Consider the following 72,089-nt stretch of genomic DNA (forward strand, 5'->3'; position numbering starts at 1 on the left):
TGAGTTGCATCAAATTATGAAAGACCTCTATGGAGTGGTTTGGAACAATCAATATCATTCACAGAAAGGTCAGTAACTGGTGTTGTGGAAGGTGGCTGTGAGGCAGACCCAGAAGCATTAGAGAGGAGTTGAGGATTTTTTTTTCACCCAGACAGTGGTGGAGATCTCAAACTCGCTGCCTGAAAGGGTATTGAAGCTGAAATCTTCTCTGCAAAAAATTGATTTTGCACTTGAGGTACCAAAACATATGACTAATGGCTGGACAGTGAGATAAGCTTGGATGGTTCTTTTTCAATCAGCACAAACTCAGTGCTTTATCATGGAATCATGAATTGTTATGCTACAGAAGGAGGGTACTTGCTCCAGCATGCCTGTGCCAACTCTTCAAATGAACAATGTTATGTAGTGCTAACCTGCTGCTTTTCCCCCAACCCTTGCACACTATTTCAATTCAAATAATCATCCTATACCCCTTTAATGCCTCAACTGAAACTGCCTCTACCACATCTATAGGCAATGTATTCCATTACCTAACTACTCGTTGTGGGACTAGTTTTTCTAACATCATCCTTGCTGCTTTTACACGTCACTTTAAAGCTATGCTTCCTCATCCCTATTCCTTTTATGAGCAGGAAAAACTTAGGTACCCTACAGCAAGCAGGCCATTCATCCTGTCGAGTCCACATCAACCTTCTGATAGTTCCCCAAACAGATCCACCCTATAAACCCTACATTTCCCGTATCTAGCCCACCTAAACTGCACATCCCTGAACCCTATGGGCAATTTACTATTGCCAATTCACCTAACCTGCACATCCTTTGACAGTGGGGGGAAACCAGAGCAAGCCCAGTGCAGACACAGTGAGAACGTGTAAACTCTACACAGTCACCTGAAGGTAGAATTGAACTTGGGTCCTTGGCATTGTGAGGTAATGGTGCTAACCATTGAGCCACTGTTCCACATTCACAATCTACTCTATCCAGGTTATATATTTCTACACACAGTAAATGTGTATTCCATCCAAGACCCCTGAGAACTCAGTGTTCTCGGTATGAAAATCCTGCATGACAGAATATTACAGACCTTTGATAACCTGCATCTCCCATTATATTGAGCTGGCAAGCAGCTCAACTTGGCTCTGATCAGCCATTTGTTTCTTTTCAAAGTTCGCTGGTAAATTTTGCCTACCTCTATTTTGAAGCCACTGGTGTCTTGTTGAGGTTTGTCCTGTAGGTCCTTTCCTGCCCTCAGTAGAAATGTCATTCTTCCTGATGTGATCTTTGACATTGCATACTTCAAAGCAACTTGATCATAGAATGCCATAACAGTTAAGAGTTATCATCACCTGGTACCAAAAGGTGTAGTGGCCCTAAGGAAAACTCTGGCTAATGTTCTTGTTCTTAAATTAAAGCATGATAACCAATTGCGCTGTCACTCCATGGCCTCTATGGGATTTATTTAGATCTCAAATATGGGATATAGAACAACAAATAACTTTACAGCACAAAAACAAATTGTTCCGGTTAACTGGACAACTATCCCTATATTCCATATGGGTACTCTTTCAGCCTATTTCACACAATAATTCTCATGTGGTTTTGCTACTCATTGAAAAAATACCTGCTAATTCATTTGGGATGTGGACCATTTCTACAGGCTGAAGAAGTTTTGGAATACCATATTCAATTCTTCTCTCCCTGCTTTAAGAAATGTGTTATTAAACTTGAAAGGGTGCAGAAAAGATTTCCAAGGATGTTGTTAGAGTTAGAAGGTTTGAGCCACAAGGAGAGGCTGCATTGGCTGAGGTTATTTTCTCAGGAGCATCTGAAGATGAAGGGTGACATTATATAGGTTTATAAAATCATGAGGGATAGAGTCATAGAGATGTACAGCATGGAAACAGACTCTTCGGTCCAACTGTCCATGCCGACCAGATATCCCAATGCTGTCTAGTCCCACTTGCCAGCAACCAGCTCCAAACCCTTCCTATTCCTATACCCATCCAGTTCCCTTTTAAATGTTGCAATTGTACCAGCCTCCACCACTTCCTCTGGCAGCTTATCCCATACATGCACCACACTCTGCAGGAAAAAGTTGTCCCTTAGGTCTCTTATATATCTTTCCCCTCTCACCCTAAACTTATGCCCTCTAGTTCTGGACTCCCCAACCCCAGGGAAAAGACATTGTCTACTTTCCCTATCCATGCCCTTCATGATTTTATAAACTTCTATAAGGTCACCCCTCAGCCTCTGACTCTCCAGGGAAAACAGCCTTGTCAACCTCTCCCTCTTATTCAAATCTTTCAAACCAGGCAACATCCTCGTAAATCTTTTCTGAACCCTTTCAAATTTCACAACATTCTTCTGATAGACAGGAGGCCAGAATTGCACATAATACTCCAAAACTGGCCTAACCAATGTCCTGTATAGATGCAATATGACCTCCCACCTCCTATACCCAGTGCTCTGACCAATAAAGGAAAGCATAACAAACACCTTCTTCATTATCCTATCCAACTGCTATTCCACTTTCAAGGAACTATGAGTCTGCACTCCAAGGTCTCTTTGTTCAGCAACACTCTCCAGGATCTTACTGTTAAGTGTATAAAACCTGCCCTGATTTGCCTTTTCAAAATGCAGCACCTTGCATTTATCTAAATTAAACTCCATCTGCCACTCCTCACTCATTAGCCCACATGATCAAGATCCCGTTGTACTCTGAAGTAACCTCATTCACTGTCCACTACACCTCCAACTTTGGTATGATCTGCAAACTTACTAATTATACTTCCTATGTTCACATCCAAATCATTCATGTAAATGACAAAAAATAGTGGACCCAGCACTGATCCTTGTGGCACTCCATATGCATTGGGTGAATAGCCAATGTCTTTTTCCCAGGGTAGGGGAGTCCGATCCGGGTTCAATTCCCGACTCAGGCGACTGACTGTGTGGAGTTTGCACGTTCTCCCCGTGTCTGCGTGGGTTTCCTCCGGGTGCTCCGGTTTCCTCCCACAGTCCAAAGATATGCGGGTCAGGTGAATTGGCCATGCTAAATTGCCCGTAGTGTTAGGTAAGGGGTAAATGTAGGGGTATGGGTGGGTTGCGCTTCGGCGGGTCGGTGTGGACTTGTTGGGCCGAAGGGCCTGTTTCCACACTGTAAGTAATCTAATCTAATCTAAAAAACTAGAGGGCATAGGTTTAATATGAGAGGGGAAAGATATAAAAGGGACCAAAAGGGCAACTTTTTATCACAGAGGGTGGTGCGTGTATGGAAAGAACTGCCAGAGGAAGAGGCGGAGGCTGGTACAATTACAACATTTAAAAGGTATTTAGATGGGTACATGAACATAGAACATAGAACATTACAGCACAGTACAGGCCCTTTGGCTCTCGATGTTGCACCGACCTGTCATACCAATCTGAAGCCCATCTAACCTACATTATTCCATGTACGTCCATATGCTTGTCCAATGACGACCTAAATATACTTAAAGTTGGCGAATCTACTACCGTTGAATGCAAAGCATTCCATACCCTTACTACTCTCTGAGTAAAGAAACTACCTCTGACATCTGTCCTATATCTATCACCCCTCAATTTAAAGCTATGTCCCCTCATGCTCACCGTCACTATACTGGGAAAAAGGCTCTCCTTGCCCACCCTATTTAACCCTCTGATTATCTTATATGTCTCTATTAAGTCACTTCTCAACCTTCTTCTCGCCAACAAAAACAGCCTCAAGTCCCTCAGCCTTTCCTTGTAAGATCTTCCCTCCATATCAGGCAATATCCTAGTAAATCTCCTCTGCACCCTTTCCAAAGCTTCCACACCCTTCTTATAATGCGGTGACCAGAACTGTACACAATACTCCAAGTGCGGCCGCACCAGAGTTTTGTACAGTTGTAGCATAACCTCGTGGTTCCGGAACTCAATCCCTCTATTAATAAAAGCTAAAACACTGTCTGCATTTTTAACAACACTGTCAACCTGGGTGGCAACTTTCAAGGATCTGTGTACCTGGACACTGAGATCTCTCTGCTCATCTACACTACCAAGAATCTTTCCATTAGCCCAGTACTTAGCATTCCGGTTACTCCGACCAAAATTAATCACCTCACACTTGTCTGCATTAAACTCCATTTGCCAACTCACAGCCCAGCTCTGCAGCTCATCTATGTCTCTCTGTAACCTACAACATCCTTCGTCATTATCCACAACTCCATTGACCTTAGTGTCGTCTGAAAATTTACTAACCCACCCTTCTATGCCCTCATCCAGGTCGTTTATAAAAATGACGAACAGCAGTGGACCCAACACTGACCCTTGCGGTTCACCACTAGTTACTGGACTCTAGGATGATCATTTCCCATCGACCACCACCCTCTGTCTTCTTTCAGCAAGCCAATTACTGATCCAATCTGCTATATCTTCCACAAGCCCATTCCTCCGCATTTTGTTCAATAGCCTACTGTGGGGAACCTTATCGAATGCCTTGCTGAAACCGGTTTACTCTCAACTACCTGTTTGGTCACCTTCTCAAAGAACTCAATAAGGTTTGTGAGGCACGACCTACCCTTCACAAAACCGTGCTGACTATCCCTAATCAAATTATTATTTTCTAGATGATTATAAATCCTAACCTTTTCCAACACTTTACAAACAACTGAAGTAAGACTCACTGGTCTATAATTACCTGGGTTGACTCTATGCCCTTTCTTGAACAGGGGAACCACATTTGCTATCCTCCAGTCTTCTGGCACTATTCCTGTAGACAATGAAGATTTAAAGATCAATGCCAAAGGCTCGGCAATCTCCTCCTTGACTTCCCAGAGGATCCTAGGATAAATCCCATCCAGCACAGGGGACTTATCTATTTTCACACTCTGCAGGATTTCTAATACCTCTTCCTTGTGAACCTCAATCCCACCTAGTCTAGTAGCCTGTATCTCAGTATTCTCTTCGACAATATTGTCGGTTTCTAGAGTGAATACTGTCGAAAAATATTCATTACGTGCTTCCCCTATCTCCTCTGACTCCATACACAACTTTCCACTACTATCCTTGATTGGCCCTAATCTTACTCTCGTCATTCTTTTATTCCTTAAGTACCTATAGAAAGCCTTAGGGTTTACCCTGATCCTATCTGCCAATAACTTCTCATGTCTCCTCCTGGCTTTTCTGAGCTCTCTCTTTAGATCTTTCCTGGCTACCTTGTAACCCTCAAGTGCCCTAACTGAGCCTTCACACCTCATCCTAACATAGTTAAAAATCACACAACACCAGGTTATAGTCCAACAGGTTTAATTAGAAGCACATTAGCTTTTGGAACGACGCTCCTTCATCAGGTGATAGTGGAGCCCTCCACTATCACCGGATGAAGGAGTGTCACTCTGAAAGCTCGTGTGCTTCCAATTAAACCTGTTGGACTATAACCTGGTGTTGTGTGATTTTTAACTTTGTACACCCCAGTCCAACACCAGCATCTCCAAATCATCCTAACATAAGCCTTCTTGTTTCTCTTGACCAGAGATTCCACTTCCTTCATAAACCACGGCTCCTGTGCTCTACAGCTTCCTCCCTGCCTGACAGGTACATACTTATCTAGGACACTCAGGAACTTTTCCTTGAATAAGCTCCACATTTCTAATGTGCCCATCCCCTGCAGTTTCCTTCCCCATCCTATGCATCCTAAATCTTGCCTAATTGCATCGTAATTGCCTTTCCCCCAGCTGTAACTCTTGCCCAGTGGTATACACCTACCCCTTTCTATCTATGAATAGGAAGTGTTCAGAAGATTATGGGGCAAATGTAGTAAATGGGACTAGACTAATTTAAGATAACTAGTCAGCCTGGATGAATTAGACTGAAGGGTCTGATTTTGTGCTGTACATTTCTATGCCTCTAAACTGTGTCCATGCTTTCAGGTGTTTATAAGAAGGTGAACGCAATGAAATGTTCAAGACGATAAGTGGGATTGACTGACACTGACAGTTTGTTTTCCGTACTGTGCAATACAAAACAGGGGAGCACAGCCTAAATGCAAGGGACCAATTGTTTAAGATGAAATATTTTCACTCAGCGGGCTCTGAATCTGTTGAATTCCCAACATCAGAGGGCTGTGGAGGCACCAATGCACGCACCAATATTATTAAGGCAGACCTCTCAGCGATGTGGAAACGGGTTGGGAAAGTTGAATTGAAAGCAAAGGCCAGTGATGATCATATAAAGAAGGAAAATATTACCACTTTACCTGATCTGGGAGGCGATGGTCTCGTGGTATTGTTAGACTATCAATCCAGTGACCCAGGTAATGTCCCAGAGATTGGAGTTTAAATCCTGCTGGGTTAGATAAATTAAATGTATAAAAGTCTGGAATTAAGGATCTCATGATGATTGGGGATAAAAAGACATTTGATTCACTCATGTTCTTGAGAGAAGAAATGCCCATACCTGGTTTGGACTACCTATGAGTCTGGACCCACAGCAATGTATTTGACTTTTAACTATCCTGTGGGCAATTAGGGATGAGGGATAAATGATGGTCTAGTCAGTGATGCCCATGTGCTGAGAATTAAAATGGGGAAAAAAAATCAGGCATACATGTGACTTCAGGCCCATAGCAAGGTGTTGACTCTTAAACACCCTGTGAAATGACCTAGCAAGCAAGTTCCTCAGTTCAAGGTCAGTTAGAGACGGGAAATAAATGGTGGCCTTCCCAGTGACAACCACATCAATCCAGGAAAGGGCGAGTTAAAAAAAAAGTGGATATTGGCCAGGCCCTTGTGGTTTTATCCTGCTCCTGATTTTGTTTTAAAGCGCCCATACTGGAGTTCGAATCCCCCCCCACCTCAGAAAATATGCTTGAGATGCTCAGCCTTTTCTGTTATTCCATCAGGTTGTGCATGCAGATACCGTCCCCTGGAAAGATCAACTGGTGTCATTGTTCTGAAGTTGAATAAAGTAGTTTTCTTGAAAAAAAACAAAAACAGACATTGTTGGGAAAGCTTAGCAGGTCTGACAGCCTCTGTGGAGAGAAGTCAGAGCACATGTTACAGGTTGAGTGACCCTTCCCCAGTGGGGTAGGGTGCGGATTTGAAATCCACGCCAAGAATAGTTCAGGAAGTGAACAGGGTGCACCTTAGCATTGTCGAGGCACTGAGATTATACAAGCTGCACCTCTCGATTTAAAGACTCGTGGCAACAATTGCAAACATTATGCTCTGTCAATCATAATTCCTCCTGGCGATCCAAATGATCGCGACTTCTTTTTTATTTTTAAAAAAACCGGTGCGTTTGCTGCAGCCGTCAGATTGGGACGTCTTTCGTTCAAGAAGCGGCGGGGGAAGAGCTACAATTTCCCCTCCAGCTCCCTGAAGGTGAACCGCCCTGATTGTGCAAACTGCATTGAGACACCAGACACATCTCCGCGGAAAGAGAGAGAGGCCACTGGCAGAAGGTCATTTGTCCCAGCCTGGTTTCTGATTTTCCTCGCTGCGTTTCTGACGCCCACCCCGTTCCTCCTCCTCCCCCGCTCCCCCAGGCGGATACATTTCTCGCCCTGGTTTCCTCCTGTAACCTTCCTGGCTGGCAGTAGGGGCTGGGGGCACAGTTCAGGCCGTGCCCGGGACTGAGTGAGTGCCCTGGGTGGGGGTTGCAGGCATCAGACAGTGTGGATTCAGTAAATCCTCCCCCTCTCCCATCAAGCCGCCAGACAGCACGTCCCAATGGCCAGGTCCAGCAGCTACTGAGAGTCACCAGGGACTGGGAGCCACAGCGGTATCAATGGACTGACTTTTCCTCATCCCAGCTCGAACAGCAAGCAGCCGTGCCCCGAGCTCATGATCTATTTGAAGATGTCCGGAGTTGGACCTTTATTTACCAAAGAAATTCCAGGAGACGGGCTCCAGCCGCCCATCTTTCAGGTAAAGAGATGCCTGAAATTGTTCGTTGCCGAGGAAGGGTCCCGAAACGTTAACTCTTGATTTCTTTCCACAGATGCCGCCGGACTTGCTGAGCTTTTCCAGCAATTCCTGCTTTTGTTTCAGAAGGTGTTGAGTTAAAATGTTGATTTGCTGCTTTCTCCCGAACCCCAGTTTGTGATTTATTTTGCATTGTGTAAACAGAGAGCTCGAACTCATTTTGAAATATTCACAAAAGTGCTACTTTTAACTATTGCATTTCGCTCGGGTAAAGAACGCAATTTCTCTTTCTCTAAGGTTTCCCCTCGATGTAAAGAACAAACATTTCACTTTGTCAGGTTGATTCCTGAGGAAGAAAAGGACGAATCATTCCATCTAATGCGTTATTCGAGTTGCTACAACCCACTGTTTTAATGTTGTAAGATTTCACAATTAAATCGAGTAGCAATTCATTGACCTCTCCCTCTCTCTCTCTCTCTCCCCCCCTCCCTGGTTCGGAAAGTTGACCCGGGTGAACAGAAGGAGGAGCAGATTAAAACGTTCCGATGGAAGCACATCGTCCGAAACAACTTCCACCAGTTTCATTCTCCGACAGGTAGGGCGTCAGAGATATTTTCCAATCACTCTGTTCGGACCTCACCTCCTGGGGAGGTTGGACTTGAACCCTGACCTTCTGGAGCAGAGGTCCCACTGTGTTTCCCGAGCAAAAGCATCAAGCCGCCTCTCCTCGCGCTTTGCGGGCAATACACAGCAGAAAATACTCGTTAAATGCTCATAACAGCTGAACTTCTGATTCCATTCATCAAAAGAGCCAGCTCCGTGACATTGCACCTTTGTGACTGGGACTTGGTAACCTATTTAGCCTGAAGACAATTTAAATATGGCATAATTTTATTTTTTGATAAGGAGATATATTGACGTTTCCAGCACCTTCTATTTCTTCCATCGCAGCCTTTTTATTTAAATCTGAAAAAGCTATTATAATATAAATTAGGTCTAATTAGCATAATCCATTAGTGTCATCACTAATAGCATAATGATTACAACCTTGCAGGAGGATTTCGGATTTAGAGATGTGACTTTGTTGTTTGATAAAGTTAATTTTGGACTCCCCATGAGCTGCCAGAGGAAATAAGTGGTGGCTGACGCAAATACAACATTTAAAAGGATGGCTCTGAATAGGAAGGGTTTAGAGGGATACAGGACAAATGCTGGCAAATGGGACTAGATTAATTTAGGATATCTGGTTGACATGGATAAATTGGAGCAAAGGGTCTGTTTTCATGCTGTATATCTCTAGGACTTTACTGTAACTCAAGCATTGTAGGTCAGGGGATAGCAGATGTTTGTGGGTAGCACAGGGGCTGTGGTGATATTTGTTTCAGATTCCCCTTGATTTGCTCAATCTCATTACTAAAAGCAAAAGGTGGAAAAGTGGGTGATATTCAGGAGTGTGGATTCTACTCCAAATGAATATTGCTGGAAAAAAAATGTTATACCCAAAAGGAATGCTCTGTAATGAGCTTCTCTGATCTGATAACTGTCATGTTCCAGATTAAGAATGTTGTTGCTGCTGCTCCGTGTTCAAATCAAGAATCTGTACGATGTAAGAAAGCGAACTACTGCGGATGCTGGAATCTGTACAATGTACTTGTCTCACTAATCTGTGACATGTCTAGAGTTTACTTTGGAAGAAGGAACATGAATAAAGAGTACTGGGCTAATGGAAAGATTCTTGGTAGTGTAGAAGAGCAGAGGAATCTGTGTCCGTGTACATAGATCCCTGCAAATTGCTATCTAGGTCAATCGGGTTGTTAAGAAGGCATACTGTGTATTACCTTTTATTGGTAGGGATTGAGTTCTGGAGCCATGAGGTCATGCTGCAGCTGTACAAAACTTTGGTGTCGCCACACTTGGAGTATTGCATACAGTTCTGGTCATCGCATAATAGGAAGAATGTGGAAGCTTTGGAAAAGACTCAGAAGAGATTTACTAAAGTCGGTAGAGTAGTGGTCAGTATGGAAGAATGTTGCAGGTTGCAGTGAGACTTGAATAAACTAATTGGGCTGAGAGGTGGCAAATGGAGTTCAATGCAGATAAATGTGAGGTGATTCACTCTGGGAAGAATAACAGGAAGGCAGAATACTGGGTCAATGGAAAGATTCTTGGTAATGTGGATGTGCAGAGAGATCTTGGAGTCCATGTACATAGATTCCTGAAAGTTGCCACCCAGGCAACATGTTAAGAAGACATATGGTGTGTTAGGTTTTATTGGTAGAGGGTTTGAGTAATGTCATACTGCAACTACACAAAACACTAGTGTGGCAACAATTGGAATATTGTGTACAGTTCTGGTCACCCCATAACAGGATAGATGTGGAAGCATTGGAAAAGGTGCAGAGGAGATTTACCAGGATGTTGCCTGGTCTGGAGGGAAGGTCTTATGAGGAAAGGCTGAGAGACTTGGGTCTGTTCTCATTGGCAAGATGGCTAAGGGGGCATTTGATAGAGACATACAAGATGATCAGAGGATTAGATAGAGTAGATAGTGAAAGTCTTTTGCCTCGGATGATGACGTCAGCTTTACTGAGAGAGTGGTAAGGGCGTGGAATGCCCTGCCTGCCAATATAGTTAACTCAGCCACATTAGGGACATTTAAACAATCCTTGCATAAGCACATGGATGATGATGGGATAGTATAGGAGGATGGGCTTTGATTAGTTCACATCAGGAATTCCTGATGAAAGGCTTTTGTCCGAAACGTCAATTTTCCTGCTCCTCGGATGCTGCCTGACCTGCTGTGCTTTTCCAGCACCACTCTAAACTGGACTCTGGTTTCCAGCATCTGCAGTCCTCACTTTTGCCTTAGATAAGTTTACAAGTCAGGGCAATGTTGAGGACCGAAGGGCCTGTTCTGCGCTGCATTGTTCTATGCGCTAATGTTGCTTTCTAGGCCAAAACTTGGCAAACTGGCTGCTGCATCTCATCTATACAACAGTTTACCCGATAGCTCAGTGGCATTACTAATGATGCTTGGACAGCTCAGTCGGCACAGCATTAGACTCTTTAGGGTGACATGGTGGCTCAGTGATTAGCACGACTGCCTCATAATACCAGGAACTTGGGTTCAATTCCAGTCTCAGGCAACTGTCTGTGTGGATTTTGCACAATTTCCCCATGTCTGCATGGGTTTCCTTCAAGTGCTCCAGTTTCCTCCCACAGTCCAAAGATGTGCAGGTTTGGTGAATTGGCCATGCTAAATTACCCATAGTGTTCAGGGATGTAGGATCAGTGGATTAGTCAGAGAAAATGTAGAGTAAAGAATAGGGGAATGGGTCTGGGTCTGGGTGGTATGCTCTTTGTAGGGTCAGTGTGGACTTGTTAGACCAAATGGCCTGTTTCCACATTGTAGAGAATCTACGATTTTTCTAAAATGATTCTGTGATAAGGCGCTATATAAATACATGTTCATCAAAAAGCAATTTCAAATAAACAATATGGTTAAAGATTTTGGGAGATCTTAGCAAGACTTATACACTTAATGGTAAGTTCCTAGGGAGTGTTGCTGAACAAAGAGACCTTGGAGTGCTGATTCATAGCTCCTTGAAAGTGGAGTCTCAGGTAGATAGGATAGTGAAGAAGGCATTTGATATGCTTTCTTTTATTGGTCAGAGCACTGAGTACAGGATTGGGAGGGTCATGTTGCAGCTGAACAGGACATTGGTTAGGCCACTGTTGGAATGTTGCATGCAATTCTGGTCTCCTTCCTATCGGAAAGATGTTGGGAAACTGAAAGTGTTCAGAAAAGATTTACAAAGATGTTGCCAGAGTTGGAGGATCTGAGCTACAGGGAGAAGCTGAATAGGCTGGGGCTGTTTTCCCTGGAGCGTCGGAGGCTGAGGGGTGACCTTATAGAGGTTTACAAAATTATGAGGGGCATGGATAGGGTAAATAGGCAAAGTCTTTTCCCTGGGGTTGAGGAGTCCAGAACTAGAGGGAATAAGTTTAGGGTGAGAGGGAAAAGATATAAAAGAGACCTAAGGGGTAACTTTTTCACACAGAGGGTGGTACGTGTATGGAATGAGCTGCCAGAGGATGTGGTGGAGGCTGGTACAATTGCAACATTTAAGAGGCATTTGGATGGGTATATGAATAGGAAGGGTTTGGAGGGATATGGGCCGGGTGCTGGCCCATGTTTGAGGGGGCAGGTACAGATGGACATTTCTTGGATTGGAAACGAGTTGAAAGTGTTACTCCTCAGGGATTGGTGTTGGACCATTGTCTTTTTTGGATTGGCATAAACAATTCAAAATCTCTAAATTTGCAAATTATACTACGCTGAGGAGAGTATTGAATTATGAGGATGATACTGAGCAACCTCAGGGCAACTTTGTCAAGTTGGCTAAATGATCTGGCAGATGAATTTCAATGCAATGAAATGTGAGGTAATGCATTTTGGTGCAAGTAACAAAGAGAAACAATACAGACTTAATGGTACAACTTTGCGAGGAGTCTGGTGGCAGAGGGACCTTGGGGTTCACATGCACGATTCTCCGAATCTTGGCCAAGAAAGTTGAAACAGTTCAAAAGAAGGCTTATAGGATTCTTCAGTTTATAAATAGAGACATGGAGTGTAGGTGGTGCTACACCTTTACAAATCAATTATCAGACCATTTTTTGAGTTTTGTGTTCAGGTTTGGGCACCTTATTTAAGGAAGACCCTGGAGAATGTTTAAGGGAGATTTACTAGAATGATACCAGGAATGAGGGATTTTAGGTACAAGGAAAGCTTCGAGAAATTGGGCTTATTCTTCTGAGCAGAGATGCTTAAGAGGTGACTTCATTGAGGAGTTCAAGATTATGAACAATTTTGACAGGGTAAAGGGGGATATCCTGTTTCCACTTGTTGATATGTCAGTAATGAGGGCAGTCACAATTTCAAGATTGTCAGTGAGAGAGCAAGGTGTGAGATGAGGAGAACCTTCTTTACTCAGAGAGATGTTAGGATTTGGAATGCACTGCCTGGGACAGAACTGGATATATATTTGAAAGTGATGAATTTAGAGGGCAAGGGATGTAGGGCTGGAGAATGGGACTAGCTGGTAGCTCTTGAGGAGCTGATGTAGACATGATGGGTCAAGTGGCCTTCTTTTGTACTGTAAAATTCAGTGATTCTATAAATTTCATTTTGTATATGATCTCAATAGCTTAAAAAGTGTTCTGGAAAAGGCAAGCAAGCCAACGATGTAGATGGGAGTGGCAAGGTTCCTTGTGGTAGGCTGGTTAGCAAGGTTAGATCACATGGAACTGAAAATGTGTTGCTGGTTAAAGCACAGCAGGTCAGGCAGCATCCAAGGAACAGGAAATTCGACGTTTCGGGCCAGAGCCCTTCATCCTAATGAAGAGCTCTGGCCCGAAACGTCGAATTTCCTGTTCCTGGATGCTGCCTAACCTGCTGTGCTTTAACCAGCAACACATTTTCAGCTCTGATCTCCAGCATCTGCAGACCTCACTTTTTACTCGTAGATCACATGGAATACAGACAGAACTAGGCATTTGGCTTGAAGATAGAAGACAGAGGGTGGTGGTTAAAGGTTCCTTATCAGACTAGAAGCCTGTGACCAGTTACATGCCACAAGGATCGGTGTCTGGGTTCACTGATTTTCATCATTTACATAAATGATTTGGATGTGAACATAGGAGGTATGGTTAGTAAGTTTGCAGATGGCACAAAATTGAGGTGTAGTGGATAGCGAAGAAGGTTACATCAGAGTACAGGATCTTGATCAGATGGCTGATGAGCTGAGGAGTGTCTGATGGAGTTTTATTTAGATGAATATGAGGTGCTACATTTCAGAATGGCAAATCAGAGCAGGTCTTATACGCTTAATGGTAAGGTCCTGGGGTGTGTTGCTGAACAACGAGATCTTGTAGTGCAGGTCCGTATTTCCTTGAAAGTTGAGTCACAGGTAGATAGGATAATGAAGAAAGCATTTGGGATGCTTGGTATTGGTCAGTGCACTGAGTATCGAAGTTTGGAGGTTTATTTATAGTCATAGAGTCATAGAGATGTACAGCATGGAAACAGACGCTTCAGTCCAACCTGTCCATGCCGACCAGATATCCCAACCCAATCTAGTCCCATCTGCCAGCACCCGGCCCATATCCCTCCAAACCCTTCCTATTCATATACCCATCCAAATGCCTCTTAAATGTTGCAATTGTACCAGCCTGCACCACATCCTCTGGCAGCTCATTCCATACACGTACCACCCTCTGTGTGAAAAAGTTGCCCCTTAGGTCTCTTTTATATCTTTCCCCTCTCACCCTAAACCTATGTCCTCTAGTTCTGGACTCCCCGACCCCAGGGAAAAGACTTTGTCTGTTTATCCTGTCCACACCCCTCATAATTTTGTAAACCTCTATAAGGTCACCCCTCAGCCTCTGATGCTACAGGGAAACAGCCCAAGCCTATTCAGTTTCTCCCAACCCTGGCAACATCCTTGCAAATCTTTTCTGAACCCTGTCAAGTTTCCCAACATCTTTCCAATAGGAAGGAGACCAGAATTGCATGCAATATTCCAACAGTGACCTAACCAATGCCCTGTTCAGCCGCAACATGACCTCCCAACTCCTGTACTCAATACTCTGACCAATAAAGGAAAGCATACCAAACGCCTTCTTCATTATCCTATCTATCTGTGACTCCACTTTCAAGGAGCTATGAACCTGCACTCCAGGGTCTCTTTGTTCAGTAACACTCCCTAGGACCTTACCATTAAGTGTATAAGTCCTGCTAAGATTTGCTTTCCCAAAATGCAGCACCTCGTATTTATCTGAATTAAACTCCATCTGCCACTTCTCAGCCCATTGGCCCATCTGGTCAAGATCCTGTTGTAATCTGAGGTAATCCTCTTTGCTGTCCACTACACCTCCAATTTTGGTGCCATCTGCAAACTTACTAACTGTACCTCTTATGCTCGCATCCAAATCATTTGTGGCTGTACAGGTTTTTAGTTGGGCCACTTTTGGAAAATGCAAGCAATTCTGGTTTCGCTGCCATGGGAAGGATGTTGTGAAACTTGAAAGGGTTCAGAAAAGATTTATAAGGATGTTTTCAGGTTTGGAGGGTTTGAGCTATTGGGAGAGGCTGGGGTTATTTTCCTTGGAGTTTCAGAGGCTGTGGGGTGACCTTACAGAGGTTTACAAAATCATGAGGTGATAGGATAAATAGACAAGACCTTTTCCCCAAGATGGAGAAATCAAAAACTAGAGGTTTAATATGAGAGGTGAAAGATTTAAAAGGGACCTAATGGGCAACTTTGTCAGTTGTACAGAGGATGGTGCTTGTATGGAATAAGCTGCCAGAGAAGTGGAGGCTGGTACAAATACAACATTTAAAAGACATCTGGATGGACATATGAATAGGAACAGTTAGATGAATTTGAGCCAAATGCTGGCAAGTGGGACTAATCCTATCTAATATATTGGTTGGCGTGGATGAATTGGACTGAAGGGTCTGTTTCTGTGCTGTAATTTCTATGACTCCGTGAGTGGTGAGGATTCATTGCATATTCTTTATCACATGCTTTCCTTATTCAGTTCATGCCTTCCTGTCAGTTTTCCATTGATGCTCATTATTAGTTATGGTCATCTGGTCATTTTGTAGCTTCTAAAGAGAAAGGCTTAACATATAGAATGGTTATCCACTTGATTGAAGTGTTGTTGGGTGCTGTATCAGAAATAGCAACTGCCCTTTTAGTAAAATTATTTACATTGTGAATCTGAGAGTAGAGATCCTTAAACATGTTACCAGTTTATAGGTACAAATTTCAAATTGATTTTGAGCTTAGAAAATTCAATGTAGACACAGTGGTGCTTCACCAGAAAGGCCTGGAAGTGTGCTTGTAAGGATAATGTGGGGGAACCTTGTTTTGACCAGGTAAAAAGGAGTGAGAATAGGCACTTTATAAAAAAGTCATTGAGATGATAGATTTTGATCGGAGATCATAGTGGTTTCATTGCATCTTCAGCGGTGGCAAAATTTGGAGATGATCTTGTATTCTTGGTGATTGGATGTTTCTTATTTGTGGTAAAAATGCACTGGGAAATTTCAACTTGCACCGTGTGATTTTGATATCTGGGACTGGGAAAAGGAAAGTGGATTGATAACAGCATTAATGGAAATCTCTGTTTCTCACTACATTTCTTTCAGCCTCTCAAAAAACAGCACCCTTCTCCTTTGTCCAAAGACTTTTGCCTAAAATGCAATTCACTTGTGTATTTCTGTGTTTGGATTCACTGTTTTCTCAATCTGGAAAACTTGCATGCAACTCTCATCCCAGTTTGTGAAATTTCCAGAAAGGTATGAACTGACGAGGAGATATAGTTCTGCATTTCAATGCCTTTTTATAACAATGACTTTGGATCTCATTCTAGAGGGTATAGGTTCAGGGTGAGAGGGAATAAGTTTAAGAGGACCTCAGGGGCAACTTTTTCAAATAGAGGGTGGTGTGTATATGGAATGAACTGCCAGAGGAGGTGGTGGAGGCTGGTACATTTAAAAGACATTTGGATGGGTATATGAATAGGAAGGTTTCAGAGGATATGGTGAAAGTGAAGACTGCAGATGCTGGAGATCAGTTCTTCATCAGTAATGTGGCTGGGAGCCTTGGGGTGGAGAGATAAATGGGTGGGCCTGGGGCTGGGAGAAGGTAGCTGAGGTGAAGGGCAGTGCTGAACTGGGAGGTTGGAACTAGGATAAGTTTGGGGGAGGGGAAATGAGGAAACTGCTGAGATCCACATTGATGCTATGCGGTTGGAGGGTCCAAAGGGGCAAGATGAGGCATTCTTCCTCCAGGCGTCAGGTGTGTCTCTCCACCCCCGAGGCTCCCAGTGTCATTCGTGATGAAGAACTCTGATCTCCAGCATCTGCAGTCTTCACTTTCACCATATCCTCTGAAACCTTCCTATTCATATACCCAAAGCGTTGATTTTCCTGCTCCTTGGATGCTGTCTGACCTGCTGTGCTTTTCCAGCACCACACTCTTGGCTTTAAAGGGCCAAGTGCTGGCAAGTGGGACTAGACTGGGTTAGGATATCTGGTCAGCATGGATGAGTTGGACCGAAGGGTCTATTTACATGCTGTACATCTCTATGACTCTATGATTCTTACATATGGTGTTTGCTCACCTGATTTGGTGGCCACTGCAGTTGTCTTAATTCTATATTATCCTTTTTTAAAATGATTTCAGTTCACAAAATGTCCTAGGTATTAAAATCAGACGCAAAATGTCAAAATATACTAGTCAATTTTTATCACTATTGTAATAATCTAAGGAATGAAACAAATAGAGTGAAGAGAAAAGTAATACTGTAGCTAATGGAAAAGATACAAAGACTTTTAGATTAGAATCCCTACAGTGTGGAAACAGGCCCTTCAGCCCAACAAATCCACACTGACCCTCCGAAGAGTAACCCACTTGACCCATTTCCCTATATTTACCCCTGACTAATGCAGCTAACACTATGGGCAATTCAGCATGGCCAATTCACGTAATCTGCACGTTTTTGGACTGTGGGAGGAAACCAGAGCACCCGGAGGAAACCCACACAGACAGGGGAGAATGTGCAAATTCCACACAGACAGTCGCCTGAGGTGGGAATGGAACCCGGATCTCTGGTGCTGTGAGGCAGCAGTGCTAGTTCCGTTTTCCATCTTTCCTGATCATGAACATTCCAACAAACACACCTGAAGTGTATTACTGCTATAATTTAGGAAATTCAACTGCCAAATAGGAAACTCCGAGAAATTCTAATACAAAAATTAAAATAACTCCATGAAGGTGGCACAGTGGTTAGCACTGCTGCCTCACAGCGCCAGAGACCTGGGTTCAACTCCTGCCTCATGCAACTGTCTGTGTGGAATTTGCACATTCTCCCCGTGTCTGTGTGGGTTTCCTCCAGGTGCTCTGGTTTCCTCCCACAGTCCAAAAATGTGCAGGTTAGGTGAATTGGCCATGCTAAATTGCCCGTAGTGTTAGGTGAGGGGGCAAATGTAGGGGGATGGGTCTGGGTGCTCTTCAGAGGGTCGGTGTGGACTTATTGGGCCGAAGAGCCTGTTTCCACACTGTAAGTAATCTAATCTAACGGCCAGAATCTCATCACCAAGTCACCTTTTATTTACACGTGCATAGCACATGACACTGACTCAGCGAGCACTGTGCTAACTCCTAGAGTGAATAGAACCCCTGACACAATCTATATAGAGTCAAAGAGTCATAGAGCTGTACAGCGTGGACACAGACCCTTCAGTCCAACTGGTCCATGCCGATCAGTAATCCTAAATAAATCTAGTCCTATTTGCTAGCATTTTACCCATATCCCTCTAAGCCCTTTCTGTTGATATACCCATCCAGATACCTTTTAAACGTTATAATTGTATGAACCTCCACCACTTCCTCTGGCAGCTCATTCCATACACCTATCACTCTGTGTGAAAAAGTTGCCTTTAATGTCCCTTTTAAATCTTTCCCCTCTCACCTTAAACCTATGCCCTCCAGGTTTTGACTTCCCCATTCTTGGGAAAATATCTTCTCTATTCATCCTATCCATGCACCTCATGATTTTATAAACCTCTGTATGGTCACAGAACAGGCTGTGACCCTCCAGAGAAAATAACCCTCCAGCCTATTCAGCTTCTCCCTATAACTCAAACACTCCAACTCTGGCATTATCCTTGTAAATATTTTTGGAACCCTTTCAAGTTTCAGAACATCCTTCCTATAGCAGGGAGAATAGAATTGCATGCAGTATTCTAGAAGTGGCCTAACCAATGTCCTGTACAGGCACAACATGACCTCCCAACTCCGATACTCAATGTACTGACCAATAAAGGCAATAAAGCCAAATACCTTCTTTATTATCCTATCTACCTGTGACTCCACTTTTAAGGAACTATGAACCTGCACACCTTGTTCAGCAACACTCCCCAGAACGTTACCATTAAGTGTGTACGGCTTGCCCTGATTTGCCTTCTCGAAATACAGCATCTCACATTTATCTAAATTAAACTCCATCTGCCACTGCTCAGCCCATTGGCCCATCTGGTCAAAATTCCGTTGTACTCTGAGGTAACCTACTTCACTGACCGCTACACCTCCAATTTTGGTGTCATCTGCAAACTTACTAACCATACTTCCTATGTTCACATCCAAATCATTTGTATAAATGGCGAAAATCAGTGGACTCAGCACCGATCCTTGTGGCACATCACAGATCACAGTCTGAAAAGTAAATTTCCACCACCACCCTCTGTCTTCTACCTTTGAGCCAGTTCTCCCTGTATTCCATGAGATCTAACCTTGTTAACCAGTGTACCACAAGGAACCTTGCCAAACACCTTACTGAAGTCCATATAGATCACGTCCATCATTCTGCCTTCATCTTCTGTTTTTTTTACTTCTTCACAAAACTCAATCAACTTAGTGAGACATGATTTCCCATGTACAAAGTCATGTTGACCAGCCTTGTTTTCCAATTACATGTAAATCTTGCCTCTCAGGATTCCCTCAACAACGTGCCCACCTCCAATGTCAAGTTTACTGGTCTATAAAATTAAAAATCACACATCACCAAGTTATAGTCCAGCAGGTTTCATTGGAAGCACTCTGCTCCTGCATCAGGTGGTTGTGGAGTACATACAACCACCTGATGAAGGAGCAGCGCTCCGAAAGCTATTGCTTCCAATTAAACCTGTTGGACTTTAGCCTGGTGTTATGATATTTTTAACTTTGTACACCCCAGTCTAACACCAGCATCTCCAAATCATGATTACCGGTCTATAGTTCCCTGGCTTTTCCTTACCACCTTTCTTAAAAGTCTGTCAGCTAGGGCTTCGTGATTGGACCAGGTTAAGAGCCGTTATCAGGCACCTCATATTGTATGAGATCCACCTGGCTGGCATCATTCCAATTAATATGGCAATGACCAGATAATCTGATGTTGGTTGAAAGATAAATGCTGGTCAAGGCACCAGAAATAGCTGCTCATCTTCAAAGCATCCCTTAGGATCTGTTATATCCACATGTACAGGCAAAATGGGGCCTTGTTTAACATCATATTTGAAAGACAGCACTGTTGACAAAGCAGCACTCTCTTCGCATTGCACTGAAGTGTCAGCCTGATATTTTGTGCTATGTTCCTGGAGTGGGACATAAACCTGCAACCTCCAGACTGAGGGGTGAGAATGCTATGAATTCAGTCATTCATGTCACATGGAGTCTGACCATAAATTGTGAGTCTTCAGTTATTTATTTGCACTCTAAATTGAACAATTAAGTTAGCATTGGAGATTAAATAAAACCTGTTCATTATTAATACACAAGCATAGAATTGGTGATAGCATTGTGGAACTGCAGAATTTGGGAAGTTAAGAACAGTTTGAAAAAGAAAGGATATTTACAGGAGAAGTGAGAGCATAGTGGTAATGACACTGGGCTAGTAATTGGCAAATTGAGGAATTTGAGTTTAATAAAAATCTGAAATTGAAAGTCATTAAAAATCATTGTCAATTGACATTAAAAACGTGTCTGGCCTTTTAGGGAAGGGACTGCTGTCCTTAGCAGATCTGTACAGTGACCTGCACCAGTGTGGTTGATTCGTAAATGCCCATCAAATGGGTCACTTGACATTGACATCAGTACTGGCAGTCTGTCTATCCTGTAAAGTTCTCACTAATATCAAGAGGCTACTGCCAAAATCAGGAAAGCTTTCTCACAAACTAGGAGAAAGTGAGGACTAAAGATGCTGGAGATCAGAGTCGAAGAGTGTGGTGCACAGCAGGCCAGGCAGCATCCGAGGAGCAGGAGAGTCGATGTTTTGAGCATAGGCCCTTTATCTGGAATGAGGGTGTGACCCAAAAGGCTGAAAGATAAATGAGAGGGTGTGTGGGGCTGATGGTAACGTAGCTGGGGAAGCGAGAGGTAGATGAGGGTGGGGCTGAAAGTGATAGATTGGAGATGAGGGTGGAACGGATAGTTGGGAAGAAAGATGGACTGGTAGGACAGTTCAAGAGGATAGTGCTAAGTTGGAAGGTTGGATCTGCAGTAAGGTGGGGGTAGGGGAAATGAGGAAACTGGTGAAATCCACATTGATCTTGTGTGATTGGAGGGCTCCAAGGCAGAAGATGAGGCATTCCTCTTCCAGTGTTGGGTGGCTAGAGTCTGGCGGTGGAGGAGGCCCAGGACTTGCATGTCCTTGGTGGAGTGGGGCGGGGGGGGGGGGGGTTATAGTGTTTGGCTACAGGGCAGTAGGCTTGTAGAACTGTGTGGTGTGGGGTTCCTGGACTGAGTTGAGGCTGTTGGTGGGAGATCCCCTGAAGTGATGAGGTTGTGGATGGTCTGGGAGATGATAGCTTGGTGATGAGGGTGAACCCCACTGCCCTGTGGCTGAACACTTTAACTCCCCCTCCCACTCCGCTAGGGAATTGCAAGTCCTGGGTCTTCTCCATTGTCAAACTCTAGCCACCCAATGCCTGGAGGAAGAATGTCTCATCTTCCGCCTTGGGACCCTCCAACCACACGGGATCAATGTGGATTTCATCACTATCCTCCTTTCCCCTCCTCCCACCTTATCCCAGATGCAACCTTCTAATTTGACACCGCCCTCTTGAACTGTTCTACCTGTCCATCTTCCTTCCTACCTATCTGTTCCACCCTGCTCTCTGACCTATCACTTTCTCCCCAACCTTCATCTATCTATTGCATTCCCAGTTATCTTCCCCCACCCAGCCCCACCCCCTCCCATTTATCTCTCAGCCCCCTTGGGACCACCCCCTCTTTCTTGATGAAGAGCCTTTCCTGAGAATCTCCTGCTTCTCAGATGCTGCCTGATCGGCTATGCTATTTCACAAACTAGTCAAGCAACAACCGTACACAGTCATACTCAAAATCATACCTTTCAAAGAACAAACAATAGTATAGCTCAGGAATAAGCCCTTTGGCCCACCATACCTGCACTGACACATGAAGCCTTTCTGAACTAAAAACCTTTTGCTGCTATGCAGTCTGTATTCCCAGTTTATTCATATACATTGCTATTGTATCTGCTTCTACCACCTGCTCTGACAGCATACCTCAGGCACTCACTACTCTGTGTAATAAAAACCTCGCTATCACATCTCCTTTAAACTTACCCTCTTTTAGTTTCAACATATGTCACCTGGGAAAAAGACTCTGCCTATTTATTTCAACTATGCCTTTCATAATTTTGTGAACTTCTATTTTGTGAACTCCTCACCCTCTGACAGATAAGTGAAACCAAACCAAGTTACTCAATCTCACCTCATAGCTAATATAGTACACACCAAATCAGGCAACATCTAGTAAATCTTCTCTGTATCTTCTTCAAAGCCTCCACATCCTTCTGGTAGTGTGGCAACCAGAACTACATGCAATATTCCAAATGTGACTTAACTAAAGTTTTATACAGCTGCAATGTGATTTGCCAGTTTTTATATTCTATACTCTGACTGATGAATGCAAGCATTTTATATGTCTTCTTGACCACCTTATCCACTTATATTGCCACTTTCAGGGATCTATAGACCTATACAATTTCATTCCTCTGTGTCTTAATGCTTCTATGTGTTCTGCCATTTATTATATACCTCCCTCCTGCATTAGACCTGACAAAATATATCACCTCACGTTTGGCCGGATTAAATTCCATCTACCAATTCTTCACCCAAGTCTCCAACCTATCTCTATCCAACTTTATCCTCTGCCAATCTTGCTTACTGTCTGCAACTCCCCCAATTCATTATGTTGTTTGCAAACTTATAATCAGATCATCTACATTCTCTTTCAAATCAATTCTAAATGTTACAAACAACAAGAGTCCCAACACTGATTCCTGTGGAACACCACTGGTCATGCATCTCCAGTCAGAAAACATACTTCCATTGCTACACTCTGCAATCTATGACCAAGCCACTTTTGTATCCATCTTACAGCTCATCATGGATCCCATGTGAGTCTACTTTCTGTATCAGTGTGCCATGAGAGACCTTGTCAAAGACCTTGCTAAAATCCATATCGACAGCATCCACCATCTTGCCTTCATCAATCATCTTTCTCACATGCACAATGTTCAGGAATCACCCTCTCTGAGTATGTCCTGTTTTGTAGGCAGGACAGACTCAGCAGAGCTGGCAGTGATATACAGTCAGGAAGAAGTTGTCTTGGGAGTGTGCAAAGTTGACTTGAGATCTCATGAAGTCTGATGGCTTCCTGCTGATTACCGTGTATACTCCCACACCTTGGCCGATGAATCAGTATTCTTTCATTTTGAACAGTACTTTGAGGAAACATAAGGGTGTTGAGGGTGAAGCATGTACTCTGGGTGGTGGATTTCAATGTCCATCAACAATAGTGGCTTTGCAACTATACGACTGATTGAGCTGGTCGGGTCCTAAAGGACATTGCTACTAGACTGGGTCTGCAGCAGGTGATGTAGGAACTAACAAGAGGGAGAAAAAATACTTGACCTCACATCCTCACTAAAGTCCTGCCCTTTACCTTCAATCTCTATCCTTGGTTGTTCATCCCTCTCCCGAGGGGATAAATTCCTCCCTGACTACCTGGTCTATACCCTTCGTAAGTTTATATATCTCAATCATGTTTCTCCTCACCATTGCCAACCCACTGGCTGCAGATGTATGTGACCATGTCAGTTTTGGTAAGAGTGACCACTGCATAATCCCTGTGCAGTCCTGCCTTCACATTGACAATACATTCCATCGTGTTATTTGGCACTATTATTGTGCTAAATGCACCTCAAACAGATCTAGCAACTCAGTATATCCATGAGGTACTGTGGAGTGTCAGCAACAGAATTATAATGCAACACAATCTGCCACCTCATGGCCTGTGTATTCTCCACTATACCATTTTGATCAAGCCAGTGATTCAACAGAAAGTGTAGGAGAGCATATCAAAAGCAGCATCAGGCATATCTAAAAATGAGCAGTCAGACCAATGACGTTATAAAACAGGACTATGTGCGTGCCACATTACACAGGTAGCAAGCCGTAGATTCATAGAAGTTTATTGCACATAAAAAGGCTCTTTAGTCTTATTGAGTTTGCAGAGGTTAAAAACAAGAACCTAACTATTCTAAGCTGGTTTTCCAGCACTTGAATTGTATCCTTGTATGTATTATCACTGCAAGTGCGCATCTAAATATTTCTGAAACGTTGTGAGGGTTTTTGTCTCTGTCACCCTTATAGACAGTGACTTACAGATTCCCATCACTGGATGAAAATATTTTCCTCACGTTTCTCCTCGGTCTCCCCTGCTTTAAGGAAAACAGCTCCAATCTATTTAATCTCTCCATAACTGGAACTCTCCAGCCCTGGTAAATATTCCCTGCAGCCTCTCCAGTGCAATCACATTTCTCCTGTGATGTGGTTTTCAGAACTGTGCTGCCCTTTTTATCCATTCATTCATGAATGTAGGTGTTACTGGCTTGGTCAGTATTGATTGCCCTTCCCTATTTGCCCCCAGAGGACAATTAAGACACAATTGCTTTCAGGATGGAGTCACATGTGAGCCAGACAAGGTATGGACAGCAGATTTCCTTCCCTGAATGACTTTAGTGAACCAGATGAGTATTTGGTCATCATGAGACTTTTAATTCCGGATTGTTATTGAATTTAAATTCTACCATCTGCTCTGGCAGGATTCAAAGATGTGTTCCCAGAACATTACCTGCGTTTCTGGATCAATAGTCCAGGGTTAATGCCAGTACCATCACCTCCCACCATTTTATAAAGTCCCAGTGTACCTTGTATGTTCTTAACCTTATGCCTCAGCAAATGAGGGAAGCTATCCTTTATGCCCTCTTAACCATTCTCTGGCCACCTTCGGAGGCTGGTGGGCATGCATGAAAAAAACCTCTGTGATCCTTGGTGCTTCCTAGGGTCCTACTATTCATCATGCATTCCCATGCCTTGTTCCACCTGTCCAAGCACATCATATCGCAATTATCTGACACACTTCACCTGACAAAGGAGTAGCGCTCCAAAAGCGTGTGATTTCAAATAAACCTGTGGGACTATAATCTGGTGTCTTGGGACTTCTGACAGTAATTTTGTGCATGACATATGGTTTGGTGAATATTAAGGAAGAAAGCCTTGGGACTAAAGGACAGAATAGACAGACTGGTTAGTGGGGCTGCATCATGGCAAATGGATTTTAATCCTGAAAATTGGGAAGTGATGTATTTTAAGAGTATGCGTTGCATGATAGGGCCTTAAGAAATACAGAGGATCAGAGGGACTATGGTGTGCATATTAATAAATGCCTGAAGGCAGAAAAGGTTGATGACCTGTTTAAGAAGACTATGGGATACTTGCCTTTATTAACCAAGAGAAGAACGGTTGTCATGGTGGGGCTGTCCATAATGTTAATGAGGTTACTGTGTGCAGTTCTGGTCAGCACACTACAGGGAGGATGTGATTGCACTAGAGGGGATGCAGGGGAGGTTCACCAGGATGTGGCCTGGGCTGGGACGATAATAAAAAAAGGAAGAGAGGGAGATTGTTTTCTTTAGAGCAGAGAAGGCTGCGGGGGAAATCACATGATGTGGACAAAGATCTACGGGGTGTAGACAGGCAGAAACTTTCCTTCTTAGTAGATGGTCAGTAAGCAGGGACACAGTTCTAAGAGATTGAACAGGAGGTTTAGTGGGAATTTGAGGAAATCTGTTCTCACCCAGAGGGTTGGAAGTATCTGGAACTCATTGACTTAAAGGGTGGTAGATGTGGGAACACTCAAAACACATAAGAACTATTTAGATGAGCACCTGAAGCACCCAGCATATAAGGTTACAGACCAAGTACTGGTAAATGGGATTCGAATAGGCTGATGTGTGGTGATATGCGTTGACATAGTGGGCTGAATGTCCCCTTCCCATGCTATAAAAACTCTATAACTCTAATAAACAAGGTTAAATGATTTTTTTTTCCAATCGCCTTCAGAAAGGGAATGGTTCTTGCAAAAAGGGGGGAAGAAGACCTGCAGTATTGATAAAAATAACTGCCTGGCTTTTGTGATTTGCAGCACCATTCACCACACTGATAGTTCTCTATTTTTCAAGTTTCTGCAGACTCCTGAGCTGAGACTTGCATGAAGTGTTGCTACCTAGCTCAGTGCCCTCTGCTGGAGGGATATGTGAGCACAGCTTTTCCTAAATCAGATTGAAGAATCCTCACTCAGCTGGAAAAGGACAGAAGTTCTTTTCAGGCAGCCGAAGCAGAACAAATGGTGACAGATTGGCCGTTCATTACCTGCAGCATCTGTAACGAACCGTCCTCAATGTTGTAGCTACCTTCCTGAGAAACATGTCACCGAGCAAAATAACTTGAAGATACAAACAGGCTCCTGGAGGAATCATGATGAAGCTGGTGTGAGATTCCTTGGGTTCTTTCTTGCCCAGTAAAGGCAATGTACAGGTTGAAAAATTCTATTATGCATTATATTCCTAGTTGAATTAACATATACACCCAAATAAATCACTGAATGTAACAGATGCATAAATTTGTATTGATTAGCTAAGGGGTTTACTTGCTCTCTTAATGACTGAGCTCATTATCACCGATTGTTGTGCATTTGTAACTCATATTTATTCTGTTGTTTTCAACTCTGGCTCCCTCTTTCATTGTCTCTCTTTCTCCCTTCCAGTTTTATCCGTGTCAGTCCCTATTTCTCCCTTTTAGTCTTGACTCTCTCTCTCACTCACTCACTCGCGCTCACACACACATTCTCTTTGTCCCTTTCCAGTTCTGTCTGTTTGTCCTCTCTTTGTCTCCCATTCAGTTTGTCTCTCTTTTAGTTTCTCCCTTTTTAGTTCTGGCTGTCCAATTCTCCCTCTTAATTTGGTTCTCTCACTCTTTTGAAGTTACAGTTTTTTTCTCTCTCTCTTTCTCCCTTTACTCCAGCAACGTGGCAGCAGAAGAGGACGCTCCAGTCAGATCTCCTCTGTTCCACCTGTTCTTTTTTTTCTCTCTTTTCTTCTGCATTTTACATTTTCTTTTTGCAACTAATGATTGGACATACCTGGAAGAGAATGGAGGCACCGGTGATCCCTGGACACAAACTCTGGAGTTGGGAAGCAGTCCCAGATCGGAGACCGGTGTGGGATAGCAGTCCCAGAGTGGAGACTGGTGTGGGGTAGCAGTCCCAGATCAGAGACTGGTGAGGGGTAGCAGTCCCAGATCAGAGACTGGTGAGGGGTAGCAGTCCCGGAGCGGTGACTGGTGAGGGGCAGCAGTCCCAGTTTTACCTGTACATCCACTAATATCATTTATTGTATTTGTTGCTCCCGATGCGGTCTCCTCTATATTGGGGAGACTGGACGCCTCCTAGCAGAGCGCTTTAGGGAACATCTCCGAGACACCTGCACCGATCAACCACACCGCCCTGTGGCCCAACATTTCAACTCCCCCTCCCACTCTGCCGAGGACATGGAGGTCTTGGGCCTCCTTCACCGCTGCTCCCTCACCACCAGACGCCTGGAGGAAGAACGCCTCATCTTCCGCCTCGGAACACTTCAACCCCAGGGCATCAATGTGGACTTCAACAGTTTCTTCATTTCCCCTTCCCCCACCTCACCCTAGTTCCAAACTTCCAGCTCAGCACTGTCCCCATGACTTGTCCGGACTTGTCCTACCTGCCTGTCTCCTTTTCCACCTATCCACTCCACCCTCTCCTCCCTGACCTATCACCTACATCCCCTCCCCCTCACCCATTGTACTCTATGCTACTCTCTCCCCACCCCACCCTCCTCTAGCTTATCTCTCCACGCTTCAGGCTCACTGCCTGTATTCCTGATGAAGGGCTTTTGCCCGAAACTACGATTTTGCTGCTCCTTGGATGCTGCCTGAACTGCTGTGCTTTTCCAGCACCACTAATCCAGAATCTGGTTTCCAGCATCTGCAGTCATTGTTTTTACCCAGTCACAGATCGGAGACTGGTCAGGGGAAGCAGTCCCGGAGCAGAGACTGGTGAGGGAAAGTGGTCCCGGAGCGAGGCCAGACAGGGGAAGCAGTCCCAGAGCGAGTGCTTTAGGGAACATCTCTGGGACACCCGCACCAATCAACCACACCGCCCTGTGGCCCAACATTTCTACTCCCCCTCCCACTCTGCCGAGGACATGGAGGTCCTGGGCCTCCTTCACCGCTGCTCCCTCACCATCCGACGCCTGGAGGGAGAACGCCTCATCTTCTGCCTCGGAACACTTCAACCCCAGGGCATCAATGTGGACTTCAACAGTTTCCTCATTTCCCCTTCCCCACCTCACCCTAGTCCCAAACTTCCAGCTCAGCACTGTCCCCATGACATGTCCTACCTGCCTATCTTCTTTTCCATCCATCCACTCCACCCTCCTCCCTGACCTATCACATTCATCCCCTCCCCCACTCACCTATTGTACTCTATGCTACTTTCTCCCCACCCCCACCCTCCTCTAACTTATCTCTCCACGCTTCAGGCTCACTGCCTTTATTCCTGATGAAGGACTTTTGCCCGAAATGTCGATTTTCCTGCTCCTCAGATGCTGCCTGAACTGCTGTGCTTTTCCAGCACCACTCTAATCCAGAATCTGGTTTCCAGCATCTACAGTCATTGTTTTTACCCTGTATCAGAAAGCATTTGAAGAGATGAAGCATGCATTGACTAGTGATGTTGTTTTGGCGTACAGTGATTCCAGGAAGCAATTTATTTTAGCATGTAATGCCAGTAGTCCTTGATAGGGTGTTATCTCATGTGTGATAGATGATGTGGAGAAGCCTTAAGTTAAACTGGAGAAAAAAAAATCACAAGTTTGAGAAAAAGGCGTTGGTGACCAGATAAGTACTTGTTGTTAAGAAGTTCATTGCATTAAAAAAATCCTTGCAATTTGTTGAATTCACCTAATTGTATCAACAAGAATCCAGAGAAAGTATATTCTTGTCAGGGTGAAAGGGAAGGCTGGTAGGTATAGGGAATGCTGGATGACTAAAGAAATTGAGGGTCTGGTTAAGAAAAAGAAGGAAGCATATGTCAGGTACAAAATGAGGTCTGCAGATGCTGGAGATCACAGCTGAAAATGTGTTGCTGGTCAAAGCACAGCAGGCCAGGCAGCATCTCAGGAATAGAGAATTCGACGTTTCGAGCATAAGCCCTTCATCAGGAATGAGAGAGAGTAGCCAAGCAGGCTAAGATAAAAGGTAGGGAGGAGGGACTTGGGGGAGGGGTGATGGAGGTGGGATAGGTGGAAGGAGGTCAAGGTGAGGGTGATAGGCCGGAGTGGGGTGGGGGCGGAGAGGTCAGGAAGAAGATTGCAGGTTAGGAGGGCGGTGCTGAGTTGAGGGAACCGACTGAGACAAGGTGGGGGGAGGGGAAATGAGGAAACTGGAGAAATCTGAATTCATACCTTGTGGTTGGAGGGTTCCCAGGCGGAAGATGAGGCGCTCCTCCTCCAGCCGTCGTGTTGTTATGTTCTGCCGGTGGAGGAGTCCAAGGACCTGCATGTCCTCGGTGGAGTGGGAGGTAGAGTTAAAGTGTTGAGCCATGGGGTGGTTGGGTTGGTTGGTCCGGGCGTCCCTGAGGTGTTCTCTGAAGCGTTCCGCAAGTAAGCGGCCTGTCTCACCAATATAGAGGAGGCCACATCGGGTGCAGCGGATGCAATAGATGATGTGTGTGGAGGTACAGGTGAACTTGTGGCGGATATCCACACACATCATCTATTGCATCCGCTGCACCCGATGTGGCCTCCTCTATATTGGGGAGACAGGCCGCTTACTTGCGGAACGCTTCAGAGAACACCTCAGGGACGCCCGAACCAACCAACCCAACCACCCTGTGGCTCAACACTTTAACTCTCCCTCCCACTCCACCGAGGACATGCAGGTCCTTGGACTCCTCCACCGGCAGAACATAACAACACGACGGCTAGAGGAGGAGCGCCTCATCTTCCGCCTGGGAACCCTCCAACCACAAGGTATGAATTCAGATTTCTCCAGTTTCCTCATTTCCCCTCCCCCCACCTTGTCTCAGTCGGTTCCCTCAACTCAGCACCGCCCTCCTAACCTGCAATCTTCTTCCTGACCTCTCCGCCCCCACCCCACTCCGGCCTATCACCCTCACCTTGACCTCCTTCCACCTATCCCACCTCCATCGCCCCTCCCCCAAATCCCTCCTCCCTACCTTTTATCTTAGCCTGCTTGGCTACTCTCTCTCATTCCTGATGAAGGGCTTATGCTCGAAATGTCGAATTCTCTATTCCTGAGATGCTGCCTGGCCTGCTGTGCTTTGACCAGCAACACATTTTCAGCTATGTCAGGTACAGACAGGATAGATCGAGTGAATCCTTAGAAGAGTATAAAGGAAGTAGGAGTATACTTAAGAGGGAAATCAGGAGGGCAAAAAGGGGACATGAGATAGCTTTGGCAAACAGAATTAAGGAGAATCCAAAGGGTTTACAAATATATTAAGGACAAAAGGGTAACTAGGGAGAGAATAGGGCCCCTCAAAGATCAGCAAGGCGGCCTTTGTGTGGAGCCACAGAAAATGGGGGAGATACTAAATGAATATTTTGCATCAGTACTTACTGTGGAAAAGGATATGGAAAATATAGACTGTAAGGAAATAGATGGTGACATCTTGCAAAATGTCCAGATTACAGAAGAGGAAGTGCTGGATGTCTTGAAGGTGGATAAATCCCCAGGAGCTGAACATGTGTACCTGAGAACTCTGTGGGAAGTTAGAGAAGTGATTGCTGGGCCTCATGCTGAGATATTTGTATCATCAATAGTCACAGGTGAGGTGCCTGAAGACTGGAGGTTGGCAAACGTGGTGCCACTGTTTAAGAAAGGCAGTAAAGACAAGCCCGGGGAACCATAGACCGGTGAGCCTGATCTCAGTGGTGGGCAAGTTGTTGAAGGGAATCTTGAGGGACAGGATGTACATGTATTTGGAAAGGCAAGGACTGATTCGGGATAGTCAACATGGCTTTGTGCGTGGGAGGTCATGTCTCACAAACTTGATTGAGTTTTTTGAAGAAGTAACAAAGATTGATGAAGGCAGAGCAGTAGATGTGATCTATATGGACTTCAGTAAGGCGTTCTACAAGGTTCCCCATGAGAGACTGATTAGCAAGGTTAGATCTCACGGAATACAGAGAGAACTAGTCATTTGGATATAGAACTGGCTCAAAGGTAGAAGACAGAGGGTGCTGGTGGAGAGTTGTTTTTCAATCTGGAGGCCTGTGACCAGTGGAGTGTCACAAGGATCGGTGCTGGGCCCTCTACTTTTTGTCATTTACATAATGATTTGGATGCGAGCATAAGAGGTACAGTTAGTAAGTTTGCAGATGACACCAAAATTGGAGGTGTAGTGGACAGCGAAGAGGGTTACCCCAGATTACAACAGGATCTTGACTAGATGGGCCAATGGGCTGAGAAGTGGCAGGTGGAGTTTAATTCAGATAAATGTGAGGTGCTGCATTTTGGGAAAGCAAATCTTAGCAGGACTTATACACTTAATGGTAAGGTCCGAGGGCGTGTTGCTGAACAAAGAGACCGTGGAGTGCAGGTTCATAGCTCCTTGAAAGTGGAGTCGCAGGTAGATAGGTTCGTGAAGAAGGTGTTTGGTATGCTTTCCTTTATTGGTCAGAGTATTAAGTACAGGAGTTGGGAGGTCATGTTGCGGCTGTACAGGATATTGGTTAGGCCACTGTTGGAATATTGCGTGCAATTCTGGTCTCCTTCCTATCGGAAAGATGTTGTGAAACTTGAAAGGGTTCAGAAAAGATTTACAACGATTGTTGCCAGGGTTGGAGGATCTGAGCTACAGGGAGAGGCTGAACAGGCTGGGGCTGTTTTTCCTGCAGCATCGGAGGCTGAGGGGTGACCTTATAGAGGTTTACAAAATTATGAGGGGCATGGATAGGATAAATAGACAAAGTCTTTTCCCTGGGGTGGAGGAGTCCAGAACGAGAGGGCATAGGTTTAGGGTGAGAGGGGAAATATATAAAAGAGACCTAAGGGGCAACCTTTTCACGCAAAGGGTGGTATGTGTATGGAATGAGCTGCCAGAGGATGTGGTGGAGGTTGGTACAATTGCAACATTTAAGAGGCATTTGGATGGGTATATGAATAGGAAGGGTTTGGAGGGATATGGGCCGGGTGCTGGCAGGTGGGACTAGATTTGGTTGTGATATCTGGTCGACATGGACGGGTTGGACCGAAGGGTCTATTTCCATGCTGTACATCTCTATGACTCTATCATTGTTTTGTCCTGAGAGGGCCAGTGATCTATGACAGGTTGGGGAGATATAGCAAGGGAGAGAGTCAAGGCAAGACAGCAAAATTGTAGAATGGGAAATGAAGATCAGAGAATGGCAGGAAGGGACAGAAAGAATAAACCTACAAATATAGATTTATTCAAACTGGATGTGACAATACTCACAATGATGGCATTGTAATTTCCATTGTGGTACCATTGACTATCATGTTGAATGCATGTTGAGTGCAACAGCAACAATAGCACATGATTATGTGCAAATTGGACCAATGATAGCAACGTTTCCATGGTGGGAGCATTTTTATGACAAAACTCTTTCCAACATCTTGATACATTCCGCCTTTTATTGCTTCTTTCTATATATATAAAATATCTATGTAGTGCTGGCATGTTTAAAACAATCAGCTTGCATCAATGCAGAATTACTTACTCCAAAACCTGGCCCAAGTGTGGCCTTGATTGTCTTCAGGAAACTCATGATAACAAAAGAAAATAAAAAGGTGAAACCTAAGGTCCTATATCTGAATGTATGTCATATTCTTAATCAATAGTGAACTTTGAAATAACTAACTAAATAAACACACACAGTAGACCCTCAAGCCTGTTCAGTAAGGTTGTGGCTGACCTGATTGCATTCGAATTTCGTATTTTCATCTAATCCCAATAACCTTTGATTCCTTTCCCTAACAAGACTGTCCACCTCTCCCTTAAAGTTATTCAATGATCCCTCTTCCAACGCCTTCTGATACAGAGTTCCAAATTCATACAACCGTCTGAAAAAAAAATCTTATCTCTTTTCTAAAAGGGCAACCTCTAGTTTTATAGCAAAAAGAAACATCCTTCTGATATCCACTTGTCCAGACCATTCAGGATTTTGCACACCCCTCACTTTTCTAAACTCCGGTGGAAACAGGTCCAGCCTTCCTAACTAAATTAATTCCAACAACTATGGAACAAGCTGCCAGAAGAAGTGATGGAGGGAGGCTGGTACAATTACAATACTTAGAAGGTATCTGGATGGGTGTATGAATACGGAGGGTTTTAGAAAGATATGTGTCAAATACCGGCAACTTGTACGAGATTAATTTAGGATATCCAGGTGGCATGGATGAGTTGGTCTGAAGGGTCTGTTTCCATGCTATACATTTCGATGACTCTACTATGACTATAGGCTGTTCTCTCATTACAGAGAGGTGGCTGTTGATGGGTTTATTGTGAGGGTGCTTACACTGCAGGCAAGAGGTAAGGTTTGAAGGTGAGGCTCTCCTAGTGTTCTCAGCTGGCACTGGTATTGATACCACATTGTTTGCATCACTCTGCATTGCAAACTAGTTGTTCTAGGTGAAAGTGAGCATTGCAAATGCTGGAGATCAGACTCAAGATTAGAGTAGTGCTGGAAAAGTACAGCACATCAAGCAGCAACTGAGGAGCAGGAAAATCGACATCATGAAGGGCTTTTGTCAATTTTCCTGTTCCTCAGATGCTGCCTGACCCGCTGTGTTTCCAGCACCACGCTAATCTTGAAACTAACTATTCTGCCCACTGAACTAGCTGAGACGGGCATCTACAAGACCACTTGAAGACTTTGGGCAGTTTTTTAAGGAATAGATGCAGCATATCTTATGAGGAAAGGTTGGACAGATTGAGATTGTTTCCCCAGAAATTTACAAGAGTGGGGGCTACCTGAGTGAAATATATACGACCCTGAATAGGCTTGACAAGGTAGAAGTCCAGAAATTAGGTGACAATGTTTAAAAGTTAGTGACTCCCTTTTAGCTCAGAGTTTTTTTTTGCTCTGGGAGGTGTGTGATTTTGAAACTCTCTGCCTCTGAAGGCATTGGAGAAGGGAGTCAGAGAATATTTGAATGTGCAAGTAGAAAGTCAAAGGTTGTTGGTGGTAGATGGGAATGTGGGAATTCCAACAAAGTAAGAGACTAGCCATGATCTTATTGAATGGTAGAAAAGTCTGAAGGGGCCAACTGGCCCCTTTCTGCTCCTAATCCGTACGTTCATAATATGGTGGGAGTGGGCCTAGAGAAGCCGTAAACAATATCTGCTTTCCGTACCTGAACTAATTGGGAGACCAGGGAAAAACACAAGTAAGATTTAGCTTGGTGAAGTTAGCTGTAAGTAAAGAGCTGGAATTGTGCCAGTGAATAAATACTGCAGTGTAATTTTTAATGTCCATTGGAGCGTGGACCTAGGACAAGAGGTGGATGACCTCAACAGGAGCCTTCATTGATGGAGTTCAGGATGGAACAGTTTTTGAGAGAGTTTCAAGGTTAATCTCATTCAATGAGAATTGACAACCTGTTGTGTCATTAATGCCCAGGGCGGGAGGTGGGTGGTGGGGGGTAGTTACTGAGAAATATATACTATATGTCTTACTCGCATTTAGTATTTGATGCATTCCAGACAGTATTAAATGAGGTACAGAGTATTGGATTAGAGGTTTCCACCTATCTGGGTGTTGAAATAATTTATCCATGTATCACTGTGTCTGTTATTATTTGAGGTTGTATAGCAAGTCATCTTTGGTCAAAACTATTGAACCTTGTGGCTTTATTCTCTTGTAGATTGCTGAATCTCACTTTTTGTCTACTTTTGGTTCCTGATTAGATCAAAAGCTACTGGTCAGGACTGTAGTCATAACCTGGTCGTAATTTGTCTGAAGAAGGGATCACCATCCATGACGACAGCATGACTGGAGAAACGGGTGGTGATTTTGATGGGCCATAGGTACGCTATTAAACATGTATGTCAGCAATCGCAAATGGGGTGATCTTTCATATGAACAATAATGACTTTAATATACACTCTAACAATAGTCAACATTTTACCTTGTTCTTTAAATATGGAATCAGGAGGAGTGTTTCTGTTTCCTTTCAGCTTTGTACTCAGGTGAGTAAATTCCTTAAAGGTACCTTTTTGGTCACAGACAGTCCTGAGGACGGTGTTGACATTCTCAGGACAAACATAGCTTGACAGTAGGGGTCTCAAATGGTCTCCTGGTCTATTATTTGCATTTGCCAGCCTGTTTCTGGTATTGATTCTCGATAGTGTACTTTTTCTTTCACCAATACATTAGGAGCTGCATTTTTAGTATGTGTGTATGCTTTCTGATGGCCATCTTGGCACCTTAGTTGGCCTAATTTTTCGGCCTCATTTCTTTAAAAGATCTCCAATAGCAAATAGCTCCCCTGTGCAATTCTAACTATCTTTTAGGGATAATTTAATCTCAATGCCTGGGAGGGCAGGACAATGTGTGAAGAGAGATTGGATCATTTAGGCCTATTGTCAGTGGAGTTTAGAAGAATCAGGGGTCCTCATGGAAACCTATAAAATTCTAAAAGTGCAGGTAGGATGTTCCCAATGACTAGGGCCACAGTCGAAGGAAATAGGGAAGGCCATTTAGGACTGAGTTGAGGAGAAATTTCTTCATCCAGAGAATGGTGAGCCTGTGGAATTCTCTGCCACAGAAAGCAGTTGAGACATAAACATTGAATGTTTTCAAGAAAGAATTAGATCTAGTCCTTCAGGCTAAAGGGATCAAAGGATATGGGGAGAAACTGGGAACAGGGTACGAATTAGATAAGCAGCCATGATCATTGAAATGACTTTTCAGAGGCTGGCTTCCTATCACCAATGGTCCTTCATTTATAAATGCATACCCTTTGTCAGCAGCACAGCCCCTCACTGAGTCAGGTATTCCAGGGTCTCAATTTCCCTGACATTCATCCTTTTATGTCAGCCAGGGTTCCTTGACTGGATCAGATTAACAGCCCCAATCATGGAACTCATATTCTTTGAGATCCAACTTGATGACATCGTTACAATCACAACAGTCGTATCAAATGGCGGAGCAGATGTGAAGGGCTGAATGGCCTACTTCTATCCCTATTTTCAATGTTTTTATGATCTACCTCCGCTTGATGTCTGGAGGTTTGATGTTCACGTAACAAAAGATTTTCAATGTTTTCGCCTGTTTAGCTCTCAGTACTCCTTAATGTCTTCCTCTTTGCCTCAGTTTTTTAGTCACCCGCTCTCATGTCATTTAGGTGACTTGGTGTCAAATTCTATTGTATAACACTCCTATGATTTGCTGTGAGACATCTTTCTGTGTTAACAATGCTGTGTTTGTGCAAAGTATAGGTATTTTTTGTATAACACTTAATTCTGGTGCAGCAATCGCTTCAGTATTTCTTGTTTGCATTTTTTTGTTTTCCTGCTAACTATTTGTCCACTGCTGACATTCGTTCTTATTGTCACAGAGCACTGCAAGAGAACAAGTTGTGATTTCATAGCTGTTTAGAGCACAGTAGTGAGAAAAAGATCCTACAGTTGTATAAGCATTGACCATATGTGTTTGTGATAATTGTGTACAATTTTAAGTGTTAAACTGTAGGAAAGATAGGGTTTTATTGAAGGGGATTCAAAGGTATACAGAATTAAGGATCAGGAGTATGTTCTGACCTCAAATAAGGCAATTCGATATGTCGCTACTCCCTTGATGCTCTTGTCAGTCACAAGTGGATCCAACTCTGCCTTGCATAAATTCCGTGACCCATCCTCTATTGTTTCCAAGGAATGAGAATTCCACAGATGAATGCCTCTCCCAGAGAAAAAATGCTTCTTGCCCATATCTTAAAAGGGAAACCTTTTACTTTTCAGGCTGTGTTTACAGTTACTGCAGTCGCAAAAAGTGCATTCCCAGGCCGTGTAGTCACAGTGTCTGGGATATCACTGCCAGTGACGCCACAGGCATTGTGAAAGGGCTTTGAACTTTAGGTTCAAGTCTATTTCATGTAGCAGCCTGGTACCAATTAATCAAATTGCAAGGAAAGATTTTGTTGCCGAACCTACCACTTCACTTGTTGCCCTCTCTGAATGAAAAGGTGAGTGGGTCAGCAGAGTGGGGCGAGGAGGGGAGGGGCACATGGGTGCTGCAGGACAGCAAGGCAGTGACAGCAACAATGAGCATACAGCAGCAATGTCAGCAGCAACATCGTCCAGTTCTAGTACATTGGCAGAAGATAGAATCTAGACTAGAGTGGTGCTGGAAAAGTACAGCAGGTCAGGCAGCATCCAAGGAGCTGGAAAATCGACGTTTTGAGCAAAAGCCCTTCCTGAAATGTTGATTTTCCTTCTCCTTGGATGCTGCCTGACCTGTTATGTTTTTCCAGCATCACTCTAATCTCGACTCTGATTTCCAGCATCTGCAGTACCCACTTCTGCCATTGGCAGAAGATGCATTGTATTTTTAACTGTGGCTCCAGGTTCAACTTGCCAAGAACTCTCAGTTCCCAAGAAGCAACATCCTCCATGTATCCACCCTATCAAGACCCCTCAGGATCTTACATTACAATACATTCATCTCTCATTCTTCTAAATCCCATGTTGGGCATCATTCAACCTTTCTTGAAAAGATATGCCTTTCATCGCAGAAATGAGTCAAGTGACCCCTCTCTAAATGGCGGCACGGTAGCTTAGTGGGTAGCACTGCTGCCTACAGCACCAGGGACCCGGATTCAATTCCAGCCTTGGGCGACTGTCTGTGTGGAGTTTGCACATTCTCCCTTGTCTGTGTGGGTTTCCTCCCAAAACCCAAAGATATGCAGGTCAGGCAAATTGACCATGCTAAATTGCCCATAGTGTTAGGTGCATTAGTTAGGGATAAATATAGGGTAGGGGTATAGTTCTAGGTGGGTTACTCTTCGGAGGGTCAATGTGGACTTGTTGGGCCGAAGGGCCTGTTTCCATATTGTAGGGAATGCAATCTAAACAGCGAATTTGCACATAGGAACATCCCTCAAAAGTTGCCCTTAGGGCTCTTTAATATCTGCCCCCTCTCACCTTAAACAATGCTCTCTAGTTCTGGACTCCCTGACCCCAGGGAAAAGACTTTGTCTATTTATCCTGTCCATGCCTCTCATAATTTTGTAAACCTCTATGAGGTCACCCCACAGCCTCCGATGCTCCAGGGAAAACAGCCCCAGCCTACTCAACCTCTCCCTATAGCTCAAATCCTCCAACCCTGGCAACATCCTTGTAAATCTTTTCTGAATCTTTTCAAGTTTCACAATATCTTCCTGATAGGATGGAAACCAGAATTGCATGCAATATTCCAATGTCCTGTACAGCCACAACACGACCTCCCAACTCCTGTACTCAATACTCTGTGTAAGTGTATAAGTCCTGCTAAGATTTGCTTTCCCAAAATGCAGCACCTCACATTTGTCTAAATTAAACTCCATCTGCCACTTCTTAGCCCATTGGCCTATCTGTGTAAGTGTATAAGTCCTGCTAAGATTTGCTTTCCCAAAATGCAGCACCTCACATTTGTCTAAATTAAACTCCATCTGCCACTTCTTAGCCCATTGGCCTATCGGATCAAGATCCTGTTGTAACTGAGATAACCTTCTTCGCTGTCCACTACACCTCCAATTTTGGTGTCATCTGCAAACTTACTAACTATACTTCTTATACTCACATCCAAATCTTAGATATAAATGATGAAAAGTAGAGGACCCAACATCGAACATTATGGCACTCCACTGGTCACAGGCCTTCAGTCTGAAAAACAACCCTCACTACCACCTTCTGTCTTCTATCTTTGAGCCAGTTCTGTATCCAAATGGCTAGTTCTCCCTGTGTTCCACGAGATCTAACCTTGCTAACCAGTCTCCCATGGGGAACCTTGTCAAATGCCTTACTGAAGTCCATATATGTCCACCGTTCTGCCCTCATTATTCCCTTGGTTACCTCTTCAAAAAACAAGTTTGTGAGACATGATTTCTCAAGCGCAAAGCCATCTGCCTTTCCAAATACATGTACATCCTGTCCCTCAGGATTCCCTCCAACAACATGCCCACCACTGATGTCAGGGTTGCCGGTCTATAGTTCCCTGGCTTGTCCTCACCACCCTTCTTAAACAGTGGCACCACGTTAGCCAACCTCCAGTCTTCCGACACCTCACCTGTGACTATTGATGGTACAAGTATGTCAGTAAGAGGCCCAGCAATCACTCCCCTAGCTTCCCACAGAATGCTAGGGTGCACCTGATCAAGTCTTGGGGATTTATCCACTTTTATGCATTTCAAGACATCCATCACTTCCTCCTCTGTAATATGGACATTTTTCAAGATGTCACAATCTATTTCCCCACATTCTATATCTAATCTGTTCTGGCAAACAAGGTAACTCTGCTGAGGTGCATGCTCATGGATAATGAACACTTAAGTCCTCAAGGGTAGTAATATCTGGATTAGTCCCAATGCTACAAACTAGGGCAGGAATAGGAGGATAGAGCAGATGAATGCGTGGCTGAGGAGCTGGTGTATGGGAGAAGGATAGACCAGATCTAAAAATTGAAGTTCTAAATTGGAGAAAGACCATTAGGCAAGGTATTAGGTATTAGGCAAGAACTTTCGAAAGCTGATTGGAAGCAGATGTTCGCAGGTAAAGGGACAGCTGGAAATGGGAAGCCTTCAGAAATGAGATAACAAGAATCCAGAGAAAGTATATTCCTGTCAGGGTGAAAGGGAAGGCTGGTAGGTATAGGGAATGCTGGATGACTAAAGTCTCCTCATTCCTGATGAAGGGCTCTGGCCCGAAACATCGAATTTCCTGTTCCTTGGATGCTGCCTGACCTGCTGTGCTTTAACCAGCAACACATTTTCAGCTCTGATCTCCAGCATCTGCAGACCTCACTTTTTACTAGAGAATAGGGCCCCTCAAAGATCAGTAAGGCAGCCTTTGTGTGGAGGCACAGAAAATGGGGGAGATACTAAATGAATATCTTGCATCAGTATTCACTATGGAAAAGGATATGGAAGATATAGACTATAGGGAAATAGAAACTGACATTTTGCAAAATGTCCAGATTACAGAGGAGGAAGTGCTGGATGTCTTGAAGCAGTTAAAAGTGGATAAATCCCCAGGACCTGATCGGGTGTACCCGAGAACTCTGTGGGAAGCTAGAGAAGTGATAGTTGGGCCTCTTCATGAGATATTTGTATCATCGATAGTCACAGGTGAGGTGCCTGAAGACTGGAGGTTGGCAAACGTGGTGCCACTATTTAAGAAGGGTGGTAAAGACATGCCAGGGAACTATAGACCAGTGAGCCTGACCTCGCTGGTGGGCAAGTTGTTGGAGGGAATCTTGAGGGACAGGATGTACATGTATTTGGAAAGGCAAGGACTGATTCAGGGTAGTCAACATGGCTTTGTGCGTGGGAAAGCATGTCTCACAAACTTAAAAGATTGAGTTTTTTGAAGAAGTAACAAAGAAGATTGATGAGAGCAGAGCAGTAGATGTGATCTATATGGACTTCAGTAAAGTGTTCGACAAGGTACCCCATGGGATACTGATTAGCAAGGTTAGATCTCATGGAATACAGGGAGAACTAGCCATTTGGATACAGAACTGGCTCAAAGGTAGAAGACAGAGGGTGGTGGTGGAGGGTTGTTTTTCAGACTGGAGACCTGTGACCTGTGGAGTGCCAAAAGGATCGGTGCTGGGCCCTCTACTTTTTGTCATTTAATAAATGATTTGGATGTGAGCGTAAGAGGTATAGTTAGTAAGTTTGCAGATGATGCCAAAATTGGAGGTGTAGTGGACAGCGAAGAAAGTTACCTCAGATCACAACAAGATCTGGTCCAGATGGGCCAATGAGCCGAGAAATGGCAGGTGGAGTTTAATTCAGATAAATGCGAAGTGCTGCATTTTGGGAAAGCAAATCTTAGCAGGACTTATACACTTAATGGTAAGGTCCTAGGGAGTGTTGCTGAAAATAGAGACCATGGAGTGCAGGTTCATAGCTCCTTAAAAGTGGAGTCGCAGGTAGAAATGATTGTGAAGAAGGCGTTTGGTATGCTTTCCTTTATTGGTCAGAGTATAGAGTACAGGAGTTGGGAGGTCATGTTGCGGCGGTACAGGACATTGGTTAGGCCACCGTTGGAATATTGCGTGCAATTCTGGTCTCCTGCATATCGGAAAGACATTGTGAAACATGAAAGAGTTCAGAAAAGATTTACAAGGATGTTGCCAGGGTTGGAGGATCTGAGCTACAGGGAGAGGCTGAACAGGCTGGGGCTGTTTTCCCTGGTGCGCCGGAGGCTGAGGGGTGACCTTATAGAGGTTTACAAAATTATGAGGTGCATGGATAGGGTAAATAGACAAAGTCTTTTCCCTGGAGTCGGGGAGTGCCGAACTAGAAGGCATAGGTTTAGAGTGAGAGGGGAAAGATATAAACAAGACTTAGGGGGCAACCTTTTGACGCAGAGAGTGGTATGTATATAGAATGAGTTGCCAGAGGATGTGGTGGAGGCTGGTACAATTGCAACATTTAAGAGGCATTTGGATGGGTATATGAATAGGAAGGGTTTGGAGGGATATGGGCCGGGTGCTGGCAGGTGGGACTAGATTGGGTTGGGATATCTGGTTGGCATGGACAGGTTGGACCGAAGGGGGTCTTTTTCCCTTGCCGTACGTCTCTATGACTCTAAGTAAGGGCTGGAAAGTGCCAAGTGGGAAGAGTTTAAGAAGAAACACAAAACAAGTTGGGGAGGTAAAGGGAATGGAAAGGACGAGAAGATGACTGGGGTGGAGGATGAGGAGAAAACGACTGAGAAGGTGGAAGATCCCATTCCTCATCTAGCTCCTTTAAGAGTGGTTTTGGTGAAAATTTCATACGAATTTAATAATTCTGAGGTGGGTCCTCAGCCGGGACTGCGATAAGGTTGGATGTCACAAACTGACAGGGAATAAAGCTAAAAAAAAACAACCTGAATTGAGATGGCAACAGAGGGATCTTACTTTTGAGGGACTACCCAAAGGGTACGGTGGGCTAATCTCTGTTGGCACCAAACATTTCTAAACTTTTCCTTCGTTCCCACCTGAGGAAAGAATGATAAGGAGTGTACCTGAAAGTGTCTCTCGATTTGGGTTTACCATGCGAGGCTGTGAAATGAGTAACCCACACAGTGAGCAGCAATGTTCTGCCACCTGGCTGAGCAGTCAGCATTGTAACTCACTCAGAGAGCGATGATGTGCTTGTCTGGAAGCTTGAGACTCAAGTCAATGAGCTTACCCACTGAGATGGGAATCAGAATGCCTTTGTGTACGTTAGGTTCTGATCGGTGCTGTCACTTCTTTCTTAATTGAGTACTGTACCAGCTGAGTACGCGTGATATGCAGCCACTACTGGAGTCAGAGAATGAATGACAGGTCCCTCTTGACACTGTGGAACAAACTGCATGTTTATTCTGTTTTTCCAATCGAGCCACTTGCTGCCTCGGCTTGTGGCTGACCTGTCACGAACCACTCAAACAAATCGGAAATGTCAGGCATCCTTGGAGCAGTCAGCAGCAAACATCAGCCAGCGTATAAAACTAGACCTCAGCTTGTTAACTGGAGCTGACTGCAGCCTCTTCTGTTAAAACAAAGAAGGGCTGCTAATTTTGATGGTGCAACAGTAAAGGCTGCAACGTTATTTGCAGATGCTTAACTGAAATGTAGTTAGGCCTCATCATTTATAATGTAGGGAGCACATAAAGGCATGACATAAAAGTGAAAACAGTGCAGCGAAGTTCACTGAATGCACATTGTCGCTCTACACCCCTCAGTAAGTGCAGATGCACACTTTTTCAGAATAGGAACATAGAAGCAAGAGTTGGCCATTCAGCCTTTTGAGCCTGCTCTTACCATTCTAGCTCAGGCCTGATCATCCACCCCAATGCCATTTTCTTGCGCTATCCCAATCCTTTGATGGCATTAGTAACAGAAATCAATTTATATTCAGCCCAGTGAAGATAAATAGATTTCTGACCCAGCAGGGATCAATGCTGTGTCCCTTATTGTCTGTGATACTAATAAATGATGGAGGTTAAAATGCAGGAGGGTTGCTAATATAGGGGGGTGGCACGGTGGCTTAGTGGTTAGCACTGCTGCCTCACAGTGCCAGGGACCTGGGTTTGATTGGGCCTCAGGCAACTGTCTATGTGGAGTTTGCACATTCTCCCCATGTCTGCGTGGGTTTCCTCCAGGTGCTCCGGTTTCCTCCCACAATCCAAAGATGTGCAGGTTAGGTGAATGGCCATGCTAAATTGCCCACAATGATAGGTGCATTAGTTGGGGTAAATATAGGGGGTAGGGGAGTAGGTATGGGTGGGTTACTCTTCAGAGGGTCGGTGTGGACTTGTTGGGCCGAAGGGCCTGTTTCCATACTGTAGGGAATCTAATCTAATCGAATCTAATAACTCTGTTTACAGATGACACAAAGATTGGTTGGATGATTGGCGGTGTGCAGGAAGGTGTTGGGTTACAGGGAGGATATATACAGACTGGTGAAATGGCAAGTCAAGGGAGTACTGAATGAATGGCAGACACTTGGAGATTCAGAGGAAAGGAGGGATCTTGGGATGCTTGTTCACAGGTGTCTGAAGATATCAAGACAGGGTAGCTAAGAACAACCGCCTACAAAGATACTTGCCTTTATCCATGGAATCATAGATTAAAAGATAGCGGATTATGTTGAAGCTGTACAGAACTTTGGTTAGACCATAGCTGGAATACTGAGTGCAGTTCTGGTCACTTCACTTTAGGAAGGATGTGATTGCATGGAGGAGATGCAGAGGAAATTCACCAGGATGTTGCCTGGGATGGAGCATTGCGGCAATAAGCTCAGGTTTTCTTTGGAGCAGAGATGGTTGAGGGGAGACCTAACAGGAGTGTATAAGATTATGAAGGGCATGGCTAACTTGCATAGAAAGCAACTGTTCTCCTTCATTGAAGGCTCAGTAACAAGGGGCATAATTTTAAAGCAAACGCCAGGAGGATTAGAGGGGATTTGAAGGAAATATTTTTCACCTGGTGGGTAGTGGGGGTATGGAATGCACTGCCTGGGAAGGTAGTTGAGGTTGGTAATCTCACAACCTTTAAAAATACTTGGATGTGCACTTGAAATGTCATAACATTCAAAGCAATGGACCTAGTGTGGGAATGTGAGACTGGTGTAGGTAGTGATATAATTTTGGCAGTACACAATCGATGGGCCAAAGGACATCTTCTAGAGTGAATGATTCTATGATTCTGTGATTTGTATCCTGAACTACTCAATGACTTTATGAATCACCGCCATTAATTCAAGGTTAAATACTCTGGTTAAATGCATCCTACATATCTGTTCAGGGGCAAACACTTACTTTCTATTGGGTTATTCACTTCCAAAAGTGTAAGTTCTTGATTAACCAGCCCATTGTCTCACACACACATTTCAATTCTAAAACACAGTAATTAGTATTACTTACTGTAGAAGCCCTTACTTGAAGTGCTGGTTAACAGGAGTGAGAATACATGTACATTGAAAAAACAAATGTCTAAGAAACTGTTTCCCTTTGTGGAGATATCAATATTAGAGGTCATGATGAGAAGACAATCCCTAATAAATCCAATAGGGAAATCAAGACAAACTTCTTTATCCGAAGATTGGTTAGAAATTGGAAACCACTACTGTAATATATAGTTGAGGCATGCTGTATGGCTGTCTTTAAAGAGAAATTGGAGAAAGTATTAGTAATTAAACTGCTATGATTATGTTGACATGATGAGAACTGCACGCTCTGATGAGCTATCTCCCATTCTATCCTCACCACTAGCATCTACTGCTGGGTGTTTTATGATTCGAAAACGTATTGAGCTCATTATCTAAGCTACAAAGAATGCCAGAGTTTGAGATGGTGCCTGGGAGCTGAGGACTGGGTAATGGTGCATCCTCAGGCAGATTGTACTCCTATGATGATCCAACTGCATTGGAACTTGTTGCTTTTAGGAAGTATGAGGCGACTGAATGTATGGTAACTACTGAACTGATGACATTGCAATATAAGAAAACAAAGAACTGCCATGCTCAAGATCTGAAACAAGCAGAAAACAGAAATTGCTGGAAAAACTCCACAGGACTGGCAGCATCTGCGGAGAGAAAGCAGAGTATTTAAATTCACTCAAGGCTGAATTGGATTTTTGATAGACAAGGGAGCCAAGAGTTTTGAGGCCAGTACATAGATAGTCACCCAAGACTGGAATCAAACCTGGGGCCCTGGCACTGTAAAGGCAGCAGTGCTAAACACTGTGCCATCTATGACCTGCAGAAAGGGTGAGAACAAGAGAATGAGAGATCGTAAGCTGTAAAGATCATTGAAGCTCGGTGATGCTTTTGATGCAATGGATGTGTTGAGATGAAACAAGGTGGAGTGAGGCTGGGAAAGTGATAAATTTGCAGAGAACTGTGTGTTTTAAAGTGAGGAAAGAGTGCTTGGAGAAATTGGCTGTCTTGAAAAGAGAATGATGTGTGAGCAAAATAATGTGTGAGGAGAATGATGTCAGTGAAGGAAGTAATGAATGACCTGAATGGGTTTGTAATGAAAGAGGTGTATGGTAATGTGCCCTTGTTATTGTATACTGTGATGACTAGAAAGGAATTAGTGAAGGGAGGGAGTGTTGAAAGAGACTGAGAGATGAAGACACCATAACTTCCATTATGAGGGCATTGCTGCTATGAAAGCAGGGCTTGGAGTGAAGATGGTATGGGGGTAGGTTGTCACCCTTTTAGTCACGTATTCTGTCCAAGTTGCTCCAGTGGGATATTGGAGATAATCTAAAGAGCAGTTGCATGCTCCTTGCCTTAGATCTTCCCGCCTCAAGCGACAGTCTGTGTGGACTTTGCACATTCTCCCCGTGTCTGCGTGGGTTTCCTCTGGGTGCTCCAGTTTCCTCCCACAGTCCAAAAATATGCAGGTAGGTGAATTGGCCATGCTAAATTGCCCATAGTGTTAGGTGAAGGGTAAATGTAGGGGAATGGTTCTGGGTGAGTTGCTCTTCTGAGGGTCAGTGTGGACTTGTTGGGCTGAAGGGCCTGTTTCCACACTGTAAGTAATCTAATTTAATCTAATCAAATCTTTTGTGAGAACCTTCAAGATATACTCATAAAAGCAAGAGGTAACCTTTCTACTCAGCTGATACTCATCTCTTTCAGTGTTCTTTCAGCAAAGGTCAACCTCACTTTAAGAGATCCACCCATGCTGGGAGTCAGGAATTGTGCCAGAAATTGAGTGCATTGTGGACTTCCTGCTATGATTTGCCAGACAAATACACAAGTTTATCAACTCAGTTCTTGGGGAATTTTGCTCACCATGCACACAACCTGCTGTTCTGTTCAGTTTACATGCCTAATTAAAACTGGGGTTTGTGAATCTCTTCAAACATGGTCCAAGTTTTGATTACATGGGGATAAAGCTATCAGTGTCATGATTCTATTTTTGAGATAATGCATCGAGAAGTGTATTGTCAAGGAAATTTCTCTTCAAAAGTAAAATTAAAGTAGGAAATAACCAGAGACAGAATTAAAACAAAGGAAAAGAAAGATTTGATGTAAACGTCTAAGCATTAACCATCTAACCATACTGTCCTTCAAGTTGAATAAGTTGAAATCCTCAAAGATTTGACGGCATTGAGTTGCCAACAGAGAGGTTGTTAGCTAATTCTGCTATTTTCTATTGCTTTGCTGTTACATAGATGCAACTGGAATGCTAGTGAAACATAGAAAATAATTCACGCAAGGGAAAATGTTTTTATCTCAGGTAAAAGTATATTAAAGAATTTAATTTGGTAGATGGTGATGGATTGCGATTTGTGTGGATGGATTTATGGGCGATTTTTAATAACATGGTTTGGAGGGAACTTATTTGTTTATGTGATTGGGATAAGTGTCAGAGGATATTGTTTTTCAGAAGCTTTTGTACTATACCCTTCAAAGGAATGACCGTGAATAAGTGAACTGTATTAATGGCTCTCCTAAAATTAGCTCTCTTGTAGCTTCTGCTACTGCGCTGGCCTGGTTATGTTTCCATGGTAACGGGAGTCTTATTGATTTCATATACATTGAATTAAAAAAAAACTCCAGAGAATTGTGCTTGAATTGGGAGAATGATGATGGTGTAAATTGAAATAATGCCATGGTGGTGCTGTAGTTGCAAAATAGAAAAATAACACTTGCTGAGTAATGAAACAAATCCTCCCGTTTACTCCAGCAAAATTGAGGCATTGCATTTGAAAGAAGGAATAAGTCTGGACTTTCTAACTTGTTGTGGTCTCTCCAGTTAAATTCTGCAGCCGTGCAAGGCTTGTTCCCTCTGACCATTCCTTCAAATCTGTGAAAACAATTCTTTGTTTGCACAAATTTGAGAACTGGCTTCGGGTGCAGGAAGACAGAAAGCTCTTAAACTCAAAGCTATTAAAGATGGAAGGAGGATTTGAGACTCGTCCTGTTTTGGTTCTCCAGTTGGATGATCCAAGTTGGGTTGTGTTATATCACGAAGTTGGTATCTTTATGTTTGAAATGGATGAAATGCGCCAGTTGGAATTGCTGAGTGCAAATTAGGCTTCCACCACACTTGTTAAACCCTTTCAACTTTTTCTGTTGTATAGTGACTTGGGGGCCTGAGGTTCTTCCATTTATTCCCATCACAGCATGCCGGCTTATTGTGCAGGATATTGAAATTTGGGGTAACCATATTTATGCACATTCTATAATTTACATGAAAGTGTAGTCAACTGCTTTTCCAAACAGAATGACAAAGTTAAGACAACCCATTTCAGTAATTTCACGATTTTCAGGAAGGTAGCACCCGAGTTAAATGAAAAAGCAGAGAGATAGTTGTACGAATTATCATTAGATCAGGACATGGCTGATGTTGTACACTTTGAACGCCCAGAAGTTGGCTCACATTGGGCAGAACCTTTCCGAGGCCAGGAAAAGTGGGTTTGGGAATAAATAGTTCTGGAAAATGTGTTGAGGATCCCTAAACAATCCTACCCCACACAGACTTTCCAAGGTTGGGTTGCAAATATGGAGGAAGGCAATTGGGATAATTAAGGCAATTCAAAGCCATTGTTAACATCCAATCACAATCCCCTCCCCCCCCTTGCTGAACAATATTCACTTACAAGCTCTATATGTAAACCAGCAGATTGAAGAGTAGCAGGTGTTCATTGAAGGATCATACTGATCTGATACAAGTGACACAAAAGATGAAACCGCTAAGTCTTTGATCTGTCACCATGAAGAGCTTGAACTGATAGGAATAGTTGCTTTAGCAATCAACTTAGCACTTTGGCCCAACAACTTCATCTCAGTATTCTGATTGAAACTTACAGGACACTGAGAGGCCTGGATAGAGTGGATGTGAAGAAGATGCTTACACTAGTAGGACAGGCGAGGACCTGAGGGCACAGCCTCCGAATGAAAGGAACTGAAAGGAGAAGGCATTTCTTCAGCCAGTGATTGGTGATTCTGTGGAACTCATTGCCGCAGAGGGCTGTGCAGGCCAAGTCATTGAATGTATTTAAGACAGAGGTAGGTAGGTTTTTGATAAGTAAGGGGACCAAGGGTTATAGGGAGAAGGCAGGAGAATGGGTTTGAGAAACATATCAGCTCTGATTGAATGGCAGTGCAGACTCAATGGGGTGAATGACTTTCTATATTTTATGATCATATAGTCTAGTGCCAGTTAGTTTAAGTGAACTGAGGGGCAGATCACCCTGTCATCCAGGAGATTGGACATGTTCTACTCTCCTTATGTTTGAAAGTGTTTTGGACATCTGTGGGGCAGGAGCAGTGTACTCCAGCTTAGCAGCCACAATGATGGGGGCAGGAACTCCAGCACTTCAGAATAAACGGATACAGATGAATGGAACAAAGGGGCTGGACACTTGTTTGCACCTTGAAGGAGTTATTACCTTCAGCACAGGATTTAAAATGCAAAGGTCAGCTTCCTTGAGCATCTTGAGCAGCTGTGCTTCAGGCTGTCATTCCAGAACATGACCTGAGACTGTAGGGGCAGGATGTCATCCAGTGCCATAGGTGGCTCAAGGTAACTCTGCCTGTATTCCTGATGAAGGGCTTTTGCCTGAAACGTCGATTTCACTGCACCTCGGATGCTGCCTGAGCTGCTGTGCTTTTCCAGCACAACTAATCCAGAATCTGGTTTCCAGCATCTACAGTCATTGTTTTTACCTGGCTTAAGGTAACCACAGGCTTTGATCCTTTTGGATCTGACATTTGTACGAATGGTGCACATAGTGTCAGCCAGTTTACCAGTGCGTTCTTTGTGAGGCTACCAACTCCATTCACTCTGAAATGGATGCAGCCTGTCAATCTCAGAGAGCTGGTGGTTTAACCCCAGAACAGATTTTCATGTTCAGGGGGTTTTAGGCTGCATTTGTTGGGGATCGAGATGCTCTCAGAGCAGCTGAGTGTTTTTTTTTGACATCTGGGAGACCTGCTGTTCATTCGTTGTGCAACTGATCTGTGGCCATGTGAGAGGATAATGCAAATGAACAGCAGGTATTCAGGGAGCCACCATAATCTTTGCCAGTCTTTGATTCCCCTGCTTTTCTCTCCAACTCTAAAAAGAGATCCTGTGGGACAAGGAGTACCCACTTACCAACGGACCAGTGATCCCCACTGAGGAGCCCCATCACTGAGGCTCAGGAAGGGGGCAACTGGAGACATCTGACTACCAGAGTGACATTTGACCAAGCCATTGGCTTCTCTGAATGAAGTTTCTGTGCCAGTGCAAGAGTCACTGGACTTGAAACATGAACTCTGTTTTCTCTCCACAGATGCTGCCAGACCTACTCAGTATTTTTCAGCAGTTTCTGTTTTTGTTTCTGAGTTCCAGCATCCGCAGTTCATTATGTTTTTTATTTCCTGTGTCTTGTGTGGTTTTGTTGGGTTGGAGGTGGGGGCATGCCTCCGGATGGCCTAGGAAGGATCTTCTAGTGAGTCGGTGGTCCGATGTGTCCAGCTGCCAATTGTGGAGGGGACCTGAGCTGGCGCCACAGAAAGGTAGCAAGTGTCTAATGTTCGCAGTAATGGGAAGACCTTTTTAGAACAGAGATAAGGAGAAATCTCTTCAGCCAGGTAGTGGTGAATTTATGGAACTCATTGCCGCAGAAGGCTGTCGAGGCCAGGTAATTAAGTATATTTAAGACTGAGAGAGATAGGTTCTTGACTCTCAAGGGGTTTAAGAGTTACGTGCAGAAAGCGGGAGAATGGGGTTGATAAACTTAGCCATGATTGAATGGTGAACCAGACTCAATGGGCTGAATGGCCTAATTTCTGCTCCAATGACTTAAGGACTTATGGCTTTTTAACTTTCTAATGGGCTTTTTTTTCTGCCTGTAACCTTAGACTGTGCTGCAATCATCCAGGCATGTGCAACTGAGTACTCATCCCAACACACTGCTCTTATCCAACAAGAAATCTCTTCAGCCACACAGGCATCCCATTAACCTTCTGAGCTTTATATCCTCATCAGTAAGTCTCAGGCCTTTCAACAGTGTTTAGCTTTTAGGGCCAATGCGGTATGGAATACACATTATGTCCCAATAATGATCAAGCCCCCCAAAATGAAAAGAAACTTCAGACATTTGATAGTAGCACTGTAACTGCACAGTGCTGCTTCCATGCTGCTGCCACAGGATAGGTAGGGAACAATACACTGTCAAAAATGCTATCTTTGGGTGAGATGTTAGTCTCTGTCTCCCTGCTTGAGTTGATGTGAAAGATCCTATGATGCTACCTCAAAGGTCACGGTGCCTTTGTTAATGTTTAGCCCTCAATCCACATGATAAAAGTCGATTATTAGATTAGATTACTTACAGCGTGGAAACAGGCTCTTCAGCCCAACAAGTCCACACCGACTCGCCACCCATCCATACATTTACCCCTTACCTAACACTACGGGCAATTTAGCATAGCCAATTCACCTGACCCGCACATCTTTGGACTGTGGGAGGAAACCGGAGCACCCGGAGGAAACTCACGCAGACACGGGGAGAACGTGCAAACTCCACACAGTCAGTCACCTGAGTCGGGAATTGAACCCGGGTCTCAGGCGCTGTGAGGCAGCAGTGCTAACCACTGTGCCACCGTGCCGCCCATTATCACATTGTTAACAATGTTCTTTCATTTAAAAATAGAATTAGCAATACAGATGTCAGCTTGTGATGCTGACATCATCAAAGCAGAAGTGATCCCTCTGTACACGCTAAGATCATTTCCATATCCTTCCTGTCTGGCTCTGATGCATCAATCCTCTGGTAGCTTCAACAGAACCAAAGACAGACTGTCCATTTCTCTGCTCTGAGATCAGAGATGCCTGTGGTGGCCCTCCTCTGGGTCTTTGTGCCCATGAGGGCCTTGCCAACGTCTGACCCCGATCCATGCACAGAAGGACTTCAAATATGCAGTTTTGTCCCTGATATTATCATCTCTGTTCCCATTTTCCATCTCAGGACCCATCTTGCTTACCCAGAGCTCGACAGGCGGGTGGCTACAGTTGAGGGTGGTGTTCAGCCATCAAGGACATTCTTTGGTCAGTGTTTGGCAAAGTGGCAACCATAATGTGCCAACTTTTGGTGGGCCCCATTATCTGCTCTTGTTAGCCTGTCACATCTGATGCTCCATGAGCTCAGCCATTCTTTTCATGGAGCTGTTCATCAGCCTACATGCCTGAGACAGAGCACTTATGGTAGAGATCTCCTCATTCATCTTCTGTGCAAGCGTGAACACTATCCCAGGGAATTCTGAAATGTCCACACATTTCCCATTGTCACCTCATAAGCCCCTGTTTTGTGGGTACCCCTGTGATTCCAGCATCTCCGAACAAACTGGAGGTATCTTCAGTCTTCTGGCACCATTTCTGTCCTTGCTTCCAGCACCTAGTCTTGCACTCATGACATGTAACTACTCTCCCTATGCTAGGCCATGAAATGGATGTGTATATCTGTTCTACTGAAGGGTGTGTGTGAGTCTTGCAACTATGTCTGCTCAGCATGATGCTCCTCATCTGCGGTCTCCATTGCCTTTTTATCTTCTGTTGTAGCTCCAACAACGCATCTGTGGGAGATGAAACCAGGCTCCAACTGAACACAGTGCAATCACCAATGTCCTGGTGACACTGATTGAGTATGCGTGCTGATTTAGACTGATTTCTTAAAGACATGGAAGTCAAAGGTTATGGGGGTTGACAGAAAAATAGAGTCAACACCACAATCCGATCGTATTGAATGGTGGAGTAGGCTCCAAGGGTCAAACACCTGCTCATATTTTCTATCCCATCTTCTCCAGCACTCCCTGGGGTGTGGGACCATGGTCACAAAAGCCAAAGGGTTAAGATTGTGAAGAATGCAGTGATTGTTAATGATGGAGATAAGACTTTTGAGGCAAGTGGCGGTGGTGGCTGGATGATGGGAGGTCAGTATTTGCTACTGAGTGTCTGTTGAGATGAAGACTCGAGGAGAGACCTGGGGAGGAAGGACTGTGTGTGGCAGCAAAATGCACGGCTCAGGGAGATTGATGCTCAGCTGATTGTTCAGGAGGAGTTTAGGAGAATTGCAGGACAGTCACCTAGCCAGACATTAGACGCTCACTGAACTGTTTATGGGATTGAATCCACATCCTGAGTACAGTGCATCTTTCAGCTCTCCTCCTGTGCCACCCACAAGCTAAACCTGTTTGGTGAATCTGGCCTTTCTGTCCCTTCCATCCATTTTCCTCCTCTTCCACACTGAGTGATACACACTGTGCAGTGCTGCCATGGTGCATGTCCCAAAGATATTACTAAGCTAGAGAGGATTCAGAAGAGATTTCTCAGGATGTTACTGGGTATGGAAGGTTTGCATTATAAAGAAGGGCTGGATAGTCTGGGCCTTTTTTTCACTGGCGCATAAGAGGTTGAGAGGTGACCTTCTAGAGGTTTATAAAATCATGAGGGTCATAGAGAAGATCAAATGGTAAGTGTCTTTTCCATAGAATGTGGGATTTCAAGTGTACGGGGCATATTTTCAAGGTGAGAGGAGAGAGATTTAAAAAAGAGGGGCAAAGTTTTTGTACAGAGGGTGGTTAACATGCTGAATGAAAGTCCTGAGGAAGTGGTGGATGCGGGCACAGATACAATTTTTAAAAGACACTTAGATATGTACGCGAATAGGAAAGATTTGGAGGAATATGAATCAGGAGCAGGCAGATGGGACTAGTTTAGTGTGGGATTATGTGCGGCATGGACTGGTTGGATCCCAGGGTCTGTTTCTGTTCTGTATGACTCTATGAGGCCTTTCATTGCCATGTAAGAAGCATTAGCCTGTCTGTCGTCCCAAAATCAAAAAGTGTGGAGCTTGAAAAACACAGCTGGTCAGGCAGCATCCGAGGAGCAGGAGAGTCGACGTTTCAAGCATAAGCTCTTCATTAAGAATCCTGATGAAGAGCTTATGCTTGAAATGTCAACTCTCCTGCTCCTCCGATGCTGCCTGACCTGCTGTGCTTTTCCAACACCACATTTTTTGACTCTGACTCTCCAGCATCTGCAGTCCTCACTTTCTCCCTATTCTCCCAAAATATTTGGTGAACCCAGAGGAAGGCAGATAATTGGTTGGTATGAGCAACTCCACTGATCCTCGGATGCTGCCTGAACTGCTGTGCTTTTCCAGCACCACTAATCCAGAATCTGGTCTCCAGCATCTGCAGTCATTGTTTTTACCTAGTGTGAGCAACTACAAGGGCCACTCATTGATGAGTCAGGGTCATGGTTATGATTGTCGATCCAGTCACCGAGATGGTAACATTTTGTCTGAAGTAATTAGAAAGCAACCCCGACAAGAAAACAGTCTGGAATTGCATGCAGAGAAGTCTGTTCGCTACCACCTATTTGTAACAGAACTTGCATCAAGAGGGTTACTGTTTTTTTTTGCTATTTCAATGAAGGCAGAATAGATGGAGCAGGGAGAAGAGTAAAATAGAGGCAAGCAGGGTAGGGATGACCAATTCAGTAATACATTTTTCCTAGTGTCTATGCGCGGTGCATCCAGCCTACCTCACTGCAATTCCTCCTCTGCTGAGATACATCATACCTTCCATGACAATATTAGGAAGAATCAATGTTAAAGGCGATGCTATTAGCAGAAGGGAACTTTGAGCCTGAAATTTGTCTGGATCTATTACAAGCTAGGATTTGCTGCTGTACAAGTGATGACTGCTTCACCTGTGAGGCCTGAGGCTAGCTGAAACTGGGACTTGCTCTTCATTGAACTAGCTGTGCTAGTGATGTGCTGCATAGTGAGAGTACACAATACTACACCCAGCCGTCAGCTAACTCAGAAAACCACAACGATTATCCCTTGTGACCACTGACAGGTAGTAATGACCTGTTCAGAACCCTGCAGGCAATCCTAAGGGTTGCCTGTTAATAACTGTGTGTGCAGTATCAGGGAAAGGCAATAAAGTCAAAATCAGATTCACAGATTGTGGTTGGGGTATTCCTGATGAACCATCTGAAAATGCAATTTGTCAAAATTGATACAATTGAGTCAGTTCTCCCATCTGTCTTTGCTGATAGTGCTTCTGCACATAATCCTAATATTCTCTTTTGTGCAGGGAGAGAGCAGCAGTTGGCTCTGTTGACTGGATTGCTGGCTTGGCACAGGTTGCAGCTGGCAGCAGTGGGTTTGATTCCCTGTCCCAGCTGGTGTGTATTCAGGATCTGCTTCCTTGCTGTACTGGTGATGCAGGCTCTGGGTCTGAACCACCTTTGGGCAGAGAACATAAGAAGGGCTTTTTCCTCCCCATTTAAAACGATGAAACTCCCCGTGGCAGTAGGAATGGTGTAGGTGGCAAACTCAAGCACAGCGCAATGGTTTTATCCTAAAAGAAACAAGCAAAGAAAAATGCATACACAAATGTTGGGGAACAGTATCCAGCTTGCTTGTCCATTTGCACATTTTAAATGCTTAAAAGTAGTTCTTGTTTCCAGTTGATATTTCCTTTCCACTATGGCTTCAGGAAGACGGTGTAAGCTGGATGAATCTCCATCCGCTTTTCCGTCATGATTATGCTATGCTTAGAATTTACACAAACCTAAAGGAGAAAACTTGGTCTCGTTAGTGTCAACCCTTGTTCCTTCAATCCAGAAGTATCTAACTTTGACATTCAGTCACATTATCAGTCTTAATTTAGAAAAAAAGATATATTGTGTGGTCATGTTACAGTTTTAAACATTACAATTTCACAATGTAGGAAACTACGTTAGTTGAAATGCTAGTTTCAAAATGGCTTCTCATCTCAGTAACATTATTGATGAAAAAATCTATGACCTGGGACCTCATTCGCCCAATGTATTTAGTTTTTACTCATAAAACCATTGTTCAAAAGACAAGACCGTAGGCTTTAGTTTCTGATCCAGCAGGTAGGTGAGTTCACATGAAAGGAACAAATAGATACATTAATAGAATAAGGTGAAATGCTAACATAAAGATTGTTTCTGTGTATTTTGAATTGTATGTGATTCAGTGTAAGCTATGTGAAATGCTTTTCATCATGCCATTACTACTTTCAACTAAAATATTGCCTGATTCTTTTATATTGTTGGCATAGAGTAGAAGTTCATCTCAACCAGAGGGTTCAAAAAGCATATAGGGAAATCCAGGGGCTTGGAGGGAGCAGCGAGCTCAGTTGGCTGGATGACTGGTTTGCTAACAACATGGTTTCAATTCCCACACCAGCTGAGGTTACCATGAAAATCTCTCCTTTCTCCTCACCTCACCTGTTGCGGCTGTACAGGACATTGGTTAGGCCACTTAGAATATCACATGCAGTTCTGGTCTCCTTCCCATCGGAAAGATGTTGTGAAACTTGAAAGGGTTCAGAAAAGATTTACAAGGATGTTGCCAGGATTGGAGGATTTGAGCTACAGGGAGAGGCTGAACAGGCTGGGGCTGTTTTCCCTGGAGCATCAGAGGCTGAGAGGCGACCTTATAGAGGTTTACAAAATTATGAGGGGCATGGATAGGATAAATAGACAAAGTCTTTTCCCTGGGGTCGGGGAGTCCAGAAGTAGAGGGCACAGGTTTAGGGTGAGAGGGGGAACTTTTTCACGCAGAGGTTGGTACGTGTATGGAATGAGCTGCCAGAGGATGTGGTGGGGGCTGGTACAACTGCAACATTTAAGAGGCATTTGAATGGGTATATGAATAGGAAGGGTTTAGAGGTATATTGGCCGAATGCTGGCAAGTGGGACCAGATTGGGTTGGGATATCTGGTCGGCATGGACAGGTTGGACCGAATGGTCTGTTTCCATGCTGTACATCTCTATGACTGTATGACCTGGGGCATGGTAACCCTTGAGTTAAACCACCATCAGTTATCTCTTTCTAATGAGAAAACAGTCCTATTGTCTGCTGGAAAATATTTACTTTACCTTTTCCTTTATGGGAAATGCTAAATATTACCCACCTCAATGATTTTGAGGTGTTGTTTGACAAGTGTAAGAATCCAGAATAAAATCAGAACAAACAATTTTAGAATTTTGACTAAGCCATTGTAACAACAGGCTTCTTTTCCTACTTTGTTCAAGAAAAATTCCAATGCCCAGATAATTTGACAAATACAGCTTTTTTCTGTTGACTTTGTTTACTATTAACAAATTGCATATTCTCATCTATTAAGTGCAAGTTCAGTCATACACTGTTGTCATTGAGAATTATCAATAACTCAATCCCCACTTTATATTTGCATTACTCCTGTAGTGATTTGGTTGGCTATTTGTTTCAAATCCCCTCTCATCCTGAAAAAAAGTGCACATTTGTAGAAGGTAGCAGGGAGAGAAGTGTACTTAAAATGCATACAGAAACTGCAAGCTATCATTACAAGTTCCAGAGCAGAAATTTTATTGCTGATATATGGTACTCAATTGGACCAGGAAAGAAAATCAACATGCACCAGACCAAATTAGCCATAAGCACACCTAGATACTGTCTGAAACCCATCAAGACATTCTAGATGAAAAATAGCAGGGAAAAGTAGAAATACTGGGTTCAACCATACTCAGGATAGATGTTAAGATAGAATCAGAATAAAGCAGAAATCAGAAGCCAGTTTCTGCCATATCCTGACTGATATCTTTGTGGTAAGCAGAGCCACAGCTAAAGGAGCAACATTCAATTTGTCAAAAGTGAACAGGAAAGGATTTTGATATTAGCGGGCAGTCGCAACACCTACCAGTATCAGAGCTCAAGGTCTCAAACATTACACGTCCTACTTTGGGCGACACTGTGGCACAGTGGTTAGCACTGCTGCCTCACAGCGCCAGGGACCTGGGTTCAATTCCCGCCTCAGGCGACTGACTGTGTGGAGTTTGCACGTTCTCCCCGTGTCTGCGTGGGTTTCCTCCGGGTGCTCCGGTTTCCTCCCACAGTCCAAAGATGTGCGGGTCAGGTGAATTGGCCATGCTAAATTGCCTGTAGTGTTAGGTAAGGGGTATATGTAGGGGTATGGGTGGGTTGCGCTTCGGCGGGTCGGTGTGGACTTGTTGGGCCGAAGGGCCTGTTTCCACACTGTAAGTAATCTAAAGTAATCTAAAAAAGTGAACCAAGCAGCGCAGTGATTGTGTTGAGCTTGTCTCACTGCAGTCCCAGAAGCAGTCACAAGATAGAGCAGTTGCCTTTGTTTTAAACAAGGTGGATCAAATTAATCAGTGCCACTGATTGAGTGTTAAGTTAAACAACAAGGGACCACAGTTGTAGCAGTTTCTGGTATCTTAGAAAAACTAATTCACCGATTTCCAGCAATATGGCATCGTTCAGTTAAAATGTGAAACCCTGACCCTGAATTCGCTCAAAGGTGGCAAAAAGAGATCTCATGCCACTTATAACATATTGATGCCTATGGGAGCTTGCAATGTGCAAATTCATCATTGTTCCCCACATCCCACATTACAACAGTGACTGCACTTGCAAATCCCCTCAATGCCTGTTAAGTGCCTTGGGAGGGTGCGAATAAGCAGGCAGTAGACACACTAATGCCTGCAATACACTGAAGTACAAACAAGCTCCTGCCAATATCAACTTACCAATATCATCAGTGTTTCAGCTGCATCGGCAGCAATCTTAACACACACTTAGAATTGTCGGATGATTGACTCAAGACAGTGATGTAAATGCATGACGAAAAGTGAAAGACTGTGGATGCTGGAAATCTGAAACAAACAGAACGCTGGAGAAACTCGGTCTGACAGCAGCTGTGGAGAGAGAAACAGCGTTAATACTTTGAGTCTTCAGAACAGAAGCTTGGTTGTGGAAATATTGACGATTCAGGGTGCTGTCTCTTCAGCGAAAGCACTGAGCTATCAGTCTTTGCAATACAATCTGTCCATTGTTGACTTGCATAAACTTTCCATTGTCATTGGGCAAGGTCAACAGCCAGAGAGTTGATACCATTGGCACATGCACAATTGTTTTGCACTTCACTGCAGGTAATCAAATTATGTTCTGTGGTGTGAACAGTATAGGATTCCAGATCAGACTGGCAGATTGCTGTGATTAGAGATTAAATGGGATATGTGCCAAGATATTTAAAAAATTGCAAGAATATTTAGGTATCATTCAAACACCTTCATCCCCCACTGTGACTCAGTACACTGGCTCAATACTATTTACAGTCTAAAAATGTCATAAAGCCAAAAGCAGTTTCAGCCGGTCAAAGTCTGATGACTGAGTAGGCTATCCAGAAGTGCTGTCATCTCCACAGGGATCCTCATAGTTCACTGGATATTTTGCAAAACATAGGCGTCTCAAGTGTTTCCTGTAAAAATACTATCTCTGTGGGCAGTTCTCATCCTATAACCTTTAATTGACTGACAAGGTTAGGGAAAATGCATCCGATTATTGTAACAGAGGAAGAGGATAAAATAGGGGTTTCAGGCAGGTAAGAGTAGAATAATACATATAGATGGAGAAGTATAAGGAAGGGGGAGGAAAAGTAAGGCAGAATAGCAAAGATAAAATGGGAGGAAAGAAGCAAACTTGATGGATAGAAATTAAATACCACCAGTTAGTAATAGGTGGACTAACAGCTCCACTTTTTTTTTCTCCCTTGGCAATCTAGAATCTGGAGCTTGCAGCTTTACAGCATGCCTTGGATTATTTTGCACTTGCTGCAGTAAAACATTGGCTCATACTATTCAATATTTCATGCTAAGAAATCTGGCGAACGCTATTGTTCCAAGCATATTTTAATGCGTTTAAGTACTTTGTCTTGATTAATGAGGAGCATATGGTCAGAAAACTTTACTGTGCTCTAGTTCAGTTTAATTTACAGACTAATATACACTGGTGTTGATCAAAGCAGTGTTTTGCTGCAAAAATAATCTTAATGTAAATAATGGATGTTGGACCTCCTTGTTTACCTCTCTGTTACGTGGCGTCACCTATTTTCTATGAGCTAGAGTTGTGTGTTTGTATGTCCTGAATTCCTGGGCTCTGACTTCTATGATTCTATTCTCCTTAAGATAATAATTATATTACTTTACTCTCTGAATAAATATATTATTAGGCTACAAACAGTTCATTATGTCAGTGCTTTTCTCACAACTATAAAACATTGCTTTCTTCTTAGAGAACCTAGATTCCGAATTAGAATTTAAAGTAAGCTAGCTTTGAGGAGCAATACTTCAGCCTATTGCGCAGTGAAGGCTTAGGATAAGATGTCTCCCAGCTTCAAACATCCTTGCTGTATCCCCATGTAAAAATGACCAAGTTTGAAGTTGGGGGAAGTTCTGCTCCTACAAAACTATCTAGTTTCTTCAGCACTGGCTTATCCAAGTCCCTACTTAGTAATTGGAAGTCCATAAGACAGAGGAGGAGAAGTAGTGTGTTCAAACCCATCTAGTCTGCTTTGCCATTCAGTGAGGTCGTGGCTAATGTGATAATTCTTAATTCCACGTTCCTGTCTTTCCCCCACAACCCTTGATTTCCTTACAGATTAAAAATCTGTGTTTCTCAGCCTTGAATACGCTTAATAATCCAACGCCGATGGTCCCCAGTGGTAAAGAATTCCACAGATTAACAACCCTCTGAGAGAAGAAATTCCTCCTCATTGTTGTCATAAATTAGTGACCCTTTTTAAAGCCAGTTGTTCTGATGTGCTCCCATCAAAGTTGAAATGGTGATGTCTCATAGATCTCACAGTCCCTTTCATCCCCTTCTCATTTCTGCATTTTCATTTTTCCTTTTGCTGTCACAGTGTTTTCACCAAGCTTGCATGAAACAGAAATGATTGGAGAACCTTTTATTTCTCATATGGCAAATCAAACATTAAATTTTAATGATATTTTCACTTAATTGAGGTTGGACAAGGTTAGTGTTAAGTTCTGAACCATGTTTAGCTTTTGGAAGCTACAGATTATTTGTATTTTGTTGCCTTCAATTATACCATTGATTACCTTATTTTTATCTAGTTTAAAATAAAGAAGCATAGAAAATAACAGCAGGAGTAGATTATTCAGCCCTTTAAGCCTGCTCTGTCATTCAATATGATCACAGCTCAGTATTCCTGCTTTCTCCTCATACCCTTTAATTCTTCTTGAAACATTCAATGTTGTGGTCTCAACCACTTTTTATGGCAGAGAATTCCACAGGCTCACTATTCTCTGGGAGAAGAAATTTCTCCTCATCTCAGTCCTAAATGGCATGTATCCTTAGACTGTCTCCCCTTGTTCTAGATTCCTCAGCTTTCACGAACATTCTAATTGCATGTGTCCTGCCTCGTCCTTTTTGTAGGTTTCTATGAAATCTCCCCCGATTCAGCTAAGCTCCAGTGAAAATTGTCCTAACTGATGAAGTATCTTCACACATCAGTCCTGCCACCTCAGGAACCTGTCTGTAAAAATTATTTTGTTGACTTGTAGCATGGAATTGCAGAAAAACAAAATAGAGAAGGTGAAGAAATGTAACATGAATTTTGAACACATGGAAGACACTAAGATCACGAATCAGGGTTCATTATATCACTGGCATCAGGCCATTACATGCAGGAAGGGGAATTAAGAAGAAACAAGAATCTATTTATACTGTATATATGGATTGACTGTGTGGGCTGCATTGGGTTAAGGAATCCTTTTCTATGTCTGATCTCTCTTTCTACCAGGCCTTTCTTCACCAAAGACATTCTTTCTTTTCCAGCGAGAATCCTTTCAACTGCTTCAGCTGCCCTCCTTCACTTTTGCCATGTAATGGTGGAGGTCCCATTACAATACAATGCCCTGAATCATATCACATTTTCAAGTACTTCTCCATCCATTACAATCTATATTTTATTTGGACATTTCTGGGTAAATCGATACATAAGTAAACTTTGGTACTTGTCAAGAAGAAGGAAGGTTTCCACACATGAGGTGGTGAAGTTAGGAAATAATTGTGGCAGAATACAAATTTGACCTTGTGTGTTGCCAGCTCTTGAGTGACAATATGGCTTAGTATGGCACTATGAAATAGTAGGTAGTGGCTGCTTGATACCTGAAAAGCCTCGCCTATGATGGTCATTACCAATATGATTTCAGAGCATGGACATCTTCCCCCATTTTCGTTACTTAGTCCACCACCCCAGTCTAGATTAGAGTGGTGCTGGAAAAGCACAGCAGGTCAGGCAGCATCCGAGGAGCAAGAAAATCGACGTTTCGGGCACACCAGGTCTTGTTCTCTTGCTCCCAACACAACCAACCCGTTTTGAACTATTCACACTTTCAATTAGCAGCTATTCAGCATTTATCTCTTCCCCCATTATCATCAGAAAACACTTTGTCTGTTTCTCTTTTCTCACCTCACCCCCTGCCAGTTTCTCCAGGAGTTACATCTCCTTTCCCGCACTCTCTGTAATCAGCATATGTGCCATCATTTCCCAGCTGTCTCAATTCTGATGTAGGATCACTGGACTTGAAATGTTAACTTTGCTTTCTCTCCTTAAATGCTGCCAGATCTGCTGAGTTTCTCCAGCATCCTTTGCTTTACTTGATTTGTTTTGCCACCTGGATCACATTGTTGGTTGAATGTGAGGAATGTAATGAACATTTACTGTAGATGAAGGAGTTAATAGAGTGATAAGCTTCCCGTACAGTACAAAATGTGGACGAATTGTTAACCATGCACAGTTTCTAAAAGTGGCCAATCCATGCAATAATTTTCAGTGGTTTTTGAGCTGCATTATTCTTAGCTCTTGTCAGGAGGGATTGAGTCATAAGCTATTAACAAGAATGCTTGCTGATTATTTTCTCTGGTTGAACTGGCTGTTCCACATTATCTTTTCAGCAAGTAAAATAGAACAGACAACATAGCAGTGAAACTGACAGAAGTAATGTTTTTGATAGTGGGAAAACAGGGAAAACATAATACCATGAATGAAGGGAGAGCAAATTTCTACAATCCAGAACACAGACTCGATAGAGCTAAAACAGAAAAGGTAGACAGCAATATGCAGGCTGGGTTGGAATAGATCAGTTAGTTGCCTGTGTGTTCAACTGGAAGACAGCTATGAGCAGAAGCTGACTAGATCAGTAACCAGCTTAAAAGAAGAATGAATTAAAGCAATACCCGGAATGTGAAAATATGGAATTATGGAAGAAATGGGAAGGAGTAAAATAAATGGAACAGGGAATGACCACAACGAATGTCAGGAGAGTTTCCCAATAAATCTTTCTCGATTATCATATTTAAAGTAGTTTCCTTGGCCATTATTACCTTGCTGTTTTGAGGGATGTTCCTATGTGCAAATTCACTGTTTAGATTAGATTACTTACAGTATGGAAACAGCCCCTTCGGCCCAACAAGTCCACACCGACTCTCCAAAGAACAACCCACCCAGACCCGTTCCCCTACATTTACCCCTTCACCTAACAATACTGGCAATTTAGCATGGCCAATTCATCCAACCTGCACATTTTTAGGTTTTTGGGGGGAAACCGGAGCACCTGGAGCAAACTCACGCAGACACGGGGAGAATGTGCAAACTCCACACAGATAGTTGCCTGAGGTGGGAATTGAACCTGGGTCTCTGGCACTGTGAGGCAGCAGTGCTAACCACTGTGCCACCGTGCCACACTGTATTGTGTTTCCTACAGTAATCAATCCAATGCAAAAGTAAAACCAAAGCAAAATACAGTGGCCACTGGAAATCTGAAGCAAAAGCAGAAAAATACAGCAGGTCAAGTAACTCTTATCAGGAGAGAATCAAAGTTAATGTGATTAGATAAATGATTTTTCATAGGAACTGGATAGCAAGCCCAATAACAAGAGCAACAGATATAGTGATAGTAGTTTCCTGAAGTAACTCCACAGAGACTGATACCCTGTCACCAAGTCACTCTTTATTTACACATGGAATGTCCTGAAACACTGATCCAGCTCCCTCAGAGCCAGCTCTCAGAGTGAACAGAATGTCTGACAGTCTGTCAGCCAGGGCTCCCTGATTGAGGCTGTTAATCTGGCCCATTCAGGGACCTCATATTCAATGGGATTGACCTGGCTGATCTTGTTTCACAAGATCACTTCATTTACCTTCACAAGTATCAGAAAGCAATGGTGAAAATGTAACACAGATTGGATGGAAGAAAGCACAACAGCATAACTGTGAGGTTCTTGGGATGGACAATAAATGCAGGGATTCTCGGTGACAATAACATCATGTGTGATTAAAAAAAACCTGATAGTTTACACAATTGGAAGACATGGGGAAAATGGATATGAGAAAATTTAAAGCTTTTGTTGCCAGCAAAATAGGAAATAAAAAAAAATTGGGCCCAACAATGTGTTTTTGATAAAGTACATAATGTCAATTTACAATTTGAAAGCAAAAATTTGATGACTGAAATATTGATGTTTGGGGCCCAATTTGAAGCCAACCAAAATAGAAGAATTGAAGACCTCTGTTGGTTGGTCATAAAAGGAAGGTGCAAAATTTATTTATGTGTTTAGTTCCAAGTGGATGAAAGTGCGAAGTGTATTAAAGTGCCTTACTTTGGAATTCATTGATAGTCTTACTTGGAAAGCTGCAGAATGGCTGATGAGAGAACCAGGAAGAGTCACTTGTAAGCAGCAGTGTTGGAACAGAGTTGAGGAAAACCAGCAGGATCAGCATATTTTTCATGGCTGAGGGACTGATTGCTGATTCTATTATATCCATCTTCAATGGGTGAGCCTTTTCACTGTCTCAGGCCCTTGTCAACTTGGATTTTGGTGGCAATTCTGCACAAAATGGTTGTTGCTTGCAATTAGAAAACAGTTACATGTCTAAACCTAAACATGCAGATTATTTTTAAAAAAGGATACAGTTAGATAAACGAGGAGCAAGTCACTCTATCCATCATGTTTGTTCAGCTCCTTTCGATCATGGCAGTCCTGTAATTTAACTCTATATATCTGCCTTGATTCTATAGCCCTTAATGTGCTGCTTTAGAGTAAAGGTTACCCTATCAACAAGGGTAGAATTAAAAGCAGTGATTTATCATTAGCAATACAGATCTTCAGTTCTACAATATGAACACCACATTATGCAATTCTCACTCATACTCCATAACTGGCAGGAGGGATAGAAAGAGTGAGAGGGAAAGAAAGAGAAGGCGCTTAACCAGTCAATACCAATCCAGATTAAAAGTACAAGTGCTCCTGGAAACGAGACGATAATCATGCAGTGAGTAGTTACAAATGCACACAGCAAAAGTTTACATCCAAGGTATTTATTCTTGCACAAGATACTGGTATTTCAAGAGTTAATTGCATAGCTTTATATGAAGAATCTAAGTGACGTTTTGGCTTGCTGATTTTTAAAATTCATTTTGTGGGGTGTGGGTATCACTGGCTGGCCAGCATTTATAGCCTGTCCCTAGTTACCCTTGAGAAGGTGGTGGTGAGCATTCCTCTTGAACTGCTACAGTCTACCTGCTGTGGGTTGACCCACAGTGCTATTAGAGAGGGAGTTATACTTACTGATATTTGGATTTATGCTGTGTAACCAGTTGAGATGCTTGATGTGAACTTACACACATTGCAGTGCAAGAGTGGGCTGGTTTTGAGCCATCCTCTTACATGACTCATTTTCCAGCGCAGGTAGAATGCACATGATCTGTGTTAAAAGAGTTGTTATGCACTCTGCAGTGAAAATAATAATTATGGAAAGAGGTGCGTGGTACTAACTGAATAAATGGTTGTTACTCCATACTTATTAAATATTATTGCAGCAAAAATGTGTGACTTATTATAAACTGCAACAATTATGAACCTCCTTGGCCCTTCACTCTGAGCTACTAAGGATTATCTGAATCTTTTAACAACCAAATGCATCAATTTAGCACCATTCAGAAGGTAAAACATAGAGATGAAAACGGATGGTAAGTTGCAAATGAGAAAATAAATTATGTTACTGACTTAAGGCACGGTGAAAAAGGATAAAGTTTGAGGTGGCATTTCATGTTAATGAGGGAGATAGTGCAGAGATGGAACTTAGAGAATGTTCCAAACTAATGGCTGAAGGTCTGTCCCACACCAAAAGGTGATAATGGCACATAATAGATTCATACAATCCCATTTAGCCCATTGAGTCCGCATGAATCCTGTGACGATCATTCCACCCAGATCTACCTCCACTTCCCTATTCTTTAGCCCTTCATTTCCCATGGCCAGTCCACCTAACTTGCACACCTTTGGACTGTGGGAGGAAACCAGAGGACCCAGAGGAATCCCCTGCAGGTAGAGGGAGAATGTGCAAACTCCACACAGACACTCACCTGAGATTCAAATCAAATCCATGTCCCTGGTGCTGTGAGGCAGCAGGGCTAACCACTGAGCCATTGTGCTACTGTTTATGCTGGAAGAAATCTGGTTCTTATCCCCCAGTTAAAATAAGGAACCCAACCTCAGCAAGGACAGGTTTACACACGTGGCATTCCTGACCCCAAACTGAATTACCTCCATAAGAAACTAAGTGTGGCATTGAAATGAAAATTCAGCCCATAGACTGCAAATCATTCATTTAATCACTTTGGTGAAATAATAACGGGAGTAGCGGTAAAGTCACTAATCCAGAGACTCAGGCTGAGCTAGTGATACAGATTCAGAACCCATTCTGGCAGCCAGTAGAATTTAAATGCAGTTAAAAAAACCTGGAATGGAAAACGGATACCAGTAATAGTGCCATCTGATTGTTGTAAAACTCCACCAGGTTCACTTATGTCCTTTGGGGAAGGCAATCTGACATCCTCATTTGTATGGACAACAGGTACTCGTGAGTCCAGACCCACAGCAATGTGCTTGACTCTTGATGCCCTCTGAAATGACCTAGAAAGGATACAAGGACAATTGGGGATGGGGAACAAATGCCAGCATTGACAACAATACCCATATCCCAATTTAAAATAAAAGGAAGAAACTCATATATTCCCTGCCCTTCTGAGGTGACTGCTGTTTTGTATCTCCTCCTTTCTTTGGATATTGTACACACTAAGCAGCTCTCAATGCACTCATAATTATTCTAATGAATGACATATAAGAAGAGTAAAATCTGTAGTCATTCATACCTCCTTCATTGGAGAAATGGAGAACTGGAGGTCAGTGTGGTGCTGGAAAAGCACAGCAGGTCAGACAGCATCCGAGGAGCAGGAGAATCAACATTTCAGGCATAAGCCCTTCATCAGGAATGAGGCTTGTGGGCCAAGAGGACTGAGAGATAAATAGGCGGAGGGGTGGGGCTGGGAGGGGGCAGAAGGTAGCTGAGAATGTGATATTAGCTACTATAATAACCCTTGGTCTTCATATAGATCAGAGAACCAAACTGACAAAGCTGGCTCAGAGGATAGGCTCATTGAGTGGATTTAAGGCAGTTTTTCAAACAATCAGTTCTGGAACCAACAAGTGAATAGTCTTTTTTAGGTATGATAGGAAGTTCCATCTCTGGGTCACATGTTCTTGATTTCAGTCCCACTCTGGAACTTTATGGCAATGGAAAGTGTGCTCATAATCTGACCAAAATTGTTAACCTGCAAATCCTTTTAATTTACCTATGTCATGAAGTAAGAATAGGAGAATCTCCTGATGGTCCAGTATGCAATATGTATTGTTGCAATGCAATTGCCTCCCCTCGTTAAAAGAGCCCAAGTACAGGTTCTTGCCACAGGCCTGGGAAGAGCATTACCTGCAAGTTCGCTGCTAAATTACATGTCTTTCTGACTTACATTCCTTCAGTGTTGCTGGGTCCAAATCTTATCAGCATTGGTTCAAGAAGGCAGCTCACCACCACCTTCTGAAGGGCAATTAGGGATGGACAACAATTTCTGGCTTGTCTTAAAATTAAATTCTAGAATAAAGCACCTCCCATTTTAGAAAGAGATGGGGAACTACTTGTTCCTGCACTCATATGTTAAGAGTGTTTGGAATGATCTTCCACAGTGAATGGGGTAATTAAGTCATTTATATATATATATTCAAGACTGAGCTGGAGACATTTTTGATTGAGAAGGGGGTTTAAGAATCATGGGGGTGCGGTTGGGAGTATAGGTTGATCATGAGGGTGTCATGCTGTTTGTCTCCAAGGCTCTGTGTGATCTTAGAGAAGCTAGTATTCTTCTCGTAACTGGAAGCGTTCAGTTAAAATTTGTCAGTGGCATGGAAATAACTCTCTTGCGGTGATTATTCTTAATTATCCAGCAGGTTGTCTCACTTATTGCTAACCTCACTTTTCAACGTAAAGATAAATACTCCAAGCTAACTGGCACATGCAGCTCCCATGCTGCTGTTAATGACCAATTTAAAAAAACTTTTCTTTATGTTTACTGCTGAATTATGGAAGTCATTTGCAATGAATGGAAGATTAGTTTCACATCTGCAAAGCATTCAAGCCAACTTACATTTCCTTCCAGTATTACTGTCATTTGCAACTGGCTGTTTAATCTGTGGCACACTTATTCTCTATCAGTTCATGTATTCATGTTGTCTTTTAGCCGGAGTAGTAAGACTTAATTTCCTACCCATTTCTGTAGCCTTGTTAATAGCGTTTTTCAAATCTCATAAATAAATAAGCCACTCTGAATTACTGTAATTGTCTAAAATGAAGAAAAGTACTGTCTTTTGAGTAGAATTCACTGTTATCAGACACAATCTGAAATTAATGCCACTTCTTTTTCCTGTTCTGATAGCTTGGCTGATAGCAATACCAGTTTGTCTAATGTTTCTTCATCATGAAGTGTTAGCAAACCCTGAGAGCACTTAGCTAAACAATATTCTTCTTTCTGAGTGGTTCTTCATCCCAATTCTACCTTCCATTTTATGATTTATGACCACTGCTTTCTCAGCATGTCTGGGATGGATCTGGGAACATTTCCAAACCTACAACTAGATCACATTTACTAATGTATGATGAGCTGAGATGTGAAACCAACCATTGTATATCAAGATCACTGGATGGCCAAGTTGCTTATTAAAATGGCCTGTTGGCTCCATTGAGAAAAGAAAGTCACGCTGTTGGAATTACTGATGAGTCATTCCATTTTACTTTTGCATTGGCAAAGACAAGATATGTACTTGAGGTTGAATAAGAGGCTTCAAGGATGCTATTAGTCTATCATCTGTCTTGGCAGATCTTTCCTGGTCCACTCAGTGAAATTGTTTGTGTTTTGCTTTTATGAGCTCATTTGCACAGAACTTGTGTAGAATTTGCACCCTTGAAATAGTATAAATTATGTTGTAGCCTCCTTAACTTATATTGATTGATCTTCTATGTCTCTTTTTAACATGCTTTTAACTCTCAGGTAATCACATATGTTACACTACTTTTCATCCAACTTGCACAATGCATTCTCCTTTTTTAAATTAAGTAAACATTCTTTATTTTTAAAATACAAAGTATAAATGTGACAATCTTTGACTTTAAGAGGGATTTGACTTCTGGTTCTCTTGAAGTGGGATATTGTAAACCTGGCAACAAGGTGTTTCTTCATGGAAAACAGAGAAAATAGCTTTGAGTTTATTTTAAGAAGTAAGCAAAGGAAGCATGAGAGGGTGGAATCAGGCTCGCACAGAGCCAGGGTTTCAGGTTTTGGAGCTGAAGCTGCTAGATGCAGCTGCTGCGAAAAAAAAAGCTTGAGGTCTCTCTCTCGCTTTCTCTCTCTCTCTCTCTCTCCACCCCCCCCCCACCCCACCCCCCCACCCCCCCTCCCCCCACCTCTGTGCTGCTAGATTCATTTTTTCGACGTTCCTTCTCCCGGACTGGAGGAGCTAGCAAGTGAGGAAAGTTGGTTTTGCTGAATTTGCCTTTGTCAAGGGTGTACTTATGGGATGCTGCTAGATTGGAACAGTTGATGAGTAGGAGTGAAAAAATATTTTCTTATTAAGACTTTTAATAGAATTAAAGGTATGCCAATTCTTCTTTTACTGTTTATTTTTAACTGTGGTGGAAGACAAAGTGTGTTTTGCTTAAAACCTAGTGGTTTAACCAATCAAATCACACGTGGAATGCAGCGCCTTACTCTTGCCTCTAAATAAGATAAAAATTAGTGTCTAGGTTATCTCCTTGATATGTTTGAGGGTATTTGGTCTGGTCTGTAAAATAAGATTTTAAATAGGGAAACAGTAGGACCCGCTAGGGACTGTTGCGACAATTTGAGAACCAAAAAGACATAAGCACATTCCTCAATGAATACTTTGTGTCGGTCTCCATAAAGGAAAAGGAGGACATAGGTTTAAACATCAGGGTAGAGGTCTCGTGAGTTTAGCAGCCTTAAAGCTACGTAAATATGTAGGCCTGGGTGAGTTTTATCTGAAGCTGTTGACAAAGGAAAGGCAGAAGACATCAGTTCTTGATCTGCTTGATGTTGCTTGACCTGCTGTGCTTTTTCCAGCTCCACTCTTTATCCACTCTGACTCTCCAGCATCTTCAGTACTCACTTTCTCAAGGAAATATCAGGGGTCCTGGCAATAGTTTGAAATCCTCTTTGGACACGGGAGAAGTGTCAGAGGACTGATTGACTGAGAATGTTGTCCCATTACTGAAAAAAAAGGATTTTATAGACCATATTACAAGTGTACTATATTACAAGTGAATCAATTTAACCTTGATTAAAAGTAAAATACTCCAAATGCTGTAATGAAATGAGAACAGAAAGTGTGAGAAAAATTGAGCAGGTCTATACCATCTGTGGAGAGAGAAACAGAATTAATATTTCAAGTCCAGTATGTCCCTTCTGCAAAGCCCTTGATGTTTGTGGTGTATATTAATGTTTTGGACTCAAATGCAAGGTGAATGATCAAGAGCTTGATGGATGATATGGACATTGATAGTGTGGTAAAGAGTGAGGACAATAGCTTCTAGCTGCAGGAGGATATCAATGATCTGGTCAGGTGGGGTAGAGCAGTGAAAAATGGAATTCAACCTGGAAGAGAATGAGGGAATGCACGTGGGAGAGTTAATACAGCAAGGGATTGCACATGAACCGAGAACCCTGGAATACACTGAAGATCAAAGAGATATTGGCGTACAGATTACAGATCCATGAAAGTAGCAGGGCATATAGATAAGGTGGTTAAGAAGGCAAATAAGATGCTTGTCTTTATTAGTGGAAGTGTAAAATTAGAGCAGCGAGCTTATGCTTGGAATTGTATGGAATTCTGGTCACCACATTATATGAGGGATTTGAGTGTTCATGAGAAGGTGCAGAGCAGGTTTACTAGGTTAGATTCCCTACAGTTGGGAACAGGCCATTTGGCCCACAAACCCATACTGACCCTCCAAAGTGTAACCCACCCAGACCCATTCCCCTATATTTACCCCTGACTAATGCACCTAACACTTTGGGCAATTTTAGCATGGTCAATTCACCTGACCTGCAAGTCTTTGGATTGTAGGAGGCAGCCCACACAGACACAGGAAGAATGTTGTGGTTCTGTTTGCGGAGCTGGGAATTTGTGTTGCAGATGTTTTGTCCCCTGTCTAGGTGACATCCTCAGTGCATGGGAGCCTCCTGTGAAGCGCTTCAGTGATATTTCCTCCAGCACTTGTAGTGGTTTGAATCTGCCGCTTCCGGTTGTCAGTTCCAGCTGTCCATTGCGGTGGTCAGTATCTTGGGTCCAGGTCGATGTGCTTATTGATTGAATCTGTGGATGAGTGCCATGCCTCTAGGAATTCCCTGGCTGTTCTCTGTTTGGCTTGTCCTATAATAGTAGTGTTGTCCCAGTCGAACTCATGTTGCTTGTCATCTGCATGTGTGGCTACTAAGGATAGCTGGTCATGTCGTTTCGTGGCTGGTTGGCATTCATGGATGTGGATCGTTAGCTGTCTTCCTGTTTGTCCTATGTAGTGTTTTGTGTAGTCCTCGCATGGGATTTTGTACACTACAGGAAGAATGTGTAAACTCCACACCGACAGTTACCCAAGACAGGAATTGAACCCAGGCCCCTGGTGTTGTGAGGCAGCAGTGCGAACCACTGAGCCACCGTGCCACCCAAATGTTGCTTGGGCTGGATCGTCTGAACCACAAGGAAAGATTTTATAAGCTGGGGTTGTTTTCCTTGGAGGAATGTAAGGAATGTAAATTGAGGGGCATAGACAGGGTAGATAGGAAGGCACTTTTTCCATTATAGAGGTGTGAATACCCAGGTTGCAGATGTAAGGTAAGAAGTGCAAGGCGAAGAGGGCAATTTTAAGGAGAAGTTAGTGCAATAATGCATAATTCTTTAAAGGTAGCCAGGCAAGTTGAAACCATTGTTAAGGCTTAAATGATCCTTGGGTATATAACTAGAAATATAGAGTATAAAAGCAAGAACTGATGCTGCACCTCCATGAATCATTGGCCAGACTACATTTGGAGTATTGTATTCAACTCTGGGCATCTTATTTAAAGGAGGACGTTAAAATCCTGAAGACAGTACAAAGGAGTTTTACTAGACTGTTGCCAGGAA

Source organism: Hemiscyllium ocellatum, chromosome 7 (assembly GCF_020745735.1).
Source record: "Hemiscyllium ocellatum isolate sHemOce1 chromosome 7, sHemOce1.pat.X.cur, whole genome shotgun sequence".
Classification (NCBI taxonomy): domain Eukaryota; kingdom Metazoa; phylum Chordata; class Chondrichthyes; order Orectolobiformes; family Hemiscylliidae; genus Hemiscyllium; species Hemiscyllium ocellatum.